At 44.6% G+C, this 70704-nt stretch overlaps 3 protein-coding genes and 2 long non-coding RNA genes across 9 annotated transcripts in view; 2 read left to right on the top strand and 3 right to left on the bottom strand.

Moving 5' to 3' along the window:
- RABGAP1L (RAB GTPase activating protein 1 like) overlaps window positions 1-5669 on the top strand; it is a 150030-nt gene extending 144361 nt beyond the window's left edge. For all 4 annotated transcript variants that reach the window (XM_083446304.1, XM_083446306.1, XM_083446307.1 and 1 more), the window contains 3 exons: window positions 1245-1316; window positions 2640-2837; window positions 4251-5669. In XM_083446304.1, coding sequence (XP_083302430.1) covers window positions 1245-1316; window positions 2640-2837; window positions 4251-4406 — 426 coding nt within the window. In that variant the 3' untranslated portion in view covers window positions 4407-5669. The remainder of the gene's footprint in view (window positions 1-1244; window positions 1317-2639; window positions 2838-4250) is intronic.
- Window positions 5670-8350: 2681 nt separating this feature from the next.
- Window positions 8351-18833, top strand: CACYBP (calcyclin binding protein). 2 transcript variants are annotated; one of them, XM_083446384.1, is made up of 6 exons: window positions 8351-8511; window positions 11957-12152; window positions 13793-13889; window positions 15078-15177; window positions 16409-16503; window positions 17761-18833. In XM_083446384.1, exons 1-6 carry the CDS (start codon window positions 8461-8463, stop codon window positions 17918-17920), a joined length of 699 nt encoding a protein of 232 aa, XP_083302510.1. In that variant the 5' UTR covers window positions 8351-8460; the 3' UTR covers window positions 17921-18833. The 2 variants fall into 2 exon arrangements, with proteins under 2 accessions (XP_083302510.1, XP_083302511.1); XM_083446385.1 differs by lacking the exon at window positions 8351-8511 and adding an exon at window positions 8570-8659.
- Window positions 18834-22268, bottom strand: MRPS14 (mitochondrial ribosomal protein S14). Its single transcript, XM_083446393.1, has 3 exons — window positions 22151-22268; window positions 21174-21332; window positions 18834-19266 (listed from the first exon to the last, which is right to left on the bottom strand). The coding sequence occupies exons 1-3, from the start codon at window positions 22184-22186 to the stop codon at window positions 19084-19086; spliced, it is 378 nt and encodes a 125-aa protein (XP_083302519.1). The 5' UTR covers window positions 22187-22268; the 3' UTR covers window positions 18834-19083.
- Window positions 22269-32653: 10385 nt separating this feature from the next.
- On the bottom strand, window positions 32654-35738 carry LOC310680042. Its single transcript, XR_014512627.1, has 2 exons — window positions 35426-35738; window positions 32654-33558 (listed from the first exon to the last, which is right to left on the bottom strand). It is a non-coding gene; the product is annotated as an uncharacterized lncRNA (long non-coding RNA).
- A 17198-nt stretch (window positions 35739-52936) lies between these two features.
- Window positions 52937-69577, bottom strand: LOC310680122. Its single transcript, XR_014512644.1, has 2 exons — window positions 69430-69577; window positions 52937-53263 (listed from the first exon to the last, which is right to left on the bottom strand). It is a non-coding gene; the product is annotated as an uncharacterized lncRNA (long non-coding RNA).
- Window positions 69578-70704: the final 1127 nt, after the last annotated feature.

Raw genomic sequence — 70704 nt, 5'->3', positions numbered from 1 at the left:
GTTGACCACAAACTTGACATGAGCCAACAGTGTGACGCGGCAGCTAAAAAAGCCAATGCAATTCTGGGCTGCATCAATAGGAGTATAGCATCTAGATCAAGGGAAGTAATAGTGCCACTGTATTCTGCTCTGGTCAGACCTCACCTGGCGTACTGTGTCCAGTTCTGGGCACCACAGTTCAAGAAGGACACTGAGAAACTGGAACGTGTCCAGAGGAGGGCAACCAAAATGGTCAAAGGCCTGGAAACGATGCCTTATGAGGAACGGCTAAGGGAGCTGGGCATGTTTAGCCTGGAGAAGAGGAGGTTAAGGGGTGATATGATAGCCATGTTCAAATATATAAAAGGATGTCACATAGAGGAGGGAGAAAGGTTGTTTTCTGCTGCTCCAGAGAAGCGGACACGGAGCAATGGATCCAAACTACAAGAAAGAAGATTCCACCTAAACATTAGGAAGAACTTCCTGACAGTAAGAGCTGTTTGACAGTGGAATTTGCTGCCAAGGAGTGTGGTGGAGTCTCCTTCTTAGGAGGTCTTTAAGCAGAGGCTTGACAACCATATGTCAGGAGTGCTCTGATGGTGTTTCCTGCTTGGCAGGGGGTTGGACTCGATGGCCCTTGTCTCTTCCAACTCTATGATTCTATGATTCCTATTTTATTCTCACCACAGCCCTGTGAGGTGGGTTTCACTGAGAGCTAGTGACTGGCCCCAGATCACCCAGTGAACTTCATGGCTGAGTGGGGACTTGGATTGTGTTCTCCTAAGACCTAGGGCCCACCCAGACTACCTGTTCATTAAGCATTCATCCTCACCTGGTCTTTACGGAATATCTATTCTGATTTGTTGGGCAGGGGGAGCATATATAACAATGAGCTTTCATCCTGATTTGCTTGCACATTACATCTCACCATTAATCAATTGTTCATCCCAAACTTTGAGTGAATTTCTCTGTCACTTTCTTAGCTGCAAATAGTCACTTCTTTTTAAAAAGTGGATCTATTGTGACAGAAAACTTTATTCCATTTTAACTGTGCAAGCCTAAATTTCTGGTAAGCGATTGAATCCATCCCCCAAAATACTGATAGCCTGGAAGTGACTCTAGTATCCTAACCACTTCGACTGACCTTTTGACAGAGTAAAGGCTTCAAGATGCTAAAAGAAGATGAAATGTCAACACCTTGGTTAAATATATTAAATTTTCTTTTTCCTTGAGAATAAATGTTATTAAAAATTATCTCCTCCTAGATTTGTTCTCAGTTGAGTAGCAGGCTGGAGAAGCAGCAGGCAGCCAATAAAGAGGAACTTGAGGTGTTAAAGGTGAGAATACTCTGAATCTGGCATGCATCTACCTCAGAATAGTATTTTGAGGTAGTGTTATTGTTAACAATTGTAGGTCTGTAGCAGGGGTAGGCAACCTAAGGCCCGTGGGCCAGATGCGGCCCAATCACTTTCTCAATCCGGCCCACGGACGGTCCAGGAATCATTGTGTTTTTACATGAGTAGAATGTGTCCTTTTATTTAAGATGCATCTCTGGGTTATTTGTGGGACCTCCCCCCCACCCAAAAAAATACAGTCCAGCCCACCACACGGTCTGAGGAACGGTGGACCAGCCCATGGCTGAAAAAAGTTGCTGACCCAGTGTATAGGTTGGCTGTCTGGCAAAAAGATTGCCTTGGTGGCATTTCAGCAGAGGGCAATGACAGCAGAACTCTTTTGAAAAGGCTTTTAACATCACAATGTAACTCTTTGTAAAAAAACAATAATGCATGGATCATTTTGTGATCTGAGATGTGCCATTCAGGAACTATTGCCACAACACAGTATAATCAATGACTGCTTGTTGAATATGCAGTTAATTAGATATTTATATTACACATGGGATGTACCTTTTTAACAGCTGTGCGCTTTCCTAGGTAAAGGTGCAGCTCTTCAAAGCCCTGGAGTACTGCGAAAAGTTTTGTCTGCTATAATTATTCTGTCTGACAGTTAAAGGTGTAGAAGTTCTAATGTGGAAAGGCTGACCTGCCTAAAAAATACCTGGAAGAGGCCTTGGTAGATTCATTGATGATTTCTGTCACACTCACCTGAACACAGGAGTGCTTTATTTGTGGGCAGGGCACACACACATACTCCGCTCCCAATGTCTTAAAGACATCCAGCACCTCTTCAGACCTTCACATATTTTGCACTAAGGACTGAAGTGGGCTTCTAAGTACATTCTGTGAATAAACTTAGAAATCTTCGTCTGTTTAATAAGGGTTCTGATCACAGATAAATTTTTAAGACAGAATGTGCCTGGAGTGGGAGAAAGTTGAGCAAGTAGAAATTCACCCAAGCAGAATACCACCCAGTGTGTGGTGTGAATATGATTTAGGTTTCTGAAGGTGGACATGGCCAGTCCCGGGCACCAACAATGTATTGAGGTCTCCGATTTTCATGCCAAACTGGTCCCGGATGGTGTTTCACCTTTTTACAATATGTTGTCTTCAGTTCAGGAAATTCTGGTATCCTTTTGGCCAGCAAGAGCCACATATCTGCTCAGAGACTTTGTAGTTGCAACTCACAGCATCACCCTAGTATAGTGAGCAGCCTCTTTGATATCATAACTATCAACTGACTCTCTGATTTGACTATTTTAGGGTAAGGTGATGGCTTGCAAACACTGTAGTGAAATATTCAGTAAAGAGGGGACATTGAAAGTGCCTGCTGTACCAAGAGAGAGCCCAAGAACAGACACCGATGATGAGAAAGATGCCCTTAAAAAGCAGCTGAGAGAGATGGAGCTGGACCTGGCACAGACCAAACTACAACTTGTGGAAGCCAAATGCAAAATACAGGTAATGTCATTCTATGCGTGCTGTACTGCATTGCTGAAAATAGGCTGTTGTTGCATCTCTTGGTATGGTAAAGAATGAACTATACCTTTTCTACCCATCTAACTGTATTGGAGGCACAGATAGCATGTTTTTGAGGCAAACATATTCATTGACAATGAAGCATTCTTTCGTGGGACTCCTGTGGTGAGAATCTTGTGATTGAATCCAAAACTGCTTCATCCCCCTGGTGTAGCGACACAGAGCAATAAACTACCCCTTCCATTCTGCCCGTCAATTGCTGGCAGGGCTTTGGGGGTGCTGTGGGGAATCCACAGCAGTCCAGTCCCCACTTGGATTCCTCTGTTAATTTTCAGGGGTGGCTGCTTTGCCTTTGCTTCATTAGAAGAGAAGGGGTTCCAGGTTTTTAAAAATTTAATGATTCCTTGCAAATCTGTTGAGAAGGATTTTCCTAATAATCTTTAAGAGGATTGACACTGAACTTTTTAAAAATTAAAATCGTACAACTCGCAATTACATTGTTGCTGGCATCCACCTGTCTCAAGAGACAATGGAGTGCACTTCTGGAAGTGAAGTGAAACCGCTACATTAGCAGCACTGAAGTCACCTCCCCAGGGTGCAAGCCTGGGCAGTGTGTATGGAGGTCGCTGGCTGCCCAGACAACAAGAACTCCCTCTCAGCCTCTCTGGTATGGTCCAAAGGAAAGCAGCGATACGCTTGGCACCAGCTTGGCTGTAGGCGTCACCAGAAGGAGGCATAGAAGGCACCATCCAACCGTTTTAGAGACTCCACTCCGGATTTGTGTACGGTTTACTCCTTAGCCTTTTCTTCTCCCAAAGATATCCCACAAGCCAATGAAGGTTTAGGATCAGAGTTTTCCTTCTCCTAGATGGGCTACCTTTCCAGGTTGATGCCACACTTGCCTCTACAGCACATGTAGAAACCTCCTTCCTGACCGTTGAACCACTGTTGGTCCTGTCCACTCAATCTGCTAGAGCCTCTTTCCATGCAGCGAAAGTCCCTAGATTTAAGACCCATCAGCCAGTTTCACTTGCTTTAGCTGACCACTCAAAGCCGTTTCCAGGGTGTGACCACTGTCACACGCTGACAGCTTCCAGAGCCACAGGTGAGAGCTGAGTGCAGGGTGGGGACCAAAGGGAGACAAACTACCCCAAAGGAGCACAATGTGTCCCTCACCAGAGGTACTACCTCTCCCCTAACACCCCATACACCTAACATTACATTGTAATATAATGTAAGCAGATATATGTTGTTGCTGTGTTTATCACTGAAGTTGTACATAGAAAATTATCCATAAACTTGGATTTTTATTAAGCTGGTTAAATTCAGCAAAAGATGACTCATATGTCTGCTGAATACTTCTCTGATCAGCACCGGACTGCTTTCATTTCACAGGAGCTAGAACACCAGAGAGGAGCACTTATGAGTGAAATCCAAGCTGCCAAGAACTCTTGGTTTAGCAAAACCCTGAACTCTATCAAAACAGCTACTGGCACACAGCCACTACAGCAGGCTCAGCTGTCATCGTCACCCAAAGAGGGCAGCACATAGTTCCAGCTGGATTCCAAGCACCAAGAGCACAATGGACAAAGCAGCTTGAAACCCCTTGGATATTCACCCAATAGCACCTGTTCAAAGGGGGAAGCCGGAGACAGGCAGGAGAGCCAGCCTGCAAACCAATTCCTTCAGTGTCTTTTATTTGTTCTGATGTGGCCCTTTCCGAAGGGAAGTTATTTAAAGAATCCTGTTATATGTGGAATACTCGTTCCCAGCTGCCTTGCCACATCCTGGTACCTTCATATTTTACATGTTATTTTGTATGCCTAGAAGTTCAAGTATGGGGAGCAAATAATTCAGAACTATGTGTTCCATATGTTGCTAAAAATATTCATAATTATTTATAAGACAGTTTTCCCCCACTTTGGGAGAAGAGAGAGAGGGCAGGGTAAAATAATGAAGAAAAAGCACATTTATTATAATGCCAGAGCGTTTCCTGGTAGATCAAAGGTTTACAGCTATTGTTGCACCCTGCCAAGATGCACCTGTTGTTTGAAGGCTTGAGTCTCAGGCCACATCTATAACAAGTGGAACAACAGTAATTAAAAATAAAATAAAATCTTGTAAAGCTACTAAACGAGAACATGCATAAAACCACATCTACTTTAATGCTGCCTTTAAGCATTCCGTAACTTATGCCGTATATTGCAAATAAGGGAAATAGCTCTTTCCCACACCTCTGTTCTCTTTTGCCAATCAGCAGACTTGGGGCACATCTCTCAAAAGCTCTTTGGAGCACTCACCTTCAAAATGAATCAAAGCTAGCAGAGGGGAACTTCCTAGTGGATTGCACCCTTTGCTCTTTTGCACAGGGCTTGTGTAGAAGACATTCTTGGTCCTGGTAAAATGTGTCCAAAATGCTTTGATGGAAGGTGACCTTCACCTTTGACTGGCAGAACAAATTTTTCAGAAGATTCCTGTGTCTGTCTGGAAATCATACTTGTTTTATATCTTTCTAAAGTGCAAAAAAAACAACATTTGTTACATTTTTGAATTTAACATAAAATGTTTATAGAAATGCTTATTTCATGGAGAATTATACTATTGCTTAAATTGATGGAAATATTTTTTTTATTATGTGTAATGTGTATAATAATGTCTCACAGGCCAACATCACTACTGGATAAGAAGTTGGTTATGTACTTGGTTTCCATGTTATGAAAAGTGTTCCTGGGACATTGTTCTGTGCTGATTTTAATCCAAATTAACGCAATAGCCTATCAGTCAGTTCTCTACAATAAAGTTTAATGATGCTCACTTTGTGTTTCATTGTTGGGCATATTTGCATATTAGGAGTTTTCAACATTAGAATGCAAAGTTTGACTTGCTCATGATAACTGAGGGCCAAACCAAACATATTAATACTGTGGTTAGCAACCACATCTGGTTGTGTTGTTGTTTTTTATGAATAGTATGTACTGTAGGAGGGTATATACAAGTGAATATTATTTATTTGTGAAGTTTAAGTTGTTACAAAAAAAAGATACCTAAGACAAAATAAAAATACATAACACAATTAAAACAATTATTAAGACCAGGCATTCTGTCAAATAAGTTTGCTTCCCTGAATAACTTGTATTATTTTTAAGAGCAAGAGGAATTAAAAACAAGATGACAGAATAATAATCAGTAGCATAAGATATATTCCAGAGTGAAATATAAGGTTAATATTTATACAAAGCATATCAAATGATCGTTAATGCCAAATAAACTCAAATTTAGTAGAAATACTCCCTAAGCAGAAGAAATTGAGGAGTCCGCATGACGTCTGGCAGCAAGAATTTTATGAGTCAGTTTTTCAGAAATGTCAATAAGCATGACTTTTAAATCCACAAATCCAGAGAGTAACAGGATGTGTCCTTCCATCCTTGAGACATCACTAAATGAGCAGTAACCAACAGATACAGAGAAGTAAGGTCAGCATTGGCACCATCAGAAATGGATAAAAAACCCAACTTCGTGTACAAGATGACCTGTTTGCCAACAATAATACCAATTTAAAACCAGCTTCCAGAACTTGTGTACATAGTTACAGCGCTACCACATATGCCAATATGTACCTTGAACCTTAAAACCCTGCCACCATAAGGAGGAGCTGGCTCTTACAATATGAGCTAGCTGAACCTGTGTTAAAAACTAGTGGACTTGGAGGAGGAGTGGACCAGATCTTGTGCCCTATTTGCCTATAGGGTCCATCTCCCAAACCAATTAAGACTGTAACAGCAGGGAATATAGAACAGACACTGCCTTTCAGAATCCTTGTGGCAGCTAATCATAAGGTTTTAGGGCTCCCCACAAACTTTCTCCTTATAACTGCTGCTCTGAGGTTTCCTTTATTCAAACCTCTGCTATTGTTCAGCTTGCCTTCTCTTATGCTCCCCTCCCAAGCCCATGCAAATCAAAAATTGTGATGAGATGCTTCATAGAGCTGAGCGATGGCAGCCTTACATTTGTATGTGAGGGAAGATTTGGGAAGAAATGCAGGTGGGAGTGAAATCAATCCTTTCTTGGTTGGCATTTCTGTAGTAAAATTTCCCCTGCCCTGCACACTTTCCCACCTATGGGGGAGAAATAAGACTCCAGAAGGCTGAAATGGAAAGGAAGCTGTGGAATTATTATTCTTTAAAGCCATTGTGGAAGGCTTTAATTTCCCCCACCATTACAGTTCAGTTTTGCAGCCCCGGAGCCTGCATTTCCTTTACTAAATATATATTTAAAACTGGGAGTCTGATTATGTGTAAAATTATGCCTTACATTACATAGACGTATTTGCCAACCAGAACAGGAAGAGTTTCAGTGGATGTTTTAGTACAAAACCTCTGGAGAGCACCAGATTGGCAAAGGCTGGTATACTGGATGTTGCTAAATATATAATAATGGTGGACTCTATTGCCCAGTCAAACAGCACTCCTTCAGTTTCAACCTCTGTCAATCGTAAGTTGTGTGGATGGCAGTGATGGACACTAACTTGGATGGCTTTAAAAGAGGATTGGACAAATTTATGGAGGAGAATTAGGCTATTGATGGCTAGTAGCCATTGTGGCTATGCTCTGCCTCCACAGCTGGAGAGAGCAATGCTTCTGAACGTGTTGCTGAAAGTCACAGAAGGGAAGAAAGCGCTCCTGTGCTCAGATCTTGCTTGCGGGCTTCCCATTGGGGCATCTGATCCGCCACTGTCAGAACAGGATGCTGGCTGAATGCAATTACAGATTTCTCATCTGCAGCTACTGATCCAGCCTGGCTCTCCTTATATTCTTAGTTTTCCTCAGCCACCACTGCTCCTTCTTGTCCTCTGAAATATGGAGGTACAATGGACTGTATCTACTTAAAATATTAAGTAGGGCGGTGGGGTGGGAAAAACATTTTTGAAGGACCTCAAGTGGTTAAGAGCGTTTCCACTAGGACCTGGTAGAGACCACGGTTCAAATCCTCCCTCTCTGCCCACGAACTTCACTGGGAGTGGCCCTGAGTCACAATCACGGCCTCAGGCTGGTCTTCCAACAGAGGAGTTGTGGGGATTCCTACATCGCAGGGAGTTGGACTAGATGACTCTTGAGGGGCCCATTCCAACTCTACAATTCTATTATCCTATGGAGGAGGAAGGCGGGAGAGCCACGCAGGCCACCTTGCGGTCCTTGGAGAAAGAGGTGGGACAGAAGATCTATCTATCTATCTTGCATAAATGAATGTATAAATTCTATATGACTATAATTCAACAGGCAGCCTTCGCTTTCGCCCTCGCAGAAAAAAACCACAGCACGACTTCTCCGAGACTGAACCCGGAAACTGCGCATCCAGAAAAACGAGACGCGCCTCTTCCGTTTCCATCTCCGCTTAAAAAACGGCCCCCTCCCAGAGTTCTCCCTCTTCCGCTTCCTGTATGGACGCGTTGCGACTATTGGCTGAGCTGGGCGCGGAGCAGTGACGATTAAGGTCAGAAAGCTCGGGGGCGGGGCGGGACGATGAGAGCAGCGCGGTTCTGATTGGGCGCGCCGAGCGTCGCCGCTTCTGCGTCTCCTCCGGGGCGGGGGGGGGTGCTGGGCGGCGCATGCGCGTGCGCGAGTCCGCTTGGTCGGCCCCTGTTCCAGCCATGGAGGAGGTGAGGCGGGGGCGCGCGGCGGGCGGGGCCCCGCGAGGGAAGAAGGGCCGTTGGGCGCCTGAGGGGACCGCTGACGGGGCGGAGAGGGAGGAAGAAGGGGGCTCCTGCTCATGTGCAGAGCGCGGGAGAAAGGAGCCCTTTGGAAATGGTACAAAAGAGGCGGGTGGGAAGGGAGAGGAACAGAACGAAGCGAGGCAAAATAGGCCGAGCGACGACACCAATGCCTTCCCCAAGCACAGAAGGGGAATTCTGTTCCAGATGGTGGCGCGTTGGGGAAATGGCGGGGCTGGGAGAGACCAGGGGTGCTAGAAACTCATATATATATATAAGCTAGGCACCCAAAGGCCCCTTAAACCGGAGTCACCATCACCACAACAGGATGTGTATTTGCCAGGGGGTTGGACAGGATGACCCTCAGGGTCCCTTCCAGTTCTATGATTCTGTTATCTCAACTACATTGCTTGATTGTAGTTTGCTCTTACAATGATTCACTTGTCCCAGTATGCAAGAACTGTGGTCTGTGAGCTCCATTTGGGAGGCCTGTGGAAAGGTTGCTTCAGTGTCAAGTATATCTGTACTCAGCCCTGCACTTACTTTCCATGATGTGATGATGGAGGACTAAGATGTTCATGATTCGCACAGCAGTGCAGAAGGACAAGACAAAATATTTAAAGCTAAATCTAAAGCTGCCTGGTTTATTCAATGGTGGCAATCTAGTTTGTATATATGTTATGTGTTTGGATTATCAATGCATTTGGATGATTTTACGGTTTTATTGTTTAAACTTATGCCAATAAAGGCTAGTAACAATAACAACATACATCTTTTGCCGCACATGTCAGCTGGCTTGATGGAGATGTCAGTCGCCAACCTGGTGCCCAGACATCTCCATGTACAGTTGTACCTTGGTTCCCAAACGCCTTGGTACTCATACATTTTAGTTCCTGAATGCCAAAAACCTGGAAGTAAGTGTTTGGGTTTTCAAATGTTTTTGGGAAGCCGAACGTCCATTGCTGCTTCTGCTTGAGTTCAGGAAGCCCCTGTAGCCAATCAGAAGCCAGGCCTTGGTTTTAGGAAGTTGAACAGATTCTATTCAAGAACCAAGATATGACTCTAGTTATAATTGGACCCACACCAGTAGCAAAATGTGCCTGGCGCCTAGGGGATTTCGAACACTGGGACCTTGGGCTGCTCGCTGGCTCTCACCCACACCCACCTCACAGGGTGGTTGTTTTGAGGATGAAATGGGAGGAGAACTACGTTCGCCTTCTTGAGCTCCTTGCGTGGTGGGGAGGAAAGAATGTGGGATATACATGTAATTAATAATTAAATAATTTTTCACCCTTTAAGATGCTGCTTTTTCATTTATTTCTTTTGATTGAGATATATATATAACTCAGAAACTTGCGAACAGGCTTGGAAGGGCTCTGCGTGACTTGACAAACAGCTAGCAATAAAACTGGGCCATCTCTGGTTGAATCTTGCCTTAGCCATGCATGATGCCCTGGACTTCTTAGGGCTCGCTGCAGTTACTGTGGAATCACTGAAGTTGTCCTTCAAGCTGAGAAATAAATTTGGGGGAAGTAAACAACAATTTATGACCTCCTTCTACCGGTCCACAATATATAGTGTCCTCTCATGTTGTATCACAGTGTGGTACGTTGGCTTGACAGCCACGGACAGAAAGTCTTTACAGAGGGTGGTGAACACAGCACGTGATATCATGGGCTGTCCCCTGAGCCTGCTAGATGACATTGCAAGGGATCGTTGCCTTAGGAGAGCGAAAAAAATTCTCAGGGACGATTCACATCCCAGCTAGCACCTCTTTAATCTTCTACCCTCGGGCAGGAGATATAGAAGTATAATCAGTCGTACCAATAGGCTTTTTTACAGTTTCTATCCGTGGGTTGTTAGGCTGCTGAATGGAAAATAATATAGTGCAACTGACTTTCAGGGTTGGTGTGTTGTGCAACAAGCACGTAGAGTGCAATGAGATTGAGTGTTGGGGGGGGCTGGGCTCGATTAATTTCATTGTACACAGGTTGTACATTAACAATAAAGGTGGTATTATTATTATTTGGGATGGTGCTTCTTGGTCACATTCTCAATATTGCATGTTCTATTGGCCCTGCTTACCCCCCACCTTCTACAGTGAGCAGGACAATGGCAAGAGCAGGACAACATGTGCACATACTGTGATTGTGTAGGATTCCCTTTTGTTCAGAACCTGGTGCCCTGTAATGGTGTGCCCTCTGCAAATGTCACACTCAATGCAAAAGTGAGCATGTGACATCAGGAGCAGGGTGAAAAGGTGTGCACTCCCGCACCCCCACCCCTTCGTGCATTTAGGCAGGGAGGGCAAATTGTGAAGGGAGGTCTAGTGTTACATGGAATCAGAAGGCACAAATTCATTCCTGCTTGACTGTAAAGGATAGCATGGAAAAGATCTGTTCTGACATCGATTCCACCATTTGTTACTTTCTTGAGTGAAAGTATTAACATCTCTTCTCCAGATCATAGCTGTCAACGTTTCCCTTTTTTAAAGGGAAATTCCCTTATTCTGAATAGGATTTCTCGCAAAAAAAGGAAAATGTTGACAGCTATGCTCCAGATTGCCTGATCTTCTGAATTTAGTCAGCTGCTAACTATAGAGAAGGGACGCGGGTGGCGCTGTGGGTTAAACCACAGAGCCTAGGACTTGCTGATCAGAAGGTCAGCGGTTTGAATCCCCGCGACGGGGTGAGCTCCCGTTGCCCGGTCCCTGCTCCTGCCAACCTAGCAGTTCAAAAGCATTTCAAAGTGCAAGTAAATAAATAGGTACCGCTCCGGCAGGAAGGTAAACGGTGTTTCCATGCGCTTCTCTGGTTCTCCAGAAGCGGCTCAGTCGTGCTGGCCACATGACCCGGAAGCTGTACGCCGGCTCCCTCGGCCAATAAAGTGAAATGAGCGCGCAACCCCAGAGTTGGTCACGACTGGACCTAATGGTCAGGGGTCCCTTTACCTTTACCTAACTATAGAGAGGAACTCTCCAGTAGTGGTGTCTCACCTCTTGTCTTCCTCACAACTTTTCAGTATGTCGTCTTTTAAATGACAATAGAATCTAGTTTCATTTTTAAAATGTTTAGTGTCGACCCATACAAAATGCTCAATATCTATATTGGAGGAATATCTTTTTAGACCAAACAAAATAACACAAAATAATGTGCAAGCTTGCAAGTTCTCCAGGCTGGATGGTTTCTGTGGAAATGCCAAAAATTTGTATGATATTTTGTGATACTTTAGTTGGCCTGATTAAGTTATTTCCTTAATGTGCTTTTTGTGGTTTTAACTGTTTGCTGTTCTGCACTTTGTGCTTTGATTGTACTTTATGGATTGTTTTAATTCTTTATCAGCACTTGCTTTCAAGGCAGCTTACAGATTTGTGTGCTCTGTGTGTTTCATCCAGCTACATAAAGATTTAGATGAAGTGAAAGAGCTTTTGAAAAAAGCATCAAGAAAGAGAGTTCATGATGTGTTGCTGTCAGAAAAGAATAAGATAGAAAGAGAAATCAAGAACCAGTTACCAATCAAAATAAAAGCAGAAGCATCTGAAGAAGAAAGACCACCTGCAACAGGATACACAGTGAAAATCAACAATTATGGTAGGTCTGATCCACCCTTACCTTTTGAATTAATACAAGAGACTCAAGAGAATATCAACATCTTGTAAACTGCTTAGCCTCACAGCCAGTGTATATAATTTTTTAATCCATGAATCATAGGTTGGGTTATATATGGAAAAGTAGGTTATTGTGCAGAGATTGATGTACTTTTTATGTCATGAACAAGGGATTTTTTGTGATCCTGCAGGAGCACATGAAAACCATAATAACCGTTACTTGATTCATACCGTATTTTCCTGCGTATAAGACAACTGGGCATATAAGACGACCCCCAAGTTTTCAAGTTAAAATATAAAGTTTGGGATATACTCGTCGTATAAGATTATCCCACTTCCAACGACTGCAGCCAACTAGAGTCAGCCAGTCTTTTCATCCCTGTATGCACACTGCAGCTGGGGTGCTGGGGGCCTTGCAGGAGGATCAGGGGGAGGGGCGGATGGAGGGGAGGACTTCAAAGCCCTGCTTGCCTCATGCCTCCTCCATCCTCAGTGGCAGCCGGAACATACGATATCTCTCTCTCTCTCTCGGTATAATAGTCAATGTTTTCCCCTCATGATCCGCCTCCCCGGCGCTAATCAGGGCCGCCAGGCCAGCGCAGCCGCCTCTTGACCCTGTTTTGGTGGGAAGGGCTCCCTCCATCGCTCTCCGTGTGAGGGGGGGAGAGGAGGAGAAGCTGCCGCTCCTCTTTTCCCTCACTGGACCCATCTCCCCCCCCACCTCCCTCGCCTCACAGAGCCCCAACAGCCGCCAAACAGCCGCTTACCTGCCCCGTGCATGTGAGAGAGAGACCCACGTGCCCCCCTCTGCGGCCCCCCCCTTCTAGCTCCCCCTCCCCTCCACCCTTTCGTAAGAGGGAAGAGAAACAGCGCAGGGCTCGTAAGCACGGTTTGTGCAGGCGCCCCCCCTCGCGCCAGCTGCCTGAAAGCGTGGTCTCTCTCTCTCTCTCTCTCTTTCACGCCTGAGCTCCGCGGTGTCCATCCGTGGGGGGGGGGGCAGAGAGGGAGAGAGAGTGGAGACACGCACAAATGTAGAAAATGCGCATACACACTGGGGTCACCTGAGGCAGGTGTCGCTTCAGTGGTCCGTGTGGGTGAGCGGGGAGGTTTGGCACTCGGGAGGCCTAGCGAGCCATGCGAAGGGATTTCCCTTTCTCCCCTCCCCCGCTTATTTTGGGGACAATGGTTCGCTCCTGCTCCTCCTGCCTCCGCTTCGAAGGTGCTCCGAGGGACGTCAGAGGAGCTGCCCCCCGTCCCATGTCTTGTGGGGGGAGCATGGGCAGCCGGTGGAGAGCTTCCCATTGGAATTTACCGCTGTGGAGGGCAACACTCAGGCGACCCCCCACAACCATACCCGGTGTATAAGACGACTCCCGACTTCCTGGGTTAAAAAGTCTTCTTATACATTGGAACATACGGTAATTGTTTCCTGGCAACTCCAGTTTACATTGAAAACAAACATGTTTCTAGCCCTCATGGTTGCCTTGCCAGAATTGTTTGCAGAGGTGTGGGCAGTGCCTGCTACAATCTTAGAAGATGAAGAAATTGCTCACTAAGATTATCACCTAGGGAGAGCAGCTTGGAATGAATGTAATAAATACAGCTTTCTTTTAATCCCTTTAGCTTGGGATCAGTCAGATAAGTTTTTGAAAATCTACATCACTTTAAGTGGAGTTCAGCATCTGCCAGCTGAGAATGTGAAGGTGCACTTCACAGAAAGGTGGGTGTTTCATTAAATGCCAGGAGGTACAGATTGTGTCTTGAATCATTTCTTGCTTTTTTGTCCCTGGCTGCTTGTTCCCATATTAAGATGTTTCAGAAGCTAGTGAAATAGTTCCCAAGTATTAAATTTCCTTCGCAAACTGATGCACAGTATATGAATATATTTTGAAAAGAAGATATAATTGATCCTTGAATAGGTCTTATGCATTGGTAAGAAGAAAGAAAATTTCTTCTCTCCTCCCCTCATCACTCTCCAGACATCTTTCATATCTTTCCTTTTCATAATTTTAGCTAATCCTGTAATGTTATTACATCTTTCCTCTGGATTTGACTTATCCAATTGTTTATCTAATACTATATTGAAATCTCCTGCCATAATCATATAGCCCAGATATTCAAATCCTCCATTTCCTTAAACATTTTATGAAAAAATTTCACCAGATTTTCATTAGGAGCAGAAGTATTAATTATAGTGTATTCTTCCCCTGCCATTGTTCCCTGAATTATAATGTATTTTCCTTCAGGATCTTTCTTCATCTTTAATATACTAAACCCTCATCTCTTTGAAATTATAGTTGCTACCCCTCTTGATTTTGAAGTACCATATGCTTTCTCATAATTATTTATACATCTCAGTTTGATGCCTTTTTTCTTTAGATTTCACCCCCAGCTCCTTGTTCCTCCTCTGAGTTCCATTTCCATTTTTTCTGCCTTCCTTACTTCCATCTCCACTTTGTTTCTCTTGTCTGCTTGCCATAATTGCTTCTGTTGATTGAGCTCTGGTTAATTGCTGGACACTTCGATCTGATGGGTGCTTTCCCCCCCTCACCCAATTTATTTTGCTGTTTTGCTTCCCAGGACTTGTCTATTGGCATCTAGCCAACTCAGTTGCGTCACTGAATCGTTATTTACTGTGTCTTAAAGTCACACTAATTTCCTTACAGTTTAATGCAAATATCTCTGGGCTTGACTTTTACCCGCTTCTGTTATCTTTGTAGTATTTATTGTTGTTTTTCCCTTTTGAGCTCTTTTGCTTCAGTTATGTCTTATATGTGATTCTAGATTTGTGATACTAGATTTTAGGTGCAGAGCCATTTATTCCCCCCCCCCCCCTTTCCATGTCAGCTTTCTCTGAATTTGATAGATCATGGCTGTGCCTTTATGATTAATCTCTTCTTCCTTCTAGATCATTTGATCTGCTGGTGAAGAATCTGAATAACAAGAACTACACTATGACATTCAACAATCTTCTGAAACCCATCTCTGTGGAAAGCAGCTCATGGAAGGTAAACGCTTCTTTTCAAGTACATGCTAACGTTGTAGATTCCTATGGTTTCCACAGCTTAGGGCTGCTTCCTGTGTTACTACCTGCTGCAGATTAGTCATTAGGCACTTGCTAGGGGGTGAGCCATCGGTTCTGTAACTTGTGGTTCCCCTTTCTTGATAGGCTTCCTGCCCATATATTTACGTTCTGTTTTCAATATTGCTGGGCAATAGAGGACAGTCAGCCGCATACCTCAGAGGCCCACTTGTCCCTGAGGTCACAAATCTGGGCTGTACCACTTGACATAACAAGAGAGAGTCTTTCACAAAGAAACCAGTCTGTTGGGAAGAATGAACGGTATCCAAAGAAGAGCTTCCATTAGCACAGTGGTTTCCCCCCTCCCTGAATCTGCTCTGGAGAGCTGTGGGAGAGGGAGTGGAGTTACACTGCACAGCCACAATACCCTGCACTAGCAGAAGCACTTTGTTCGATGCCATCCAAGGGGCCTAGTCTCATTCATGTTATAGATGTGGTTTCTTAGGCTTTAGCAGGCAGTATTGAACTTGATACAGTGTTCTCGAAGCTACGAACATGAGTTTGACCAAACTGCAGGAGGCAGTGGAAGACAGGAGTGCCTGGCGTGCTCTGGTCCAGGGGGTCACGAAGAGTCGGACGCGACTAAACAACAACAACAATTGAACTTGATAAGGATAGATTCTTTCTCTTGGGTGCAGCTGAAAGAAATTTTTGCTGCACCCAAGAGAATGCACATACTGTATCTCGCAACCTTCAAATTACAATCATGTGACCTGTCTAGTAGAGAAACAACACTTGTATATAAGAGAGCATTTATTCTGAGATTTGTGTAGAGAATTAACGCAAAAAAGTGTTCAGATTGCTGAAAACAATTACCTTGTCTTAAATTACTGACAACGAACATACTGCTAACACGAGCCCCATTCTGAACATTTCACAACAAATTCAGTGGGTGGGCTTTGGCTGGCAAAAGTGTTGCACAGGATTAGTCTATTTTATACTTTACATGTGAGCGAAAATTGCTCATACGCCATCTCTCCTGCTCATTTTGCCCCTTTTTTGTTGTTGCTGACTGTTGTCCATATTCTATATTTTAACTCACATAACTGAATTGTCATTCTTTAAATACTATTAAAAATAAAGTTATTGATACTTAGCCCGTTCGGTAATTCTGCCACCTAGTTTCACTTTTTGTAGTGCTTTTCTTATTTTTGCAGATCAAAACAGATATGATATTGATATTATGTAGGAAAAAGCAAGAGGAAAAATGGGAGTGCCTAACACAAGTTGAAAAAGAGACGAAGGAGAAGGAGTAAGTGCCACCTCTATTTCTTCCTCTGTTGCATTGCGTTTGGTAGAAAAAAAGGACTTGCAGATTAGGCTTGTTAACCCAAAGTGGTGTTGATGCATTCAAAATATTTGTCAATTGAGCTGGTGTTTGATGCTGAGAGTTATTGTCGTGGTGTTGCCAGTTGTGGCAATCAAAAGACTTTGAGGCAAAAGTCTAATCCAGGTTCCATTATTAGTGGCTCAAATTGTGCCACTTCAATCTTGTCTGCTGAGTATTCCTGATAGGCATCTCTTTAAGTCAGCTCTGCCAGATCATCTTATTTAGAACTTGTTCATTTTCATAATAGAATTCAATTCCATGTCTTTAAATTTTATTTTATTTTATTTTTAAAAAAGCCAGTCAGCGCCCACAGGTTTCAAACTGCTGCCTGTGGGCGATTGCAGGATCCAAGCTATGCGTTTTTCGATGGAACCACTGGGCTAAGCTGGCTCAATTCCATGTCTTTCTAAACTGCAACACAATGAGCTTTTAATCTTTGCTTGTAACATTTATTGCAGAAACCGTTTTTTCCTACTGGTGGTTCTTGCTACTCATACCTGAAATAGGCCACAGTATTTTTAATGAAATTTTCCCTGTGTCCTTACAAGAACACGAATACTTAATATTCCACGAAATATATGCAAAACCTGGTTGCTTGTTTTGCTGCACAAAAGGGCCATGTCACTTTCTGGAATTAACGCTACAATGAATGTCAGATGTTCAGGAACTAATTTGTCCTGTAGCAAAACCCAAGGTTCTCAATATACAAAACAAGCTTCCTGGGGGATATATGGATAGTTTACCAGAGTGGCTGCAGGTGTGATGTAATGCAGAAGGATTTGTAAGCGCAAGTGACAGGTTTAATGTCTGTACTTTTTCATGTTCCCACCTCTTACTCCCTGAGAGGTCTGATCTATGTACTTTTAACATTTGTATTTTGATTATAAGATTCATATTTGGGAGTTGGGAGGCTTGTAAGCAGAAGTGGGGAGAAACAAGACAGTAATTGAAAGTTATCCAGGCTTCATCTCTCCCAGCTAGTTGCTTTTAGTCTAATCCTAACAATCCCTCTGTATATGTTCCACTGATTTTTAATAAAACTTTCAGGTAAACAGGTTTAGGATTGGAGCTCTCATTATTTTACTGTTTGCTTACTTGCACGTATTTAAATCTTAATGCATACCAAACTTTGTCTGTAACTGGTGATGTAATTATTTTCTGTATGTTTGTATGCTCTAGGAAAGCTGCTTATGACACCTCGGACCCGAGTGAAGGGTTGATGAATCTCCTGAAAAAGATGTATGCTGAAGGCGATGATGAAATGAAGAGGTCCATTAACAAAGCCTGGGTTGAGAGCCGAGAAAAGCAAGTCAAAGATGATTTACCAATAGATATTTGAACAAATACCCATCTTAAATGTACATCTTTTGTATGGGGCTTCTGCTGAGATCAGAGAAAGTGTGCTGTTTACATAATCTTCTGCGTAAAAACAAGTTTTACATTTCAGATTGGAGATGGGAAATAAAGCATGCAGAAAGGCTTTTCCTTCAAATGTGTTGCCCCTTTTCCATAAAGCTTTAAGTGCTTTTTGTGAAATTGATAAAAATAAGTAAGCTAGTTTGAGTGCAACTGTCTGAAATCAACATCTACTTACTACCCACACCTGCCCAAGTTCTGTATAAGAAACTTTCACTTCTAACCATTGAGGAAATAGGTTTCAGGGCATGTATGCGTAATCTGTATGTACAGACAAGGGAAATAGAAAGCTTCATATACTTTTCTCAGAGATTGATGGTGCCCATTTCAAGAGCACTATTGAAGCATGCAGATTAACTAGCATGTAATAGGACTGTTAAGTACATTGCTGGGAGGCTCCAGGGGGCAGGGTTTTTGATGTTTCACTCTGGCTTCCTCCTCTGTGCTGATGAGGATTTGTGCCAATCTGTCCTTGTGGAGATATTCAGTGAGGACAGCGATGGACTGAACAAGCTATAATGTAATTATTGCAATAGCCAAAATAACAGGACATTGAGGTCCTAGACCCACCAACAGGAATTGCAAAATATTGGATAACTATATTTACTTAAACCCTCATGTTCCTAGCCATTGTTTTTGGACCATGCACTCCATCTAGCGGCAGTGAGAGCTGCACCAATCCATTTAGCAGCTTAGCCAGGAAGAAAATATATGTAGTAACTATGTAGTGTATCTGAATTCTGTGTCTATGTGATATTTTCAGATTTGCTAGCAATATACACCCTGCAACAATGTAATGCTATATATCAAACCTTAAATGCAAAGGACAAACAAAATCCAAGCGTGGGACTGCTTTATTTTTCCATGTCATTTTTAAATATACAAGAGGAGCAAGCGTGGCAGGTTTGACAAAATTAAACAAGGTTGCCCGCTTCTAGCTAAGGGTCTTCTACCAATGGGTCTATTCCCCCCCCCTCCAGACTCCTTACATGCTGCAAGTTATATAACGTGTCTTTAATTCATCCTAGGAGTTGAAATAGAACTCAGTTTTGTCTTTTTTTGAAGAAAAGCCTTGTTGGTGGTGGCTCACCACATTGCCCTCTGTACTCCAGAGAGCTGCGCATGGTCAGCCAGATGGCGGAAGACAATTCGGCTTAACCTCCATCGCCACACTACAGCTCGTGCACGGGATGTCAGAACACATCGATTACGGATCCTCGCTGGGCAGGTGTCCCGGGGAAGGGCAGCAATCTCTTTTTCAGCCACTTCCTGGAACAAATAAAAACAGCGGTAATACCCATCGGTAGTCCTGGAGCTACTAGAGGCAGCACCCCATTTACACACCATCTATTTGCATTCAACCCGCTGAAACCTGGAAATGGGGAGCACCATAGAGAGTCCTAGTGACTTGCGAGGAGACCCTTTGCAGAGCCTGAAGAGGACATCCTCTTTGGGCTGTGGGGAGGGTCTCCTCGCAAGCCACTAGGATTTTCTAAGTTGCTTCTCATTTACACACATTTCACTGACTCATACAGAGGTCCAGAATGTAACCCCTGTGTAAACTGGGAGACACATGTAGAATATATCATTCACAAGGACACTGTCTTGATCTCTTAAAAGTTTAGCATCACAGGAAGGAAATGTGACAGCAACAGCAGTTTTACAACCACTATGGTTGTGACAAATCAAAGCTTTAATTCCTCCAGCTAGGAATCTGCAAACTCACTGGCAAAAATAACATGTGTCTCGAATCTGTTCCACTACTGAACTCATCTTACTGTCAGAAAGTTTTTCCAAATGTTTAGTCTGAATCTCCTTTCTTGTAACTTGAAGCCATTGCCTCGAGTCCTACCCTCCAGAGCAGGAGAAAATAAGCTTGCTTCAGCTTCCATGTGACAGCCCTTAAGAAAATGGCTATCTCAGTCTCCTCTTTTCCAGGCTAAACATAACCAACTCCTTCAAGCGATCCTCATATTTTCTTATTTTTTTTTGCAAAGGAGAGTTGAGAAAAATGAGGAAATATGGGGGGGGGGGTAAGGGAGTGAAGATGAAATTGGGGGTGCAAGGGGGTTTGTGAAAAAAGAGGGAGTAGGAGGCGTGGGAATCGGGTGGAAGATGAAAGGGATGGTGGCTTCATACCTGGGCAGAAGATGAAAAGGGTGCATAGTTGCAATGTGTAGGTGGAGGTAGATAAAGGATGTTACTGTGTGGGAAGTTTGTGTGCAAGGCTGCTTGCACAAAAGGAGAGGGAAGAGGCATGGACATGGGGCGAAGGTAAAAACGAGAGCAAAGCAGGGTTGCAAAACTGAAGAGAGAAGCAGCTTCAGAAATGGGAAGGTGAAAAGCAATCTTAGTAGTTGCATGATGTGGGAAGGGGAAGGTCTAGGAAGTTAATGGGTGAGGAATGGCAGAGGGCAGGTCAGCCCCAGTGTTGTAATAAATTGGTTAAGACTTTAAATTACTATAACACAAGTGTTGTTTTCTTTAACAGTTTGTTCCTGGAGCATTCAAATGCCACATGTACACAGGTAGTCAACAAAAACACTGCCTACAACAATACATTTAGAAAAAGAAAAAGGAATTTTGTAAAAGGACTGAATCACTATGGAGAACAACCAACAGTTAAATTCTAAAAGCATATAGAAAACAAAAGAGCTTTCATTATGCCTTTTAAATTTAAGAAAGAGTACAGTCTGGAACAGAATAACCAGTAAAAAACTGCCTGGAATATTTAATTGAAGGACACAATGAGAAAGGTTTTCAATGCATAATAGATGCCACTTCAGGGAACCCATCACAATAAAGACACAATAACTTAAAACAAAATTACAGGATTCCCAAGCAGTAGGTTACATTCCAAACTGATCCTCAGTGTAATACTGTAACTGCACATAACTGGCTAACTTCTTCCATACTATTATTTGCTTAGTGGACTCTTAGCTCCTGGAAAGAATAGAAATTGGATAAACCAATGACTAAAAAAGTATGTAAAAAGCAATGGATGTACTGTGGGAAATGAATCAGGAGATGATTCTATTCATAACCTGTTCATAAACTACAATTGTTATATCATACTGAAATAAAATAATATTTCTGAATTTGTGATGTAGATGGGGAGGGGATGCCTGGTTCATTGCTACAATCAAGAATATCTTAAAACAGTATTTTCATCTTACCTGGAGTTCTTTGGGCAAAATTTTGTTTTTCCTAAGGGAATTCAGCCGCAGCCTCTGATCTGCATATTCAAAAGCCATCTTCCTTCTCTTAACATCACGTACCATCCTCCAGTCAACATAATAACCCCTTACTTGTCCAACACATGGTATGCGGAAGATCTGTTATTATAACAAAAATAAATCGGGATCAAAGTGTGGTACATTTTGTGCAAGTAATCAGATGCAAGTGTCCAGATATCTGTTCTTTTAAAAAATCTTTTGTGCATCTGTTCTTTTAAAAAATCTAATTTTACTTTTATCTGATTTGCTGACAAACGGTCTTCCAAATTTAGCCTTGGGAGGGAAAGACCACGAAAGTGTGAGCCCACAAATAATTTACTAGCCTACCCACCTGGAGACACAATTGTTTGTAATTTGTAGCACCCTGATGGGGGTAACTCACGGGGAATAAATGCGTGGCTAGCAGAGGGCACTGCAGTACACTATTTCCTACAGGCAACCAAGCAAAAGACTATTTACGTTCCTGAGTTTATTCTGGCCGGGTGGAGGGAGACAGACTTTAGTGTGGGCTTCTGTTTGGGGCCCAATAACTCACGGGACGAAATCCCGGCTTTCTGTCCCCCAAGGGCAACCTCCACCAACCTGAAACACACAGCAGCTGACACCTCCGAGCGAAATGAGACGCTCGTGTCCTTCACCCCCCCCCCCAGCACAGGCCTGGAAAGGACGGGACTCATGGCGCCAAACTGTGTGTGTTTTTTTCTAGTTGCCGCCTTTTCTACGTTCCCAACCTGTCAGCCGCCTCGAGCCCCTCTCGGGAGAAAGGCGGCGCACAAAACAACCCGCTTGCTAAACACCCGCCAGGCGCGGCTCCGTCTCTGACGGGGCTGAAACTTGACAACCCGCAGCCGAGGCCACCCCGGCGCGGGGGAAAGGGCGGCCCCCCAGGAGGAAACACGCGCGACCGCCACTCTCACCTGACGAGACGCCGCCTGCAGCACCGCCGCCGCCATCTTGCGCCCCGCCGGCCCACAATGCCGCTCGCCAAAGGCAGCGCGGAGGAAAGCTGCGCATGCGTCGCCAGCAGTTAGGCGGAGCTACGGCGGTGTGGCTGAGAAGCGCGCGGCCCCGCCCCCTTTGCCCCCCGCCATACTAGCCTCCGACGGCGTCGCGGCAGACTGCGCATGCGTCGCCAGTAGTTAGGCGGAGCTAACTGCTTATGGTGGGACATAGAGATGCTTCGGGAGATGTGCGCTCGCAGTTGAAGGGGAGAATGCGGGAAGTTCAACTAAAGCGGAGAAGGAAGCCTGTTTGGGGGCGGGGAGGGAAGAAGCAAAATGAGAATGATAGAAATTAATAGGCGAAATATGTGATATAATAGAGGAACGTGTATTAGATGAAATAGGTGATATCATGCAGTATGTAAAAGGGATGCGTACAAAAACAGCATGGCAGGAAAGGCGGGAAGCCAAATCCCAGAGAAATGGAGAACAAATTTGAAACTGGTGAAAGTAATGAAATATACTTTAAAAATTAATATAGAATTCAAGGGAACCCCAGGGGTCATCTAGTCCAATGCTGGAATCTCAACACACAGCTGCCCATCCAGTTTGAAGCAATACCAGACCAAGCTTAGCTTTGCAAATGTGCTAGCAGCTTATCACATTTTGGAACTATTATCTTGCAAAGTCAGCCAAATAAGAACACTTTTAAAAAACCTCACAGAATAGAAAACAAGAGACAGCAGGTGAATAATAAAAGGAAATGTGCCTTTTGTAGTGCACAAAATCTTAATAATACTCGTTTGTCAGCTGCATACTACAAGACTATTGTTTATGTTGCAGCAACAGGCTGGTAGGGCTACCTGTGGTGTGTGTCAAACCATTCCTGCCTTGGGCGCAATATTGCCTGCACTGATGGGCAGCAGCTTTCCAGGGCTTCAGGCAGGAAACATCTGCAGAGACAGCGGATATTCAAGCAGAGACCTTTTGCACAGAAAGCAGATGCTCTACCAGTGCGCCATGACCCTCATGACTGCCCAACCCCTTTATTTTTGAGATCTTTGAACTTAACGAAATGAGTTTTTTGTAGGGAGAAGGCAGGTTGGAAATGAATTCAAATAAATTTAGCACAATACTGAGCCAAAAAGGGACCCCAGAGCAGCTAGCAGGTTTGCACAAATAAGACAGCAGCTGTGTACACACCATATGTTTAAAGAACATTTCTCTCTCCCCCTACTCAAAATCCTGGGAGCTGTAGTTTGTTATGGGTGATAGGAATTGTTGCTCTGTGAGGGGTAAACTACAGTTTCCAGGATTAATTGGGGGAAGTCATGCATAGCTGTCAATTTACAGATTTGAAATGTTGTTTATACACACATCACTTCTATTCACTAATCAAAGGATCACAGCAATCTTAATAGTTGCAACCCAGTGTCATCACCCTGAACCAATCATTTGATTCTTCAGATCAGCCCCCATCATAATATCATGTGATTACATATAACAATTTTTCAGCGTCTTTATTTTCCTATTCATTAAATGTCTTACAATATCCTCTTTCACCTGTCTACAAAGCAATTCAAGATTAATCGCAACTGCCATGCATACAATAGGGTTCAAAAAGTAAAAATCTGGACACAAAAGTTGTTCCCGGATATTTCAGCCATTTCCACCCAGACACTGTTTTCAACAGCCAAATCCTGGATATATCGCAACCCTGACATACAATGGCCACCCTAGATTCTAACAGCTTATTCTTTTCAGTGTTCTGGAATGGACCTTATGTACAGTACCTAAAAGCAGCTAGTTTTGTTACTGGAAAAGCTAGACAGGCACAGGACATTGCAGTTTAGCTAGGCCATAAACTCTAAAGTAAGTGTTATAATCAAAATGATATTCTTATGAAATTATTATTTTCTCCAACAGTGGGATGAAAATTGCTTAACATGGTGTCATCTAAACTCCGTGCAAACAGATCAGAATGAAAGCTCATTAAATGGCGGGTGTCACCTAACCGCCCTGCAGATTTTGTGCAAATGCTACAGGCTGAATACTCTGAATACTCAATGAACTGGTCATCTGGGAGCAACCCTTGGTTGCTAGTGGGAAAGTTCCATACTAGGCTGCCTTCAGACAGCACTTTGCTCCATCTTCACAACGTTTCTTTACCTGCTCATTTTTGCATTTATTGTGATATTTCACATGGTGGAAAAGCCATTTCTGAAAATCTAGTGGAATCTGGTTTCTGTGTTGTTTCCATAAAAAAATATTGTATTGCATTCCCATTGGCTCAAATATTGTGGAGGTTTTGCACTGATGAAATTAGGGACAGTATAAAAGGTAAAGGTAAAGGTACCCCTGACCATTAGGTCCAGTCGTGGACGACTCTGGAGTTGCGTGCTCATCTCGCTTTACTGACCAAGGAGCCGGCATTTGTCCTCAGACAGCTTCCGGGTCATGTGGCCAGCATGACTAAGGCGCTTCTGGTGAAAGCAGAGCAGCGCACAGAAATGCCATTTACCTTCTCGCCGGAGCGGTACTTATTTATCTTTCACTTGATGTGCTTTGGAACTGCTAGGTGGGCAGGGCTGGGACGGAGCAATGGGAGCTCACCCCATTGCAGGGATTCGAAACGCCATCTTTCTGCTCTGTGGTTTAGACCACAGCGCCACCCCTGTATACATACAATTCTGGTAAGTAAAGGTAAAGGGACCCCTGACCGTTAGGTCCAGTCGCGGATGCCTCTGAGATTGCGGTGCTCATCTCGCTTTATTGGCCAAGGGAGCCGGCATACAGCTTCCGGGTCATGTGGCCAGCATGACTAAGCCGCTTCTGGCGAACCAGAGCAGCACACAGAAATGTATATTGATCAAAAAGCCACAGTTTCATAACACAACAAGATACTAGAGTGTAAAAAGAGCATTAGAAATTGGGGCAGAAGCACTAGCTTTATAAACCCCAGGTCTGAATGCAGCCTCAGTTTCCCCTGATAAATGTTTTCTATGTACAGAATTCATATCTGTCTATATATTTTGTCTGTAGCAGCACTCAACCTCGGGAATCCCACCTACAATCTAAAGTGGAGCAGCCCAGAAACATGTTTGCCTCCTCAGCTGCTGTTTGTGAGAACTTGGCCTGAGCCGCTAATAGATTGAGCTCCCCTTTGCCAATGCACATCTGAAGGCAGTATCCAAAACAGCATACCTACTTACCCGCCCTCAAAGAAGTATGGGAAGGTTGGAAGATTTTGCAAGCAGTTCTGATTTTGCAGTAGATCTTCCTTTTTTCTGCTGTACCACAAATTGGCAGAATTTGTGTATGGGTTTGGCAGAGATGGTACACAAATGTACACCAGGGGATGCTAGTGCCTTAAAGGAGAGTTCTGGCACAGTTCCATCATTACGGATAGTGATGATCTCAAGTCTCTGAGCCCCAGGCCTTAGGTAGTCAAAGCAGCATGCAAGAGGGAAAGATAATCAGACTTGGGTTTGTGAACATGCACAAGGTTTGCAAGAGTATACAAATCTTTTTTTTTTTGCGGGGGGGGGGGATTCAAGGGGACTTCCCCCAAAATTAACCCAACGAGAACTGAGCTGGGTATGGAGTGTTGTGGAGGGGGAGGGTGAGAAAACTGAGGTATGTGTATGTATGAAATTGAGGGCTTATCCACACTTGCCTTTTGCCCCACACTTTTCAGGCAGAGTCTGTGCTTAAAAGCATTGATTGAGCATTGTTGTTGCTGGTTTTTGCCCCAGAGCTTTCTTCACAAAAATCCACTCTTTAAAGCTCAATCGGAGCAAATGGCGAATTGAAGGGTAGGCATGGACTGTGCCTGGAAAAGGCGGAGGATTTGAACTGTTGCTATAACCACTGGTGCTATAGTACAGTATATTTCAAAGGGCAGAATCTCATCATGACAGCTGTCATATAGCCATGCCAACTAGGAGAGTCCAATAATCTGGGTAGCTGTGCTGATCCAATACTGCAATTATATTATAATACCAGGGCTTACGCCCCTGCTTGCTTAACTCACAACAGTGACGGAGTGGGAGTGAGATCTTCTTGCAATTAGAGGTCAAGAGATATGTAAAAGTAAGTGCTTTATATGATTCAGCCACATGGTGGAGCAATACACAAAGATTAAAGAAGCCATGATAGCCAGCTCTGAAAAGCTGGGATGGTTTGTGTCTTCAAAGGCATGGCAGTGTGGCTTGAAGTTAATGACTTGTAACACCTCACAGTCATCATCATCATATAATAATAATATTTCATTATTTATACCCAGCCACTCTGGGCGGCTTCCAACAAAATATTAAAATAAAATAGTCTGTCAAACATTAAAAGCTTCCCAGAACAGGGCTGCCTTCAGATGCCTTCTAAATGTCAGGTAGCTGTTGATCTCTTTGACATCTGGTGGGAGGGGGTTCCACAGGGCAGGCACCACTACCCTGTAACTTGGCTTCTCGCAGGGAGGGAACCGCCAAAAGGCCCTCAGCGCTGGACCTCAGTGTCCAGGCAGAACGATGGGGATGGAGTCGCTCCTTCAGGTATACTGGGCCGAGGCCGTTTAGGGCTTTAAAGGTCAGCACCAACATTTGGAATTGTGCCTGGAAACATACTGGGAGCCTATGTAGGTCTCGGGGGCCACTCCCAGTCACCAGTCTAGCTGCCGCATTCTGGATTAGTTGTAACTTATGGGTCACCTTCAAAGGTAGCCCCACATAGAGCGCATTGCAGTAGTCCAAGCAAGAGATAACTAGAGCATGCACCATTCTGGCGAGAAAGTCTGTGGGCAGGTAGGGTCTCAGCCTGTGTACTAGATGAAGCTGGTCAACAGCTGCCCTGGACACAGAATTGACCTGCGCCTCCATGGACGCCATGCACTGAAAGGTCCCGGGGCGTTACCCTGAGCCTCAGCCACAAGGAATGCGTAGCAGCAGAAAATGGTCACGCTGTTCTAGGTTGCATCTATGGAAGTCCAGGGTCTTGATGAAACGAAGTCAAAGTCCTACTCTCTCCTACCTTGGCCAGGCCACATCTGGAGTCCTGTGTCCAGTTCTGGGCACCATCATTTAAGAAGGGTGTTGACAAGCTGGAATGTGTGCAGAGGAGGGCAACCAAGACAATCAAGGGTCTGGAAACTACGATTGAAGAGAAACACTTGAAGGAGCTGGGTAGGTTTGGCCTGGAAAAGAGGAAACTGAGAGGAGATCTGACAGCCATCTTCAAATATCTTAAGGGCTGTCACATGGAAGAGGGAACAAGCTTGTTTTCTCCTGCTCTAGACGGTAGGACTCGAACCCATGGATTCAAGTTATAAGAAAGGAGATTCCAACTAAACATTCATAAAAACTTTCTGACAGTAAGGGCTGTTTGGCGTTGGAACAGATTCCCATGAGAGGTGGTGGACTCTCCTTCCTTGGAGGTTACTAAGCAGAGGTTGGATGGCCGTCTGCCATGGATGCTTTTGCTGAGATTCCTGCATGGCAGGGGGTTGGACTAGATGACCCTTGGGGTCCCTTCCAGCTATAAGTTTCTATGATTCTACGAAATGGATCTGGATTAATGACAGCCATCCACCAGTTTCATATGCAAAACTGCTTCCCACCCCACCCCCTTACTGATTAATATCTATAAAAATACATTAAAGTAGACAAATAATAACTTACAAAAAGGATCAGTAAACGAGTCACCTTTATTATATAAACTGTTATCATAATCACATGTCAAAATTTCTTTTGTGAATGAAATAAAATGGTTCCAATCAGTTTTTAATAACCAACAATCAAATGTAGAGCTTGGGGTACATTTAAACATGGCTTAGATCAATTCCCCAGATGTTCAGTGTCCAGGGGTTCAGCGCCTGGCACCCAGAAACTCATGGCAAAGGGGAGTCTGGCACCAAGAATCTCATAACATTTTACTTCCTTGCAACCTAAGGAAAGCTGTTGATTGGCAGAAGACACTGGGCAGAAACAGAAGGAAACAGGGGGATGAGGAGGTCTAAGGGTGAAGTCCTGCTCCTGTCCATCACAATACTGGACAGATTATTACAGGATGTTGAGAAGGGTCATTTTTTACTATTAATTGAGAAACAGCAGCCATAGTCTAGGCCAGGAGTGTTTTTCCTTGGTTACACTGCCATGTTGAAAAGTGTGTGTTTGCAAGGTGTTTCCTGTCCTGTCCAGAAATGCACCGTGCTGGATGAAGCCAGTTCTAGATCTTTCCTAAATAAAAAAAATAAAAACCCACTGGAAGATATAGTTGAAAAATTAATGTTAAGGGGAACATTGTTAAGCAAGATAGCTAAAGCAACAGGGTCAGGGCCTCCATTGTGACACGTCCCCCTGCTGAGTGACTTGGCTGAGGACTTTGGGAAGAGCAACTATCTGAGGATAGTTCAGGAGAAAGGAGGCGGTTTGTGAGAAGTAATGATGTTTTCTGGCAAAATGAAGATTTCTTCTTCTTGAATGTAAGTAGGATGTCTAATTCTTTCTGCATTCTGCTTCTTTTGCTCTCCCTCAAGATTTAGAAACATAGGGCAGTAAGGCAGATCTGGAAAAAGCCTAGGTAAAGGTACAGGTACCCCTGATCGTTAGGTCCAGTCGCGGACGACTCTAGGGTTGCGCGCTCATCTCGCTCTATACGCTGAGGGAGCCGGCGTACAGCTTCCGGGTCATGTGGCCAGGATGACTCAGCCGCTTCTGACAAAAGTAGAGCAGTGCACGGAAAGGCTGTTTACCTTCCCGCCAGAACGGCACCTATCGTATTTTTCGCTCTATAGGAGGCACCAGACCATAAGACGCACCAGACAATAGGAGGGGGAGAACAGGGGAAAAAAAATTCTCCCCCTCTCTGCTCAGCGTCCCTTCAGCGAAGCGGCAGGAGAAACGGAGCCCCTTCCATTTCTCCTCCCGCTTTGCTGAAGGGGCGCTGTGCAGAGAGGGAAAACGGTGCAGCACCTCTCCAGCGAAGCGTAGCCTGGAGAGCAAGAGGGATCGGTGTGCACTGACCCCTCTCACTCTCCAGGCTTCAGGCGGCTATCCGCAAGCCTTTGGAGCATGGCGGGAACTCCTGCTGCGCTCTGAAAGCTTGCGGATAGCTGCCTGAAGCCAACAGCGTGCAGCCTTTGAAGCCTCCGCAGAGCAGCGAGGTGAAGGCACCCCGCTGCCCTGCGGAGGCTTTGCAGAGCCATCCCCAAGCTAGAACAGTGAGATGGAGCGCTGCGCAGCGCTCCGCCTCGCTGTTCTGGCTTCGGGGACTGTCTTTGAAGCCTCCGCAGGGCAGCAGGGTGCTTTCACCCCGCTGCCCTGCGGAGGCTTTGCACAGCCATCCCCAAGCTAGAACAGTGAGATGGAGCGCTGCGCAGCGCTCCGCCTTGCTGCTCTGGCTTCGGGGACTGTCTTTGAAGCCTCCGCAGGGCAGCAGGGTGCTTTCACCCCGCTGCCCTGCGGAGGCTTTGCGCAGCCATCCCCAAGCTAGAACAGTGAGACAGAGCGCTGCACAGCGCTCCTTCTCCCTGTTCTGGCTTTGGGCTTAGCTGCGCAGCCTGCATTCACTCCATAGGGCACACACACATTTCCCCTTAATTTTTTTTTTTAATAAAATAATTTTTATTAGCAAACCAATCAAATCACATTAGTTCCAAATTACAAAACCGAATTTTAATTTTTTGTTGGGGGTACCCATGCCTCGAGCTCAGAACGGGATCCAATCATCTCTTATTTCTGCTGCTTTGATCATTTCCCCTTAATTTTTGAAGGGGGAAAAGTGCGTCCTGTAGAGCGAAAAATACGGTATTTATCTACTTCCACTTTGTGCTTTCGAACTGCTAGGTTGGCAGGAGCTGGGACCAAGCAACGGGAGCTCACCCCATCACGGGGATTCGAACTGCCGACCTTCTGATCAGCAAGCCCTAGGTTCTGTGGGCATCCGTGTCCCTACGGAAAAAGCCTATTGCAGACCAAATCTCCCTCCCAAACCTGGTATGTAAGGGCTTCCGGTTTTTCCGCCCTCCGTTGTGGATGTGCTTCAAGGGTTCTGCGCGCCTAGCAGCTGTTAGAGGGAACTTTGGGGGGCAATGCAGAGGCTACACGACCCCCAAAAAGGCTCTGGGCGTGGCCCAGGGCTGGCATTGTCCGGCAGCGTCAAAAAAGGAACCCTTCGAAGCCCACGTCCTAACCAGGAGGTTAGTCGACAGACAGTACCTAGACGCAAGGACACGAGCAATCCTCAGCAGCAAGCCTCAGAGTCCCAAATGGTAAGAATGGCAGCAAAATCTCTCACTTTCTCAATCCTCTTAATTACTGCACTAAGCTAACAAGGAGAGCTTGAGGAGAAGATAGTCTGTGAGACTTATTTATACAAAGTGAACTGCTCAGAAACAGACCCAGAAGACTAGCACATAAAGAGTAAAGAACGGAGATTTTATCTTAAATATATTGGAAATCTTTCTCATTATACTTAACCATAAGTGAAGATTTCTCTAACAAGTACCAGTAAGAAAAGGAAGACAGATTCAAATGTCACTCTGCAGCAGCAGTACTAGCCCATTAAAAGAAGCGGAATTCAAGGACTTAACTTGTTTTTTACTTTGAAGTGGTGTGAGCCCAGCGAAATAGACTGAGTTAAAAGACTTGGATTGTCAGCGCTGTTTGTGGTAAAAGAGTGGAAGTTACTGGAAAACAAAGGTAGAAGAGAAGGCAACACTTTTAATATTGAACTTATATTAAACACTAACCTTTAAAGATGGCGTAGCGTGGTCTAGGAGAAACGGCTGGACTAATTGGAGAATCAAGAAAAGAAAAGCGCCGAAAGGAGGGGTGGAACTGGACAAAAGAGGAGAGGGACTATAAAATTAAAGATGAGCATATTTAGTTTGAGGAGGATGTTTGTGAGAAAGGAAATACGTGTAATGAAGAGACTTTCTTCATATAAAGTGTAAGTAGGATTCCTAATTCCTTCTGCATTCTGTTTCTTTTACTATCCCTCAAGATTCAGAAACGTAGGGAACCATGTCATGGTTAGATTAGTTTATAAAGATTGGCTGCGTGAGCTGCTGGTCTCCTGCTGTCACGTGCCAAAGATCCATCCCCTGGTCCGTGAGGAGGAGGAGGAAGAGATATTGGAAGAGAAATGGGAGAATGAAATGATGGTTATGAAGATCAGAAGGAATCTTTAGTGAAGGTGAAAACATTTTATGCAAGACCAAGCGACCTGGGGATGGATGCCACCGATGCCAATATAGATGGTGAGAGATGGTGATCTTTGTTCTTGAGGAACAGGGAGGTCAGAGAGAATCTGGATCCCTGGGATGGGGGGAGGCAGCTCCCTGATTCAAGAAGAGTTCAGGGATGGGATGAGGAAGGGAGAATAACGCAAGCCACCTGGAGATCCTTGCAGGAAAGATGGATAATCAATGTAATAATCAATGAAAAAATTAAGAATTTTTTCTCTTCATTTCTCTTCCAGGCAGCGATAGCAGTGAGGCCAGCAGCTCCAGTACAGCTCTACCCCGCTCCAAGACCCAGTTCTCCCTTCGCCCCAAACCCAAGTATCTAAATAAATAAATAATAGGGATGCGGGTGGCACTGTGGGTTAAACCAGAGAGCCTAGGACTTGCCTATCAGAAGGTTGGGGGTTCGAATCCCCACGACGGAGTGAACTCCCATTGCTCGGTCCCTGCTCCTGCCAACCTAGCAGTTCGAAAGCATGTCAAAGTGCAAGTAGATAAATAGGTAACGCTCCAGCGGGAAGATAAAGGCGTTTCCGTGTGCTGCTCTGGTTCAGAAGCAGCTTAGTCATGCTGGCCACATGACCTGGAAGCTGTACTGTGGCTCCCTTGGCCAATAAAGTGAGATGAGCACCACAACCCCAGAGTCGGCCACGACTGGACCTAATGGCCAGGGGTCCCTTTACCCTTATATATTTCAAAAACACTATGAGTCTCCAGTGTGGTCTCTCGTCACAAGGAAACAGACTTTATAAAGAGGCAACCTTTCAAACTTCTTATAAATGGAAACTGGGGAAAGCCCCCTCCAAAAGAATAGACTGTGCCCAGTGACTAGCTGATCCACATGCCTGTTCAGTTGACGCTCTAGATGCCTACTCAGTTGTTCTCAAAGGCTGTTGAAAGAGAGAATGGCCAGTGTGGCAGGCTGGGCGAGCTGCCGGCCTCCTGCTGTCGTGCCCCTAAAACCCACCCCCTGGTCTGCGAGCAGGAGGAGGAGGAAGAAATATTGGAAGAGAAATGGAATGAGGAAGTAAATATAATTAAAGAAAGGGAGAATAGCGTAAGCCACCTGAAGATCCGTGAAGGAAAGATGGGTTGTCAACATAATAATAAATGGAAATATTCAAAATCTTTTCTCTTCTTTTCTCTTCCGGGCAGCGACAGCAGTGAGGCCAGCAACTCCAGCACAGATCTCCCTCCCCACCAAGACCCAGTCCCCCCCTTCCCCACAAACCCAAATAGAAAAATAAAATAAAAATCATCATTATTATTCTAATCAAGTTCCTTTACAAACATGCTATTCTGTGATCATCCTTTTATCCTAGGCGGTGCTTTTTCCTACGTTTGTGAGCATGAGTGGAAATCCTGAGTCTCGCTGCAGGAGTCGACAGTTTGGCTCCTTCCCTTGTTGTTGCTCCTAGATGGAACTGCACATGTGCGAAGACAAGTCAAGAGACTTCCAAACTGGATCAATAAACGTGTCACCCGTTGTCTGAAAACCACTGTCCTAATCACATGCCAGATTGTCTTTTGTGAATGAAATAAAGTTCTTTCAAATAGTTTTTTAATGTTGCCATTTGTCTGTCTTGAGAAGCAATGGAGTGCGCCTCCGGGGGTGAGGTCAAAAGTCAAGCAATGGAGTCAGCAGTCCCAAAGTGACCTCTCCAGGGAGCAAGACTGGGCAGTGTGTCTGGAGGTCCTGGGATTCCTGGGATTGCAGATGTGTCTCCAAGGAAAGCAGAGTTAGGCACCAGTTGGGCTGCAGGAGTTGTCAGAAGGGGTTGTAAACGGCGCCATCCAACCGCCTGAGGGACTCCACTCCAGATTTGTGTAGGGTTTTCTCCTTAGCCTTTTCAGCTCCCAAAGATATCCCACAAGGCAAATTAGGATCAGAGTTTTCCTTCTCCTCGATGGGCTATCTTTATAGGTGGATGAGCCCCATCTGCCCCTCACTTCCCTCCACAGCATTGCAGAAACCACCTTCTTGACCACTGGGCCCACGCTTGGTCTTGTCCGCTCAATCTGCTGGAGGCTGTCTTTGCACACAGGGGAAGTTCCTGTGCATTTGAGACTCCTTGGCTGCCCTCACCTGGTTTAGGTGGCCAGTCAAAGCCGTTCCCAGGATGCGGCCTCTGTCGCATGCTGACCGTTTCTAGGAGCAAGAGAACAAACTTTTTATTAAAGAATGGAAATGGTTTAATGAATAGTTACAAACTGTAAACAGATAAGAACATTGGCAGGATTATTGGAATAACCTGCAGTTTAATAAGATTATATATTTAAAGCAGATGCATAAATGAAGGAATTAAGGTAATTTGGATATGCATAAGATATGAAGAATCAATTTAAGGAACTGCAGAAAGAGGGGGAAGGAAGTCAAGTTTTGAAATGTTACAATGACTGCAAAATTATTGAAATGTATAAACTTGAAAATCATAATTTTTTTTAAAAAAAAATATTTTGCCAAAAATCAGACGTCATCTGTTTCACTCCCAACTGGAGCCAAAGGACACAGGCCTGGCCAGGACAGCTTTCCAGTTATAGCTTCTGCGGTGATGAGGCATGTGAGCTGTTGCAACAGGGTTTTCCCCTCACTTGCAGGAGAGAGGAAAGACACAGAAAAATGGTGTGCAAGACCTTATAAAAACTTTTGAAATTCCCATCCTCTAGGTCAAGCCCACCCCCCGAAACATCATGCATACATTACAGAAAGGAGGGGTTGGGGGAGGAGTTGCGGTGGTAACCTGAGTGTCCTGTCACCTGGCTGGTTCCCCTCTCCCCTCCCCATGAGTCATTTTCTGAAGACAAAAGGTAGTTGCAGTTTCCTGCCCCCTGAGGGAAGATCTGATCATTGTCCTTTGTTCCAGTCCATGCTGAATCCACTCCCATATGGAAGTTCTTTGTGATCTTGATTGTCTTCTGTCTAGGACCATCAGGGTTGGCATAGCAACTGGGCGGGGCTCCTGTGGATATGCTAGGATGGTGAAGGGATTATGGCGCCCTGTATCAAACCTTCCCCATTTTGTAGTCTTTCCTTCATGGAGTAAAATAAAAGTGGAACAGTGCAAATCCGATGTATGGTTGATTTTTCTATGAATTTATAACAGAAGCGTGTGAGTGTGTGTGAGTGTGAGTGTGTGTGAAGTTTGTACAAACTGAATGATTGGGGTGGGGGGTTCCTGCTACAAGATGCAATGGCACATTTGTTTTGTTCTATTGTTACATTATTTGTGGCCTTCTAACACTTTGGGAGAAGCCTTCTCTCCCTTTTCCCTTTAAAAATGCTTTACACTCAGCAGGAAGGTCCATTTAAAAGAAAACATGTAGTTGTTTTGCTGCTGCTTTTTTGTGTTCTCAGGTGTCCACGTTAGCCTCCTGGCCCTGCTCCTCCAATTTACCACAGCAACATCCCCCACTAGGAATCCCTACTTGGGCTTTCATTGGCCATCAGCAATATCCGGTGGAGCCAGGTGGAGAGAAATCTTGCCCATCTTTGGGGTTTCAAGAGGTACAGCCTCTGTGCATGAACCGAATTCACGATTCAGCAAATCTATTAAACCATCGAAAGAGTTATTTCCTCTGATTAAATTATCAAAGGAAGAGAGCAGGATTGGCTTTTCTCACCAGGGACACAAGGAAGGGGAAGGTGTATGTTTAAGAAATCAAATTCCCCAGGGGCTGAAACTCTGTTCAGCCAATTAAAAACCCCAAATTCTCTCAGGAGAGAGCTTCATATCTGGCGGGCAGGGCTTGTGTGCTTTGCTCATGATCCCTTGGATGTCCTGAGGCTGTTAGAGCAGCAGCCGTGAGTATTGGGGCTCTGGGAGTGAGACATTGTCCTCAGAAGGCAAATAGTAACTGAGGTTCCCTTTTCTCTCCCTTGGAGGCCCTGAACAAGGAGCTGGCCAGTTCAGGGCCTCCATGGGAGAGAAAAGGGGGGCCAGCACTTGTGCTAAAATGAGCTTTCATACGTGGTCATCCTGCCCCACACTCACATTCCAAAATATCTGCATGCTCACCTATCCAAGAGGTGGTTGGTGTTGGGCTGGGGGGTCCCAGAAGGCAGAATAAGTTGAGAAGCAAAGCCCAAGAAGTTTGAGGCATCCTCTTCGCATCCACCCAAACCCAATCTAAACAGCTTTGCTCCAGAACCAGCCCCTCCCTTCAGTTCTGTTCAGTTAAGAATGTCAGTTAAGAGGGACCACCTGTATTTTCTTGATTCTTCCCTGAGGTCATAATGGGCATGCACACTGGTATCTGTTTACCTGTAAGCACACACCTTTAGTTTATCTTTTTTAAAATAAAAATAAAATACAAGTTTCTCAATCTACCAGCTTTGTACAAAACAGCAGCCGTTTTGTGATCCATGGCAGTGAAAACCCCACGTTTTATGGTGCCCCCCCAAATGAGGCTTCATTGCCCTAACCCACAGGGTCACGAATTCTCCAAAGGTGCAATGTCATCTGATTCACTCCAAAGCAGCACCAAACACCCAGAGAATGCAACATTGGGGTGTGTGTGTGAAAACACTACATTTCCCATTGTTAGAGTGGCATACAAAGGATGAACAAAAGAATTCATATCTGTCTATATATTTTGTCTGTAGCAGCACTCAACCTCGGGAATCCCACCTACAATCTAAGGTGGAGCAGCCCAGAAATATGTTTGCCTCCTCAGCTGCTGTTTGTGAGAACTTGGCCTGAGCCGCTAATAGATTGAGCTCCCCTTTGCCAATGCATATCTGAAGGCAGTATCCAAAACAGCACACCTACTTACCCGCCCTCAAAGAAGTATGGGAAGGTTGGAAGATTTTGCAAGCAGTTCTGATTTTGCAGTAGATCTTCCTTTTTTCTGCTGTACCACAAATTGGCAGAATTTGTGTATGGGTTTGGCAGAGATGGTACACAAATGTACACCAGGGGATGCTAGAGCCTTAAAGGAGAGTTCTGGCCCAGTTCCATCATTACGGATAGTGATGATCTCAAGTCTCTGAGCCCCGGCCTTAGGTAGTCAAAGCAGCATGCAAGAGGGAAAGATAATCAGACTTGGGTTTGTGAACATGCACAAGGTTTGCAAGAGTACACAAATCATTTTTTTTTTGCGGGGGGGGGGACTTCAAGGGGACTTCCCCCAAAATTAACCCAACGAGAACTGAGCTGGGTATGGAGTGTTGTGGAGGGGGAGGGTGAGAAAACTGAGGTATGTGTATGTATGAAATTGAGGGCTTATCTACACTTGCCTTTTGCCCCACACTTTTCAAGCAGAGTCCATGCTTAAAAGCATTGATTGAGCATTGTTGTTGCTGGTTTTTGCCCCAGAGCTTTCTTCACAAAAATCCACTCTTTAAAGCTCAATCGGAGCAAACGGCGGATTGAAGGGTAAGCATGGACTGTGCCTGGAAAAGGCGGAGGATTTGAACTGTCGCTATAACCACTGGTGCTGTAGTACAGTATATTTTAAAGGGCAGAATCTCATCATGACAGCTGTCATATAGCCATGCCAACAAGGAGAGTCCAATAATCTGGGTAGGGGTGCTGATCCAATACTGCAATTATATTACGCCCCTGCTTGCTTCACTCACTAACAGTGGCGGAGTGGGCTTCTTCTTCCACTCTGTGGCAGTGGCAGCATCTCACCCATTCGCAGGAGACTCTGGAAGAGGGGAGGGGGTAACCTGAGGCTGAATTGCCTTCCATACCTTGTTGAGGGGTATCGATTAGAAAGGAGACCCGCAATCATCTCCTGAGCCCATTCCTGCCTCCATGGAAGCGTGGGGGGGGGGGCGCTGGGTGTTAAGCCCTCCATCACTGAGGCAGTCTCTGAGTCCGCCATGTTAAGCAGCCAAGCACCTCTACCATGTGTGTGTGTAGAAACAGAACATACAAGCACGCATTATATTCACGAAAGTTGCTTGCATAAATGTGAACATTACGAAAATTGCAAGCAGCATTGGATTTGCATGAGGACTCTTCTTCAAAAATGCAAAGTACTGCAGAAATGTGGCGGATCAAATATAAGACAGGGAAAATGAGAAAAGGATGGAAACTGAAATGGACCAATTTGTCAGTTGCTGCTAGCTGCAGCCAGAATCCCTATGCAGAACCACAATCCACACCTCTGGGTCCCAGTGAAACTTGTAGAAGCAGCCCCTTCCCTTGCCCTTTCCCTGAAATAGGCAGCCCTTAGTATTTCACTTCTTCCTTTCATCTCTACCTACGGCTAGATGAAGACCTTTAGAGGCCCTAAAGCAGTCAAAATATTAGGTTGTCTCCCCCTAAGCAATTCAAAATAAATAGGAAAAAAGAAGAAGAGAAAAATGGGGGAAGAATGTGCAGTGGGGAGTAAGGGAGTCTAGTGAAGTTCTGTCCCCCCCCCCCATGTATATGTACTACTGAGTAATCCAGGGCTGTCTCTGCCTTTCTGCATTGGGCTCACGGGACTCAGCAAGCAGGCGTAGGATTGTGCTGTGAAGGCCTAGAGACCAGGGGGTGCCAACTTGAATAAAATATTAGGTGGGGGGACCAGGTAAACCCCGTCCTGTGTAATCGATCACATGACATGGTGCACACACACCATTTGAATGGCAATGCCCATCAACTTCGGGGGTAGGCGGGCCCCCTCAAATATTTTTTTGGGGGGGTTGAAAGTACCTTGGTCCCTAGGAGTTGGTTCCTATGCTAGAGGCAGGGAGAAAGGGCTAGAATCTCTTGTATTTTTATTGAGTTTTCCACTTAAATCATATTCATATTTTGTTACATAATTCTATGACTTAATATATTACTCTGTAAGAGCATCAACCTCCTTCCCTCCCTCTTTCTGACTTCCACGTAACTTTCCATATTCTTCGCATTTCTATAAGCACTTATTTACCCTTGTCAAATTATAATATTTCACCTTATTATTGGTAAATCAGTTCCTTAAATTTACATTACAGAGCATTTCAGTTCAAGCCTACAAACATTTTCAAATGTTTACAATTTTTTTTCATATAAAATATAAATTTGTTCCAGTCCTTACGAAACAGTTCGTCACGCTGATTCCGGATCTTCCCCGTCAACTTGGCCATCTCTCCGTACTCCGTCATCTTGACCTGCCAATCTTCCAGTGTTGGGAGTTCCTGCTGCTTCCATTTCTGAGCCAAAAGTGTCCTGGCAGCCGTTGTGGCATACATACACATGTTTACCTCATTTTTATGTATTTCCTCACCAATTAAACCTAATTAAAATGCCTCTGGTTTTTTATTAAAATTATATTTCAAAACCTTTTTTAACTCGTTGTATATTATGTCCCAGAAGGCTTTCACTTTAGAACAAGTGGGTTAGCATCTCTTGTAACTCACATTCACTTTCATACACACCTTGTGTGCACAGTGAAATCATCGTGGGTTTTAGTTGTTTTTCTGTTTTACAAAGACATCAGGGCAGTTAATTACCAGGGACAAACAGTGGCAAACAGGGTAATAACAAAAAAGAAAATTCCATTAAAATTCCATTTAAAAATGAAAATTCCATTAAGACCTTTTCATAGTACATTACACTAAAAAGCAAGAAAAATACTAAGTCCTCTTTCACAGATAAATCTTAACTTGCCCCACACAATTTCCCAACATAGGGATAGTGTGAGTGGAGGCCGGGTGCACCACATTGGAGACCCCAGGCGGAGGAGTAGGGGAATCTCATCCTTTACTTCCCCACAAGGGTGACAGGCCAAATCATCTGTCAGGAAAGCTATGGTGGCCACGATTTCGCTGAAAACCCGATGTCTTAGGATTCACAATAAAGCAACGGCAAACACCTGCTAAAGGCCCCCTGAAATGTTTGGCAGTGAAAACACCACATTTCATGGCACCCCCAAAAATGAGCCTTTGGCGTCCTAACTCACGTGATCCCAATTTCTCCAAAAGTCAGACGTTGTCCGATTCACTCCAAAGCGGCACCAAACACCCAGAGAATGCCCCCGGCAAGGTTTGGGGGTGAAAACACTAGGTTTCACATCGCCCCACAAAATGAGCCCTCGACGCCGTAACCCACATGGTTGTCAGGGGCTGGACTGAGGAGGAATGGTGGGAGCCCCCCCCTCTCAAGGACCCGCTCCACAACTCCAATTTATAAAGATTATAATCCAAGTTAACGAGATCTTCTTGCAATTAGAGGTCAAGAAATATGTAAAAGTCAGTGCTTTATATGATTCAGCCACATGGTGGAGCAATACACAAAGATTAAAGAAGCCATGATAGCCAGCTCTGAAAAGCTGGGATGGTTTGTGTGGCTTGAAGTTAATGACTTGTAACACCTCACAGTCATCATCATCATATAATAATAATAATTTATTATTTATACCCAGCCACTCTGGGCGGCTTCCAACAAAATATTAAAATAAAATAGTCTGTCAAACATTAAAAGCTTCCCAGAACAGGGCTGCCTTCAGATGTCTTCTAAAAGTCAGGTAGCTGTTTATCTCTTTGACATCTGGTGGGAGGGGGTTCCACAGGGCATTCACCACAACCCTGTAAGGGAGGGAACCGCCAAAAGGTCCTCAGCGCTGGACCTCAGTGTCCAGGCAGAACGATGGGGGCGGAGACGCTCCTTCAGGTATACTGGGCCGAGGCCGTTTAGGGCTTTAAAGGTTAGCACCAACACTTTGAATTGTGCCCGGAAACGTACTGGGAGGTCTTGGGGGCCACTCCCAGTCACCAGTCTAGCTGCCGCATTCTGGATTAGTTGTAGTTTCTGGTTCTCCTTCAAAGGTAGCCCCACATAGAGCGCATTGCAGTAGTCCAAGCAAGAGATAACTAGAGCATGCACCACTCTGGTGAGACAGTCTGTGGGCAGGTAGGGTCTCAGCCTGCGTACTAGATGAAGCTGGTCAACAGCTGCCCTGGACACAGAATTGACCTGCGCCTCCATGGACACCATGAACTGAAAGGTCCCGGGGGCGTTACCCTGAGCCTCAGCCACAAGGAATGTGCAGCAGCAGAAAATGGTCACGCTGTTCTAGGTTGCATCTATGGAAGTCCAGGGTCCTGATGAAACGAAGTCAAAGTCCTACTCTCTCCTACCTTGGCCAGGCCACACCTGGAGTCCTGTGTCCAGTTCTGGGCACCATCATTTAAGAAGGGTGTTGACGAGCTGGAATGCGTGCAGAGGAGGGCAACCAAGACAATCAAGGGTCTGGAAACTAAGATTGAAGAGAAACACTTGAAAACTTCCGGGTCTGAACGCGATCGGAAAATGGCTGCTTTCCTCTGATGTCTCAGAGGAAGAGCTCTGAGAAGGACGGGGTTTTACTGCTTCGACGACGCGGAAACCCCATAAAACCGCAGGCGGGGAAAGCCTACGGCCGTGGGACTCAGCGGGCACCGAAAGCGCAGCTCCAGATCGTCTCCGGGTCGTAAACAGCCCCGGGGAACGGAGGGGGGGCTGGCGTGGTGCTGTGAGGCTATCGCTACCTTCTCAGAGCGACGTCGCATTGCCAACCGGAGAGCGTTCGACCTCTTCTTGTTACAATTTGGATTACAAAACAGAATAATCGTGAGTAAACTACAGTAAATTTGAAGGACTTTAATTTGGAAAACTTGAATTGGAAAAGAATCGGGACTTTAAATTTCTTTAAGAATGATCGGAACAGAGGTGGGAAGGTCTAAACAGGAAGTCAGCCTTCCGCTTTGTATATAGTAGAAAGTAAAGACTATGCTCTTAACATTCTAAAATAAGAGATTGAAAAAGCTACTCTGAAGCCATAGAAAGGATTGTAACCCCCCTCCCAAGAACTGGAAAAGAGGGGGAGTATTTTGGGAAAGACTAAATCCCCCGGAGAAAGAGGCTGCGGTAATAGAAGCACCGCTCTGATTCCCAGGTCCTGAGCTGTCAAATTTGAAAATACTAGCCTCAGAAAGGTGATAGTGGACGGCGCTTGATTAATGTGAGTTAAAGCTGCTATAAAACTCTTACAAAGGTGTTAGAACTATAAAACTGTCGCCAAAAGGATTGATGATACAATTCGGTCTTGACTGTAAACCAAAGGACATTTTGTTTCTTCTGATTGTGGAATCTTAGAGTCCCCCTAGTGGGCACAGACATTGTTACAAGTCTACTGGTAATTTTCCACTGTAACATCTTACTGCAACTTCTTATCGGACTGTCTGTTAGTGCCACAAGCCCAGCTGCAGCTGCAGTCTGACCGTGGGAAAGCTTGGCTTATGGCTGAGAAAGAGAGTTATCAGGAAAAGACAAGATCAGGCAAATCCTTTCTTCCAGGAAGAAGAGGTTCTCTAGACCCTACAGGAGGTACTGCCTCACAACAGAAGGGGAAAGGAATGTCCAGTACAGATGAAGTGATAAGTTCGGGCTTTGCAAGGCTACAAGGGGCCATTGATAAACTTACAGCGGAGGTGTCAGGGACGAAAAAGGAGATTGCAGAAATTAAAAATCAGGTGGTAGAAACGAACAAAGGGATTGCAGATGCATCTTCTAAAATAGATCAGAATACGCTGAGCATCCGGCAAAATACAGCTGCAATAGAGAAATTATTGGGCGACTCCGATAAAACGCGAAAGATTGCAGAAGAAGCTCGACAGGTTGCAGCAGCTACGGAGGAGAAATTACCATCGATGACCAGACAGTTGGAGGACTATAAGGTTAAGTTTTCTCTAATTGACTTGAAAGAACGAGAGGCAAATCTTAGGATCAGAGGCTTGCCTGAAATTGAGAAGGAGAGCCTGCGGGACTACCTGTCACAAGAGTTTGTGAAATTTTGGGAATTAGATCCGGAAAAGGAAGAAATAAAAATTTTGAGTGCCTTCCGACTGGGAAGAGCAAGTAAAAAGATCAAAACCAGAGATTGTCTGATCATATTAAGATCCAAGGAGGAGAGGGATAAGATCCTAGGACTGCATTTTCACAAACCTTTGGAAATTTCTCAATCGTTTAAAGACATCCCCAAACCTTTGCTAGATCTCAGAGCCAGATATAAAGACTTGGTGACCTTGCTGAGAAGAAATAGTATCATCTTCAGGTGGGAATTCCCAGAAGGACTCTCCTTTAGTTTCAAAGGACGAAAGATTAAAATAAAGTCAGTGGAAGACAGAGACAGTTTTTTGGAGGCCTGCGGGGAGGACCTACAGAAAGGGACAGTAGACCTACTAGAGGAAAGAAGAAAGAAGACAGCAGAGGCAATATTGAATCTAAATTTGGATGGAAAGACTCCACCAGGAGCAGAAGAAGACAAGTTACCAGAAGCAACGGGAGGAACAGAATAACAATAATACAACATGTCTCTGCAGCTTTTGAGTTGGAATTGTAATGGTTTGAACATTCCTCAGAGGAGGAAATCCATTTTTCACATATTAAAAAAAGAACATGTGGACTTGATTTGCTTGCAAGAAACACATGTGACCAGGCTTCACAGAAAAATTTTAATTAACAAAAAGTTGGGACAAGAATTTATCTCATCGGACAAAGTCAAAAAAAGAGGAGTTGTAATTTATGTTAAAGAAGGCCTGGCACCAAAATTTGTTTTTAAAGATGAGCAAGGAAGATATTTGGCTATTGAAATACAGTATCATGGACAGAAATATTTGATGGTGGGCGTATATGCGCCCAATGAAGGAAAATCAGAATTCTTTAAAAGATTGCATGAGACATTGCTGGATTATATGGAGTACAATGTGTTTCTAATGGGAGATTTGAACGGAGTAGTCTCAACGAATATGGATAAGGCACAAAGACAGGTAGTTACCAAAGATGGGAGACTACCGAAAACCTTTTTTGAAATGACTGATAACCTGGACTTGATTGACATTTGGAGAACGAAACATCCCTTGGAAAGAGAGGGAACCTTCTTTTCTGAAGCCCAAAAGACTTGGACTAGAATTGACCAAATTTGGACCACTAGAGAACTGGCCCCAAAGATAAATAAGGTGGAAATCTGCCCAAAGACTTGCTCCGACCATAACGCTGTTAAGATGGTAATGAACTTACAACCAACTGGATCCTTCAGATGGAGGATGAATGACTCTCTTTTTAGAGATGCGGAATTTGTAAAGAAAGCCCAGAAAACTCTGAAAGATTATTTTGAAATAAATTTGAACACTACGGTGGAGAAAAGAATTATATGGGACGCAAGTAAGGCGGTTATGAGAGGCTTTTTGATCCATCAAATGGCACTCAAGAGAAGATTACAACAGGAAAAAAGAGAAAAGATTTTGGACAAGATCAAGGAAGGTGAAAAGAGATTGAGAACAAACCCAAAATCACAGGAAATATTAAGAGAGATAAAGTTGTATCAAGTACAGTACATGCAATTAATAAACCAAGAGATTGAGTGGAAAATCAAACAGATGAGACAAAGAACATTTGATTCGGCAAATAAGTGTGGAAAGTTATTGGCATGGCAAATAAAGAAGAGACAAAAAATGAACACTATTACAAATTTGGAAGTTGAAGGAAGAATGTTGCAATATCCCAACGAGATCAGGAGTGCTTTTCAAAAATATTTTAAAAAGCTCTACTCTCAACAACCACAGAATGAAACAGAGATAGAAGAATTTTTGAAATTGAATGGGCTACCAAAAATATCGCAAGAAAACAAGCTTAAACTGAGCAGCAGGATAACAGAACAAGAGGTAGAGAGTGCCATCCAAAATATGCAACTAGGCAAAGCTCCGGGACCTGATGGGCTGACTGCAAGATATTATAAATCATTGAAAGACTGGCTAACTCAACCCTTAAAAGAAATATGTAATGAAATACTTCAGGGGAAAAAGGCTCCAGAATCGTGGAAAGAAGCTTTTGTGACTCTTATACCAAAGACAGACGTTGAAAAACATCAACTTAGGAATTACCGGCCTATATCATTGCTAAATGTGGATTACAAAATATTTGCAGATATCTTGGCGAGAAGACTGAAGAAGGTATTAATAGAGGAGATTCATAAAGATCAAGCAGGCTTTCTCCCAGGAAGACATCTATCAGAGAACGTAAGAAATATAATTGACATTTTGGAACTTTTACAGGAAAATATAAACACAAAAGCGGCGTTGATATTTGTGGATGCGGAGAAAGCCTTTGACAATATCTCTTGGAGTTTTATGAAGAAGAATCTCCAAGGCATGGGGGTAGGCCAAGAATTTGAAAATGGTATAGGGGCAATCTATTCTGAACAAAAAGCTAAATTAATTGTAAATAATGTTTTGACAGAAGAGTTCAGAATAGAAAAAGGAACACGACAAGGGTGCCCAATTTCCCCACTACTTTTTATATCGGTCCTGGAGGTGTTGTTGAATATGATCAGAAAGGACCAATTGGTTAAAGGGATACAGGTCGGAGCCAAACAATATAAATTAAGAGCCTTTGCAGACGACCTGGTTTTGATGTTGCAGGAGCCAGAATCTAGTGGAAAAAAAGTTTTAGAACTGATTCAAGAATTTGGCCAATTGGCAGGTTTTAAATTAAATAAAACAAAAACTAAGGTTTTGACAAAAAATCTGACAGAAATTGAAAATGAAAGGTTTCAGAAAGAAACAGGTTTAACAGTAGTGAAGAAAGTTAAATATTTGGGAATAACTATGACAGCAAAAAATGGGAACTTATTTAAAGACAACTATGAGAAATGCTGGACGGAGATAAAAAAGGATCTAGATACGTGGTCTAGCTTGAAACTCTCACTACTTGGGCGTATTGCTGTAATTAAGATGAATGTATTGCCAAGAATGCTATTTTTGTTTCAGACACTGCAGATTATTGATAAAACTGATTGTTTCAAGAAGTGGCAAAAAGATCTATCTAAATTTGTCTGGCAGGGCAAAAAGCCAAGGATAAAATTTAAAATATTAACAGACGTTAAAGAAAGAGGGGGCTTTGCCCTGCCAGACCTAAAACTCTATTATGAAGCAGCAGCTTTCTGCTGGTTGAAGGAATGGCTACTTCTTGAAAACACAGACATACTGGATTTAGAAGGGTTTAATAATGCATTTGGCTGGCATGCATATCTATGGTATGATAAAGTTAAAGTGCATAGAATGTTCAAAATTCACATTGTTAGAAAAGCACTGTTCAATGTCTGGATCAGATACAAAGATCTTTTGGAAAACAAAACCCCAAGGTGGTTGTCTCCAATGGAAGCTAAGGCAGTAAAGAGACTCAATATGGAGGCAAATTGGCCGAAGTATTGGGAGATCTTAGAACAGGATGGTGACAAACTGAAATTGCAGAGTTTTGACAAACTAAAAAGTAAAGTCCGAGATTGGCTTCATTATTATCAAATAATGGAGGTATTTAAAATGGACAGAAAAATTGGCTTCCAGGTGGAAAAATCAAAATTGGAAACAGAACTGTTGTTGTTTAGTCGTTCAGTCGTGTCCGACTCTTCGTGACCCCATGGACCAGAGCACGCCAGGCACTTCTGTCTTCCACTGCCACCCGCAGTTTGGTCAGATTCATGTTTGTAGCTTCGAGAACTCTGTCTAACCATCTCGTTCTCTGTCGTCCTCTTCTCCTTGTGCCCTCCATCTTTCCCAACATCAGGGTCTTTTCCAGTGAGTCTTCTCTTCTCATGAGGTGGCCAAAGTATTGGAGCCTCAGCTTCACAATCTGTCCTTCCAGTGAGCACTCAGGGCTGATTTCCTTAAGAATGGATGCGTTTGATCTTCTTGCAGTCCATGGGACTCTCAAGAGTCTCCTCCAGCACCATAATTCAAAAGCATAGAACCTAAAACAAAAATATTGTCTAGAATGTATAATTTGCTGCTGAAATGGAACACACAGGATGAGGAAGTGAAATCGGCTATGATTAAATGGGCTCAAGACGTTGGCCATAACATAATGTTTGCTGACTGGGAAAGGTTGTGGACCACTGGAATAAAGTTTACGGCATGTAATGCCTTAAGAGAGAATATAATGAAAATGATATATAGGTGGTACATGACACCAGTCAAGCTTGCAAAAATGTATCATATGCCTGATAATAAATGCTGGAAATGTAAAGAAGCAGAAGGTACCTTCTTTCACCTTTGGTGGACGTGCCCAAGGATCAAGGTTTTCTGGGAAATGATTTATAATGAATTGAAAAAAATATTTAAATATACATTTAGAAAGACTCCAGAAGCCTTTCTCCTGGGCATGGTAAACCAACAGGTTCAAGTGAAGGATAGAACTCTTTTTATGTATGCTACAACAGCAGCAAGAATACTCATCGCGCAATACTGGAAGACGCAGGATTTACCCACGCTGGAAGAATGGCAAATGAAGCTCATTGACTATATGGAACTTGCAGAAATGACTGGCAGAATCAGAGACCAGGGAGAAGAGATGGTGAAGGAAGACTGGAGGAAATTTAAAGATTATCTACAGAAACATTATAAAATTATGAACGTTTGAGGTATCAGATTGAATGTACAAGAATGTTATTATAAAAACGACAATGTTACAGAAAGTATATTTAGTAAGACATAGGGAAATGTAAGGATAAATAAGACAATAACATTAATCTGAACCAAAGATACGCCAGAGGGAAAGAGTTTACTACCAGAATATAAGATCTAGAATACAGAGTGGGAAGGCATGGGGAAGTCGCAGACTTAAGTTAATGCTGAAGAATACAATGACATAATATTTGTTTTTAACTTTTTTTATTCTTATCTTTTTCATTATTTTTTTCTGTATAATGTATGTATTGTTTTGTTTTTGCTATTTTCTTTTTGATGTGTTAGTCGATTTGTTTTCTGTTTGTTTATTGAATGTGGAAAATAAAATATTATTTTAAAAAAAAAAGAGAAACACTTGAAGGAGCTGGGTAGGTTTGGCCGGGAAAAGCGGAAACTGAGAGGAGATCTGACAGCCATCTTCAAATATCTAAAGGGCTGCCACATGGAAGAGGGAACAAGCTTGTTTTCTCCTGCTCTAGACGGTAGGACTCGAACCCATGGATTCAAGTTATAAGAAAGGAGATTCCAACTCAACATTCATAAAAGCTTTCTGACAGTAAGGGCTGTTTGGCGTTGGAACAGATTCCCATGAGAGTAAGAGGGTGGACTCTCCTTCCTTAGAGGTTACTAAGCAGAGGTTGGACGGCCGTCTGCCATGGATGCTTTTGCTGAGATTCCTGCATCACAGGGGGCTGGACTAGATGACCCTTGGTGTCCCTTCCAGCTATAAGTTTCTATGATTCTATGAAACGGATCTGGATTAATGACAGCCATCCACCAGTTTCATATGCAAAACTGCTTCCCACCCCACCCCCTTACTGATTAATATATATAAAAAATACATTAAAGTAGACAAATAATAACTTACAAAAGGATCAATAAACGTGTCACCTTTATTATATAAACTGTTATCATAATCACATGTCAAAATTTCTTTTGTGAATGAAATAAAATGGTTCCAATCAGTTTTTAATAAGCAACAATAAAATGTAGAGCTTGGGGTACGTTTAAACATGGCTTAGATCAATTCCCCAGATGTTCAGTGTCCAGGGGTTCAGCGCCTGGCACCCAGAAACTCATGGCAAAGGGGAGTCTGGCACCAAGAAACTCATAACATTTCACTTCCTTGCAACCTAAGGAAAGCTGTTGATTGGCAGAAGACACTGGGCAGAAACAGAAGGAAACAGGGGGATGAGGAGGTCTAAGGGTGAAGTCCTGCTCCTGTCCATCATAATACTGGACAGATTATTACAGGATGTTGAGAAGGGTCATTTTTGACTATTAATTGAGATACAGCAGCCATAGTCTAGGCCAGGAGTGTTTTTCCTTGGTGACACCGCCATGTTGAAAAGTGTGTGTTTGCAAGGTGTTTCCTGTCCTGTCCAGAAATGCACCGTGCTGGATGAAGCCAGTTCTAGATCTTTCCTAAATAAATAAAATAAAAACCCACTGGAAGATATATTTGAAAAATTAATGTTAAGGGGAACATTGTTAAGCAAGATAGCTAAAGCAACAGGGTCAGGGCCTCCATTGCGACACGTCCCCCTGCTGAGTGACTTGGCTGAGGACTTTGGGAAGAGCAACTATCTGAGGATAGTTCAGGAGAAAGGAGGCGGTTTGTGAGAAGTAATGATGTTTTCTGGCAAAATGAAGATTTCTTCTTCTTGAATGTAAGTAGGATGTCTAATTCTTTCTGCATTCTGCTTCTTTTGCTCTCCCTCAAGATTTAGAAACATAGGGCAGTAAGGCAGATCTGGAAAAAGCCTAGGTAAAGGTACAGGTACCCCTGACCGTCCAGTCGTGGCCGACTCTAGGGTTGCGCGCTCATCTCGCTCTATACGCTGAGGGAGCCGGCGTACAGCTTCCGGGTCATGTGGCCAGGATGACTCAGCCGCTTCTGGCAAAAGTAGAGCAGTGCACGGAAAGGCTGTTTACCTTCCCGCCAGAACGGCACCTATCGTATTTTTCGCTCTATAGGACGCACCAGACCATAAGACGCACCAGACAATAGGAGGGGGAGAACAGGGGGAAAAAAATTCTCCCCCTCTCTGCTCAGCGTCCCTTCAGCGAAGCGGCAGGAGAAATGGAGCCCCTTCCATTTCTCCTCCCGCTTTGCTGAAGGGGCGCTGTGCAGAGAGGGAAAACGGTGCAGTACCTCTCCAGCGAAGCGTAGCCTGGAGAGCAAGAGGGATCGGTGTGCACTGACCCCTCTCACTCTCCAGGCTTCAGGCGGCTATCCGCAAGCCTTTGGAGCATGGCGGGAACTCCTGCTGCGCTCTGAAAGCTTGCGGATAGCTGCCTGAAGCCAACAGCGTGCAGCCTTTGAAGCCTGCGGAGGCTTTGCACAGCCATCCCCAAGCTAGAACAGTGAGATGGAGCGCTGCGCAGCGCTCCGCCTCGCTGTTCTGGCTTCGGGGACTGTCTTTGAAGCCTCCGCAGGGCAGCAGGGTGCTTTCACCCCGCTGCCCTGCGGAGGCTTTGCACAGCCATCCCCAAGCTAGAACAGTGAGATGGAGTGCTGCATAGCGCTCCTTCTCCTTGTTCTGGCTTTGGGCTTAGCTAGCAGCCTGCATTCACTCCATAGGGCACACACACATTTCCCCTTAATTTTTATTTTTTTTTATAAAATAATTTTTATTAGCAAACCAATCAAATCACATTAGTTCCAAATTACAAAACCGAATTTTAATTTTTTGTTGGGGGTACCCATGCCTCGAGCTCAGAAAGGGATCCAATCATCTCTTATTTCTGCTGCTTTGATCATTTCCCCTTAATTTTTGAAGGGGGAAAAGTGCGTCCTGTAGAGCGAAAAATACGGTATTTATCTACTTCCACTTTGTGCTTTCGAACTGCTAGGTTGGCAGGAGCTGGGACCAAGCAATGGGAGCTCACCCCATCACAGGGATTCGAACTGCCGACCTTCTGATCAGCAAGCCCTAGGTTCTGTGGGCATCCGTGTCCCTACGGAAAAAGCCTATTGCAGACCGAATCTCCCTCCCAAACCTGGTATGTAAGGGCTTCCGGTTTTTCCGCCCTCCGTTGTGGATGTGCTTCAAGGGTTCTGCGCGCCTAGCAGCTGTTAGAGGGAACTTTGGGGGGCAATGCAGAGGCTACACGACCCCCAAAAAGGCTCTGGGCGTGGCCCAGGGCTGACATTGTCCGGCAGCGTCATAAAAGGAACCCTTCGAAGCCCACGTCCTAACCAGGAGGTGAGTCGACAGAGAGTACCTAGACGCAAGGACACGAGCAATCCTCAGCAGCAAGCCTCAGAGTCCCAAATGGTAAGAATGGCAGCAAAATCTCTCACTTTCTCAATCCTCTTAATTACTGCGCTAAGCTAACAAGGGGAGCTTGAGGAGAAGAGGGTCTGTGAGACTTATTTATACAAAGTGAACTGCTCAGAAACAGACCCAAAAGACTAGCACATAAAGAGTAAAGAACGGAGATTTTATCTTAAATATATTGGAAATCTTTCTCATTATACTTAACCATAAGCGAAGATTTCTCTAACAAGTACCAGTAAGAAAAGGAAGACAGATTCAAATTTCACTCTGCAGCAGCAGTACTAGCCCATTAAAAGAAGCGGAATTCAAGGACTTAACTTGTTTTTTACTTTGAAGTGGCGTGAGCCCAGCGAAAGAGACTGAGTTAAAAGACTTGGATTGTCAGCGCTGTTTGTGGTAAAAGAGTGGAAGTTACTGGAAAACAAAGGTAAAAGAGAAGGCAACACTTTTAATATTGAACTTATATTAAACACTAACCTATAAAGATGGCGTAGCGTGGTCTAGGAGAAACGGCTGGACTAATTGGAGAATCAAGAAAAGAAAAGCGCCGAAAGGAGGGGTGGAACTGGACAAAAGAGGAGAGGGACTATAAAATTAAAGATGAGCATATTTAGTTTGAGGAGGATGTTTGTGAGAAAGGAAATACGTGTAATGAAGAGACTTTCTTCATATAAAGTGTAAGTAGGATTCCTAATTCCTTCTGCATTCTGTTTCTTTTACTATCCCTCAAGATTCAGAAACGTAGGGAACCATGTCATGGTTAGATTAGTTTATAAAGACTGGCTGCGTGAGCTGCTGGTCTCCTGCTGTCACGTGCCAAAGATCCATCCCCTGGTCTGCGAGGAGGAGGAGGAGGAAGAGATATTGGAAGAGAAATGGGAGGATGAAGTGATGGTTATGAAGATCAGAAGGAATCTTTAGTGAAGGTGAAAACAATTTATGTAAGACCAAGCGACCAGCGGATGGATGCCACGGATGCCAATATAGATGGTGAGAGATGGTGATGTTTGTTCTTGAGGAACAGGGAGGTCAGAGAGAATCTGGATCCCTGGGATGGGGGAAGGCAGCTCCCTGATTCAAGAAGAGTTCAGGGATGGAAGGGAGGAAGGGAGAATAACGCAAGCCACCTGGAGATCCTTGCAGGAAAGATGGATCATCAATGTAATAATCAACGAAAAAATTAAGATTTTTTTCTCTTCATTTCTCTTCCAGGCACCGATAGCAGTGAGGCCAGCAGCTCCAGTACAGCTCTACCCCGCTCCAAGACCCAGTTCTCCCTTCGCCCCAAACCCAAGTATCTAAATAAATAAATAATAGGGATGTGGGTGGCGCTGTGGGTTAAACCACAGAGCCTAGGACTTGCCTATCAGAAGGTTGGGGGTTCGAATCCCCAAGACGGAGTGAGCTCCCATTGCTCGGTCCCTGCTCCTGCCCACCTAGCAGTTCGAAAGCATGTCAAAGTGCAAGTAGATAAATAGGTAACGCTCCGGCGGGAAGATAAAGGCGTTTCAGTGCGCTGCTCTGGTTCAGAAGCAGCTTAGTCATGCTGGCCACATGACCCGGAAGCTGTCTGCGGACAAACGCCGGCTCCCTTAGCCAGTAAAGCGAGAAGAGCACCGCAACCCCAGAGTCGGTCACGAATGGACCTAATGGTCAGGGGCCCCTTTACCTTTATATATTTCAAAAACACTATGAGTCTCCAGTGTGGTCTCTCGTCACAAGGAAACAGATTTTATAAAGAGGCAACCTTTCAAACTTCTTATAAATGGAAACTGGGGAAAGCCCCCTCCAAAAGAATAAACTGTGCCCAGTGACTAGCTGATCCACATGCCTGTTCAGTTGACGTTCTAGATGCCTACTTAGTTGTTCTCAAAGGCTGTTGAAAGAGAGAATGGCCAGTGTGGCAGGCTGGGTGAGCTGCTGGCCTCCTGCTGTCGTGCCCCTAAAATCCACCCCCTGGTCTGCGAGGAGGAGGAGGAGGAAGAGATATTGGAAGAGAAATGGAATGAGGAAGTAAATATAATTAAAGAAAGGGGGAATAGCGTAAGCCACCTGAAGATCCTTGAAGGAAAGATGGGTTGTCAACATAATAATAAATGGAAAGATTCAAAATCTTTTCTCTTTTCTCTTCCGGGCAGCGACAGCAGTGAGGCCAGCAACTCCAGCACAGACCTCCCTCCCCACCAAGACCCAGTCCCCCCCTTCCCCACAAACCCAAATAGAAAAATAAAATAAAAATCGTCATTATTATTCTAATCAAGTTCCTTTACAAACATGCTATTCTGTGATCATCCTTTTATCCTAGGCGGTGCTTTTTCCTACGTTTGTGGGCCTGGGTGGGAATCCTGAGTCTCGCTGCAGGAGTGGACAGTTTGGCTCCTTCCCTTGTTGTTGCTCCTAGATGGAACTGCGCATGTGCGAAGACAAGTCAGGGACTTCCAAGCTGGATCAATAAACGTGTCACCCGTTGTCTGAAAACCACTGTCCTAATCACATGCCAGATTGTCTTTTGTGAATGAAATAAAGTTCTTTCAAATAGTTTTTTAATGTTGGCATTTGTCTGTCTTGAGAAGCAATGGAGTGCGCCTCTGGGGGTGAGGTCAAAATCAAGCAACGGTGTCAGCAGTCCCAAAATGACCTCTCCAGGGAGCAAGACTGGGCAGTGTGTCTGGAGGTCCTGGGCTTCCCAGATGACAAGATTCCCTCTCTTGGCCTTGCAGATGTGTCTCCAAGGAAAGCAGAGTTAGGCACCAGTTGGGCTGCAGGAGTTGTCAGAAGGGGTTGTAAACGGCGCCATCCAACCGCCTGAGGGACTCCACTCCAGATTTGTGTAGGGTTTACTCCTTAGCCTTTTCAGCTCCCAAAGATATCCCACAAGGCAAATTAGGATCAGAGTTTTCCTTCTCCTCGATGGGCTACCGTTATAGGTGGATGAGCCCCATCTGCCCCTCACTTCCCTCCACAGCATTGCAGAAACCACCTTCTTGACCACTGGGCCAACGCTTGGTCTTGTCCGCTCAATCTGCTGGAGCCTGTCTTTGCACACAGGGGAAGATCCTGAGCATTTGAGACACCTTGGCTGCCCTCACCTGGTTTAGGTGGCCAGTCAAAGCCGTTCCCAGGATGTGGCCTCTGTCGCATGCTGACTGTTTCTAGGAGCAAGAGAACAAACTTTTTATTAAAGAATGGAAATGGTTTAATGAATAGTTACCAACTGTAAAAAGATAAGAACATTGGCAGGATTATTGGAATAACCTGCAGTTTAATAAGATTATATATTTAAAGCAGATGCATAAATGAAGAAATTAAGGTAATTTGGATATGCATAAGATATGAAGAATCAATTTAAGGAACTGCAGAAAGAGGGGGAAGGAAGTCAAGTTTTGAAATGTTACAATGACTGCAAAATTACTGAAGTGTATAAACTTGAAAATCATAATTTTTTTAAAAAAAAATATTTCACCAAAAATCAGACATCGTCCATTTCAGTCCCAACTGGAGCCAAAGGACACAGGCCTGGCCAGGACAGCTTTCCAGTTACAGCTTCTGCAGTGATGAGGCATGTGAGCCCCAACTGTCCTCCTCCCCAAGCTAGCAAGCCCCACCTGGGCTGTGGGTCCTTGCCTTCCGTCCCTCCCAACTGACAGTTGTTAGTTCTGGAATCCTGAGCTTGAGGGGGGTACATCCCATTTCGCCCCGTGGGACACTCACCACCCCTTAGCCACCTGCCTTTGGCGCTGCAGCAGTGATGGCTTTGGTCCCTGAAAGAGCAGGCAAGATCTCTCCCAAATCTCAATACATATTTTGCTCTCCTAGACATCTTGCAAGACTTCAATGAGATCTTGCAGGAAATCTCCAATCTGTTTACCTGCAAGCACACACTTTTAATTCCCCCCCCCTTATTTAATACAAATTTCTCAGTCTAACAGATTTGCACATAGGATTCTGTATCACATTGTTACCGGAAAAATCTGAGGGCTCCCTTGGACAAAAAGTAAAGACACCAACCAGAGTAAATTGGAGCAAATCAGCAGCCTGTAGGCTTGGCCTTTATTGAACTGTTGCAACAGGGTGTTCCCCTCGCTTGCAGGAGAGAGGAAAGACACAGAAAATGGTGTGCAAGACCTTATAAAAACTTTTGAAATTCCCCTCCTCTAGATCAAGCCCACCCCCAGAAACATCATGCATACATTACAGAAAGAAGGGGTTGAGGGAGGAGTTGGGGTGGTAACCTGAGTGTCCTGTCACCTGGCTGGTTCCCTTCTCCCCCCCCCCCATGAGTCATTTTCTGAAGACAAAAGGTAGTCACAGTTTCCTGCCCCCTGAAGGAAGATCTGATCATTGTCCTTTGTTCCAGTCTGTTCTGAATCCACTCCCATATGCAAGTTCTTTGTGATCTTGATTGTCTTCTGTCTGGGATCATCAGGGTTGGTATAGCAACTGGGCAGGGCTCCTGTGGATGTGCTGGTATGGTGAAGGGATTATGGCTGGCCTGTATCAGTCCTTCCCCATTTTGTAGTCCTTCCTTCATGGAGTAAAATAAAAGTGGAACAGTGCAAATCCGATGTATGGTTGATTTTCTATGAATTTATAACAGCAGTGTATGGTTGATTTTCTATGAATTTATAACAGAAGCGTGGCGTATGTAGTGTGTGTGTGTGTGTGTGTGTGTGAAGTTTGTACAAGCTGAATGATTGGGGTGGGGGGTTCCTGCTACAACGTGAAATGGCACATTTGTTTTGTTCTATTGTTACATTACTTGTGGCCTTCTAACACTTTGGGAGAAGCCTTCTCACCCTTTTCCCTTTAAAAATGAGGATCTATGCTTTACACTCAGCAGGAAGGTCCATTTAAAAGGAACCATGTAGTTGTTTTGCTGCTGCTTTTTTGTGTTCTCAGGTGTCCAAGTTAGCCTCCTGGCCCTGCTCCTCCAAAATACCACAGCAACATCCCCCACTAGGAATCCCTACTTGGGCTTTCATTGGCCATCAGCAATATCCGGTGGAGCCAGGTGGAGAGAAGTGCCCCATCTTGCCCATCTTTGGGGTTCTCACCAGGGACACAAGGAAGGGGAAGGTGTATGTTTAAGAAATCAAATTCCCCAAGGGCTGAAACTCTGTCCAGCCAATTAAAAACCCCAAATTCTCTCAGGAGAGAGCTTCATATTTGGCAGGCAGGGCTTGTGTGCTTTGCTCATGATCCCTTGGATGTCCTGAGGCTGTTAGAGCAGCAGCCGTAAGTACTGGGGCTCTGGGAGTGAGACATTGTCCTCAGAAGGCAAATAGTAACTGAGGTTCCCTTTTCTCTCCCTTGGAGGCCCTGAACAAGGAGCTGGCCACCCAAACCCAATCTAAACAGCTTTGCTCCAGAACCAGCCCCTCCCTTCAGTTCTGTTCAGTTAAGAATGTCAGTTAAGAGGGACCACCTGTATTTTCTTGATTCTTCCCTGAGGTCATAATGGGCATGCACACTGGTATCTGTTTGCCTGTAAGCACACACCTTTAGTTTATCTTTTTTAAAATAAAAATAAAATACAAGTTTCTCAATCTACCAGCTTTGCACAAAACAGCAGCCGTTTTGTGATCCATGGCAGTGAAAACCCCACGTTTTATGGTGCCCCCCCCCAAATGAGGCTTCATTGCCCTATCCCACAGGGTCACGAATTCTCCAAAGGTTCAATGTCATCTGATTCACTCCAAAGCAGCACCAAACACCCAGAGAATGCCCCCTGCAACATTGGGGTGTGTGTGAAAACACTACATTTCCCATTGTTAGAGTGGCATACAAAGGATGAACAAGTTAAATCCGTGATGATAGATTGGGCAAGACATGTAGGACATAACATCATGTTTGAGGATTGGGAAAGATTGTGGAAGAAAGGGGTCAAGTTCACTGCATGTACTGTACTAAAGGAAAACATAATGAAAATGATGTATAGATGGTATCTGACCCCTGTTAAATTAGCAAAGATTTGCCATAACTGTGATAACCATTGCTGGAAATGTAAAGAAAAAGAAGGTACCTTCTATCATATGTGGTGGACCTGCCCCAAGGTGAAAGACTTCTGGGAAAAGATTTATAATGAATTGAAAAAAATGTTGAAATATACATTTATAAAGAAACCAGAGGCCTTTCTTCTTGGAATAACAGGTTTGGAATTGCCCAAGAAAGATGTTAAATCATTTTTGTATGCCACAACTGCAGCAAGAATTTTGTTAGCTAAGAATTGGAAAACGCAAGAAGTACCAACAGTGGAGGAATGGCAGATGAAGATGATGGATTTTTCGGAGCTAGCCGATGTGACTGGAAGAGTCCCTGACCAGAAGGAGGAGGAGTATCAGGAAGAATGGATGAAATTCAATGACTATTTAGTTAAATATGTTAAGTTAAATTAATTGGAAAAAGCTTGCATATAGCAGATAGGCTGAGGATTTAAATATGTAATATGTGACAAATTAATATGTTTAATACTGAACTGGGAAGTAAGAAAGATGTTAAGTGATTAAGTTAATTTTATAAGAATATTGATTTGGAAAACCGTTAAAATGATATGCACTGAAATCCAACCAGGGGGATACGAGGAAGTCACTTAACAATGTTAATTAGATTAGTTTTAATAAGGTTATGATTTATGTTTGTTTGTCTATTTGTCTCTGTGTTTAAATTTTTGTGAAAAAACCAATAAATTATTTTGAAAAAAAGAGAGAAAATACTACATTTCCCAGCACCCCACAAAATGAGCCCTCAGCGTCCTAATCTGCTGGGTTAAGATATCGCCAAAAATCCAAGGTCAGCCGAATCATTACAAAGGGTGCTAAGCTGCGGGGGAAAGTCTCTGCAACGTTTGTCGAGAAAAAACTATGTTTCGTCAAATGCTTGGAGAAGGCCCCATGCTACATTTGGCAGTGAAAAAACTACGTTTCATGGCGCCCCACAATATGAGCCCTCGACACCCTTGCCTGCAACGTAAACATTTCGCCAAAAATATGACATTATCCAATTAACTCCAAAGCGGTGCCAAACTCCAGGAAGAGCCCCTGTAAAAATACGTTTCACATCTCCCCCCCCCCAAAAAAAATGAGCCATCAGCACACTAAACAGTAGTTTCAAGATTTCGCCAAAAATCTGGGGTTGTCTGACTAACTCGAAAGTAGAGCCATATGCTGTAACAAGGCCCCATGCAACATCTGGCAGTGAAAACACTATGTTTTCTTGCACCCCACAAAATCAGCCCTCGGCGCCCTAACTCTGAGGATCAAGATTTTGCCAAATATCACAACTGGAGAGAGACCTGTTGCATAATGTAAAAGTGCTGTCTAAAATGTATAAGATATTATGGGAAAGGGATTCCTGCGCCGAGCACTGGCAAAATGGCCCGTGCAATGTTTAGCAAGGAAAACCGCACGTTTCTCAGCGCCCCACAAAATGAGCCTTTGGCGCTCTAACCGAAAACCTGACGTCATCCGATTAACTCTAAAGCAGCGCCAAGCTGCGGAAAATGCCCCCCTGCAACATTTGGCAGTGAAAATAGATATATAAAAGTCAGTGCTTTATACGGTGTAGCAATGCACAAAGATTAAAGCCACGATAGCCAGCTCTGAAAAGCTGGGGTGGTTTGTGTTTTCTGAGGCATGGCCATGAGGCTTGGAGTTAATGACTTGTAACACATCACAGTCATGTTGACACCATGAATCATGTTGACACGATTTAGCGCTTCTACGCATGCATGAGTGGCAAAACACAGAAGTAACCCTTTCCGGTACTTCTGGGTCGCCGCAGGACCCAACCTGAAAAAAGGTAACATGAAGCAAATGTAACATGAGGCATGACTGTACTGGAAGAAGCAAAGATCACCCGTGTCAAAGCAATGATTCTTCAACATCGACTTCATTCGACTGGTCATGTTCAGATGCCTGATTATTGTCTTCCAAAGAAACTACTCTATTCCAAACTTTAAAATGGAAAGCGTAATGCTAGTGGTCAACAAAAGAGGTTTAAAGACTCTATCAAGGCAAATCTTTAAAAATGTAGTATAAACACCGACAACTGGGAAACACTGGCCTGCCAGTGCCCCAATTGGAGAGCAGCTTTTACCAAAGGTGTCATGTGCTTTGAAGATCCTCAAACTCAGGACGAAAGGAAGACATGTGCTAAGAGGAAGGCACGCTTGGCAAACCCTCACAGTGATCAACTCCTGCCTGGAATCCAATGTCCCCACTGTGGAAGGACGTGGGGATCCAGAATTGGCCTCCACAGTCACTTACGGACTCACTGTTAAGACCGGGTTCACGGAAGACAGTATTACTCAGCTCCAAATGATCACCAAAGAAGAACAGTATTTGAAAGAATGGATTCCATATACAATGGTACCTCAGGTTAAGAACTTAATTCGTTCTGGAGGTCTGTTCTTAACCTGAAACTGTTCTTAACCTGAAGCCCCACTTTAGCAAATGGGGCCTCCCGCTGCTGCCGTGCCGCCGAAGCACGATTTCTGTTCTCATGCTGAAGCAAAGTTCTTAACCCGAGGTATTATTTCTGGGTTAGCAGAGTCTGTAACCTGAAGCGTATGTTAACCCAAGGTACCACTGTATCATTGAATTTGTCCATGGCAAGTCTGCGTTTATCTGCAGGTTGTTCATATGTGGTGAGTTTGTAGAAGTCTTCAATCCAATCATAGAAGGCAGACGCATTTTTATTTTTCCAACTCACCAGTATCAGCCTTTTTGCTGTGATAAGGGCACAGAGAGTCCACTCGTATTGCCCCTTTGTAAGGTTCCATGTGCTGGATGTATAATTTGAAAGGATATTTTGGTCTGTAAAGGTACATTTGGCCTCAGCGATGGGAGTCCAGCAATGAATCATTTAGCCAGTGCAATGGAGGAGGAAGAGGTTGAAAATGCGAGTTTTACTGGCACCTGTAGCAGCAGCTAGAGCGTGGCCTGCAGTGCCACCTGGTGGCCGACCTTGGAACCTCCATGCCCATCCCAGATATAAAGCTTTAGGCATGTGTTTTACACACACACACACACACACACACACACACTAATCCACAAGCAGGAAATATCCCAAACAGCTCTTCCCCTGAAATATACTCAGAGTCGAGAGTGGATTTCATGCTCATAGTAGTGAGGAATGAAAGTTCCCCCACAATATCTGCTTTATATACATTATTTACACAATGGGCTGCACGTGATTGGCTAATTCTGGGATTCTCCTGTAGGCCAATCAGGTTGTGGATTCACTTCCACCTGGAGCTGGATTGGGTGGCTCCTGCGGACCAATCAGACTGCTGCATTGTTCTAGGACCAATCAGACTGCTGCATGTTGGATTCTATTGTTCTAGGACCAATCAGACTGTTGCATTTTGGATCCTTTTCAACTCAGTACATAACATCCCCCACAAACCACCCCCAACTTTCCCAACATAGGAATAGTGTGAGTGGAGGCTGGGTGCACCACATTGGAGACCCCAGGCGGAGGAGTAGGGGAATCTCATCCTTTACTTCCACACAAGGGTGACAGGCCAAATCATCTGTCAGGATAGCTATGGTGGCCACGATTTCGCTGAAAACCCGATGTCTTAGGATTCACAACAAAGCAATGGCAAACACCTGCTAAAGACCCCCTGAAATGTTTGGCAGTGAAAACCCCACATTTCATGGCACCCCCAAAAATGAGCCTTTGGCGCCCTAACTCACGGGATCCCAATTTCTCCAAAAGTCAGACGTTGTCCAATTCACTCCAAAGCGGCACCAAACACCCAGAGAATGCCCCCTGCAAGGTTTGGGGGTGAAAACACTACGTTTCACATCGCCCCACAAAATGAGCCCTCGACGCAGTAACCCACATGGTTGTCAGGGGCTGGACTGAGGAGGAATGGTGGGAGCCCCCCCCTCTCAAGGACCTGCTCCACAACTCCAATTTATAAAGATTATAATCCAAGTTAACGAGATCTTCTTGCAATTAGAGGTCAAGAGATATGTAAAAGTCAGTGCTTTATATGATTCAGCCACATGGTGGAGCAACACACAAAGATTAAAGAAGCCATGATAGCCAGCTCTGAAAAGCTGGGATGGTTTGTGTCTTCAAAGGCATGGCAGTGTGGCTTGAAGTTAATGACTTGTAACACCTCACAGTCGTCATCATTATCGTATAATAATAATAATTTATTATTTATACCCAGCCACTCTGGGCGGCTTCCAACAAAATATTGAAAATAAAATAGTCTGTCAAACATTAAAAGCTTCCCAGAACAGGGCTGCCTTCAGACGTCTTCTAAATGTCAGGTAGCTGTTGATCTCTTTGACATCTGGTGGGAGGGGGTTCCACAGGGCAGGCACCACTACCCTGTAACTTGGCTTCTCGCAGGGAGGGAACCGCCAAAAGGCCCTCAGCGCTGGACCTCAGTGTCCAGGCAGAACGATGGGGGCGGAGGCGCTCCTTCAGGTATACTGGGCCAAGGCCGTTTAGGGCTTTAAAGGTCAGCACCAACACTTTGAATTGTGCCCGGAAACGTACTGGGAGGTCTTGGGGACAAACCCAGTCACCAGTCTAGCTGCCGCATTCTGGATTAGTTGTAGTTTCTGGGTCATCTTCAAAGGTAGCCCCACATAGAGTGCATTGCAGTAGTCCAAGCAAGAGATAACTAGAGCATGCACCACTCCGGTGAGACAGTCTGTGGGCAGGTAGGGTCTCAGCCTGCGTACTAGATGAAGCTGGTCAACAGCTGCCCTGGACACAGAATTGACCTGCGCCTCCATGGACACCATGAACTGAAAGGTCCCGGGGGCGTTACCCTGAGCCTCAGCCACAAGGAATGCGCAGCAGCAGAAAATGGTCACGCTGTTCTAGGTTGCATCTATGGAAGTCCAGGGTCCTGATGAAACGAAGTCAAAGTCCTACTCTCTCCTACCTTGGCCAGGCCACACCTGGAGTCCTGTGTCCAGTTCTGGGCACCATCCTTTAAGAAGGGTGTTGACAAGCTGGAATGTGTGCAGAGGAGGGCAACCAAGACAATCAAGGGTCTGGAAACTCAGATTGAAGAGAAACACTTGAAGGAGCTGGGTAGGTTTGGCCGGGAAAAGAGGAAACTGAGAGGAGATCTGACAGCCATCTTCAAATATCTAAAGAGCTGTCACATGGAAGAGGGAACAAGCTTGTTTTCTCCTGCTCTAGACGGTAGGACTCGAACCCATGGATTCAAGTTATAAGAAAGGAGATTCCAACTCAACATTCACAAAAGCTTTCTGACAGTAAGGGCTGTTTGGCATTCCCACGAGAGGTGGTGGACTCTCCTTCCTGGGAGGTTACTAAGCAGAGGTTGGATGGCCGTCTGCCATGGATGCTTTTGCTGAGATTCCTGCATCACAGGGGGTTGGACTAGATGACCCTTGGGGTCCCTTCCAGCTATAAGTTTCTATGATTCTATGAAACTGATCTGGATTAATGACAGCCATCCACCAGTTTCATATGCAACACTGCTTCCCACCCTTACTGATTAATATATATATAAAAAGTAGACAAATAATAACTTACAAAAAGGAACAATAAACGTGTCACCTTTATTATATAAACTGTTATCATAATCACATGTCAAAATTTCTTTTGTGAATGAAATAAAATGGTTCCAATCAGTTTTTAATAACCAACAATCAAATGTAGAGCTTGGGGTACATTTAAACATGGCTTAGATCAATTCCCCAGATGTTCCGTGTCCAGGGGTTCAGCGCCTGGCACCCAGAAACTCATGGCAAAGGGGAGTGTGGCACCAAGAATCTCATAACATTTCACTTCCTTGCAACCTAAGGAAAGCTGTTGATTGGCAGAAGACACTGGGCAGAAACAGAAGGAAACAGGGGGATGAGGAGGTCTAAGGGTGAAGTCCTGCTCCTGTCCATCACAATACTGGACAGATTATTACAGGATGTTGAGAAGGGTCATTTTTGACTATTAATTGAGAAACAGCAGCCATAGTCTAGGCCAGGAGTGTTTTTCCTTGGTGACACCGCCATGTTGAAAAGTGTGTGTTTGCAAGGTGTTTCCTGTCCTGTCCAGAAATGCACCGTGCTGGATGAAGCCAGTTCTAGATCTTTCCTAAATAAATAAAATAAAAACCCACTGGAAGATATATTTGAAAAATTAATGTTAAGGGGAACATTGTTAAGCAAGATAGCTAAAGCAACAGGGTCAGGGCCTCCATTGCGACACGTCCCCCTGCTGAGTGACTTGGCTGAGCAACTATCTGAGGATAGTTCAGGAGAAAGGAGGCGGTTTGTGAGAAGTAATGATGTTTTCTGGCAAAATGAAGATTCTTCTTCTTGAATGTAAGTAGGATGTCTAATTCTTGCTGCATTCTGCTTGTTTTGCTCTCCCTCAAGATTTAGAAACATAGGGCAGTAAGGCAGATCTGGAAAAAGCCTAGGTAAAGGTACAGGTACCCCTGACCGTTAGGTCCAGTCGCGGACGACTCTAGGGTTGCGTGCTCATCTCGCTCTATAGGCTGAGGGAGCCGGCGTACAGCTTCCGGGTCATGTGGCCAGGATGACTCAGCCGCTTCTGGCAAAAGTAGAGCAGTGCACGGAAAGGCTGTTTACCTTCCCGCCAGAACGACACCTATCGTATTTTTCGCTCTATAGGACGCACCAGACCATAAGACGCACCGGACAATAGGAGGGGGAGAACAGGGGAAAAAAAATTCTCCCCCTCTCTGCTCAGCGTCCCTTCAGCGAAGCGGCAGGAGAAGCGGAGCCCCTTCCATTTCTCCTCCCGCTTTGCTGAAGGGGCGCTGTGCAGAGAGGGAAAATGGTGCAGGGTCTCTCCAGCGAAGCGTAGCCTGGAGAGCAAGAGGGATCGGTGTGCACTGACCCCTCTCACTCTCCAGGCTTCAGGCGGCTATCCGCAAGCCTTCGAAGCATGGCGGGAACTCCTGCTGCGCTCTGAAAGCTTGCGGATAGCTGCCTGAAGCCAACAGCGTGCAGCCTTTGAAGCCTCCACAGAGCAGCGGGGTGAAGGCACCCCGCTGCCCTGCGGAGGCTTTGCACAGCCATCCCCAAGCTAGAACAGTGAGATGGAGCGCTGCGCAGCGCTCCGCCTCGCTGTTCTGGCTTCGGGGACTGTCTTTGAAGCCTCCGCAGGGCAGCAGGGTGCTTTCACCCCGCTGCCCTGCGGAGGCTTTGCGCAGCCATCCCCAAGCTAGAACAGTGAGACGGAGCGCTGCACAGCGCTCCTTCTCCCTGTTCTGGCTTTGGGCTTAGCTGCGCAGCCTGCATTCACTCCATAGGGCACACACACATTTCCCCTTAATTTTTGTTGTTGTTTTTTTATAAAATAATTTTTATTAGCAAACCAATCAAATCACATTAGTTCCAAATTACAAAACCGAATTTTAATTTTTTGTTGGGGGTACCCATGCCTTGAGCTCAGAAAGGGATCCAATCATCTCTTATTTCTGCTGCTTTGATCATTTCCCCTTAATTTTTGAAGGGGGAAAAGTGCGTCCTGTAGAGCGAAAAATACGGTATTTATCTACTTCCACTTTGTGCTTTCGAACTGCTAGGTTGGCAGGAGCTGGGACCAAGCAACGGGAGCGCACCCCATCATGGGGATTCGAACTGCCGACCTTCTGATCAGCAAGCCCTAGGTTCTGTGGGCATCCGTGTCCCTACGGAAAAAGCCTATTGCAGACCAAATCTCCCTCCCAAACCTGGTATGTAAGTGCTTCCGGTTTTTCCGCCCTCCATTGTGGATGTGCTTCAAGGGTTCTGCGCGCCTAGCAGCTGTTAGAGGGAACTTTGGGGGGCAATGCAGAGGCTACACGACCCCCAAAAAGGCTCTGGGCGTGGCCCAGGGCTGACATTGTCTGGCAGCGTCAAAAAAGGAACCCTTCGAAGCCCACGTCCTAACCAGGAGGTGAGTCGACAGACAGTTCCTAGACGCAAGGACACGAGCAATCCTCAGCAGCAAGCCTCAGAGTCCCAAATGGTAAGAATGGCAGCAAAATCTCTCACTTTCTCAATCCCCTTAATTACTGCACTAAGCTAACAGGGAGAGCTTGAGGAGAAGAGGGTCCATGAGACTTATTTATACAAAGTGAACTGCTCAGAAACAGACCCAGAAGACTAGCACATAAAGAGTAAAGAACAGGAGATTTTATCTTAAATATATTGGAAATCTTTCTCATTATACTTAACCATAAGCGAAGATTTCTCTAACAAGTACCGGTAAGAAAAGGAAGACAGATTCAAATTTCACTCTGCAGCAGCAGTAGTAGCCCATTAAAAGAAGCGGAATTCAAGGACTTAACTTGTTTTTTACTTTGAAGTGGCGTGAGCCCAGCGAAAGAGACTGAGTTAAAAGACTTGGATTGTCAGCGCTGTTTGTGGTAAAAGAGTGGAAGTTACTGGAAAACAAAGGTAAAAGAGAAGGCAACACTTTTAATATTGAACTTATATTAAACACTAACCTATAAAGATGGTGTAGCGTGGTCTAGGAGAAACGGCTGGACTAATTGGAGAATCAAGAAAAGAAAAGCGCCGAAAGGAGGGGTGGAACTGGACAAAAGAGGAGAGGGACTATAAAATTAAAGATGAGCATATTTAGTTTGAGGAGGATGTTTGTCAGAAAGGAAATACGTGTAATGAAGAGACTTTCTTCATATAAAGTGTAAGTAGGATTCCTAATTCCTTCTGCATTCTGTTTCTTTTACTATCCCTCAAGATTCAGAAACGTAGGGAACCATGTCATGGTTAGATTAGTTTATAAAGATTGGCTGCGTGAGCTGCTGGTCTCCTGCTGTCACGTGCCAAAGATCCATCCCCTGGTCTGCGAGGAGGAGGAGGAAGAGATATTGGAAGAGAAATGGGAGGATGAAGTGATGGTTATGAAGATCAGAAGGAATCTTTAGTGTAGGTGAAAACAATTTATGTAAGACCAAGCGACCAGGGGATGGATGCTACTGATGGATTATCAATGTAATAATCAATGAAAAAATTAAGAATTTTTTCTCTTCATTTCTCTTCCAGGCAGCGATAGCAGTGAGGCCAGCAGCTCCAGTACAGCTCTACCCCGCTCCAAGACCCAGTTCTCCCTTCGCCCCAAACCCAAGTATCTAAATAAATAAATAATAGGGATGTGGGTGGCGCTGTGGGTTAAACCAGAGAGCCTAGGACTTGCCTATCAGAAGGTTGGGGGTTCGAATCCCCACGACGGAGTGAACTCCCATTGCTCGGTCCCTGCTCCTGCCAACCTAGCAGTTCGAAAGGATGTCAAAGTGCAAGTAGATAAATAGGTAACACTCCGGCGGGAAGATAAAGGCGTTTCCGTGTGCTGCTCTGGTTCAGAAGCGGCTTAGTCATGCTGGCCACATGACTTGGAAGCTGTACACCGGCTCCCTCGGCCAATAAAGTGAGATGAGCGCCGCAACCCCAGAGTCGGCCACGACTGGACCTAATGGTCAGGGGTCCCTTTACCTTTATATATTTCAAAAACACTATGAGTCTCCAGTGTGGTCTCTCGTCACAAGGAAACAGATTTTATAAAGAGGCAACCTTTCAAACTTCTTATAAATGGAAACTGGGGAAAGCCCCCTCCAAAAGAATAGACTGTGCCCAGTGACTAGCTGATCCACATGCCTGTTCAGTTGACGCTCTAGATGCCTACTCAGTTGTTCTCAAAGGCTGTTGAAAGAGAGAATGGCCAGTGTGGCCGGCTGGGCGAGCTGCCGGCCTCCTGATGTCGTGCCCCTAAAATCCACCCCCTGGTCTGCGAGGAGGAGGAGGAAGAGATATTGGAAGAGAAATGGAATGAGGAAGTAAATATAATTAAAGAAAGGGGGAATAGCGTAAGCCACCTGAAGATCCTTGAAGGAAAGATGGGTTGTCAACATAATAATAAATGGAAAGATTCAAAATCTTTCCTCTTCCGGGCAGCGACAGCAGTGAGGCCAGCAACTCCAGCACAGATCTCCCTCCCCACCAAGACCCAGTCCCCCCCTTCCCCACAAACCCAAATAGAAAAATAAAATAAAAATCATCATCATTATTCTAATCAAGTTCCTTTACAAACATGCTATTCTGTGATCATTGTTTTATCCTAGGCGGTGCTTTTTCCTACGTTTGTGAGCATGAGTGGAAATCCTGAGTCTCACTGCAGGAGTCGACAGTTTGGATCCTTCCCTTGTTGTTGCTCCTAGATGGAACTGCGCATGTGTGAAGACAAGACAGAGACTTCCAAACTGGATCAATAAACGTGTCACCCGTTGTCTGAAAACCACTGTCCTAATCACATGCCAGATTGTCTTTTGTGAATGAAATAAAATTCTTTCAAGTAGTTTTTTAATGTTGGCATTTGTCTGTCTTGAGAAGCAATGGAGTGCGCCTCTGGGGGTGAGGTCAAAAGTCAAGCAAGGGTGTCAGCAGTCCCAAAGTGACCTCTCCAGGGAGCAAGACTGGGCAGTGTGTCTGGAGGTCCTGGGCTTCCCAGATGACAAGACTCCCTCTCTTGGCCTTGCAGATGTGTCTCCAAGGAAAGCAGAGTTAGGCACCAGTTGGGCTGCAGGAGTTGTCAGAAGGGGTTGTAAACGGCGCCACACAACCGCCTGAGGGACTCCACTCCAGATTTGTGTAGGGTTTACTCCTTCGCCTTTTCAGCTCCCAAAGATATCCCACAAGGCAAATTAGGAGTTTTCCTTCTCCTCGATGGGCTACCTTTATAGGTGGATGAGCCCCATCTGCCCCTCACTTCCCTCCACAGCATTGCAGAAACCACCTTCTTGACCACTGGGCCCACGCTTGGTCTTGTCCGCTCAATCTGCTGGAGGCTGTCTTTGCACACAGGGGAAGTTCCTGAGCATTTGAGACTCCTTGGCTGCCCTCACCTGGTTTAGGTGGCCAGTCAAAGCCGTTCCCAGGATGTGGTCTTTGTCGCATGCTGACCGTTTCTAGGAGCAAGAGAACAAACTTTTTATTAAAGAATGGAAATGGTTTAATGAATAGTTACAAACTGTAAACAGATAAGAACATTGGCAGGATTATTGGAATAACCTGCAGTTTAATAAGATTATATATTTAAAGCAGATGCATAAATGAAGAAATTAAGGTAATTTGGATATGCATAAGATATGAAGAATCAATTTAAGGAACTGCAGAAAGAGGGGGAAGGAAGTCAAGTTTTGAAATGTTACAATGACTGCAAAATTATTGAAATGTATAAACTTGAAAATCATTTTTTTTAAAAAAAAAAAATATTTCGCCAAAAATCAGACGTCATCCGTTTCACTCCCAACTGGAGCCAAAGGACACCGGCCTGGCCAGGACAGCTTTCCAGTTACAGCTTCTGCGGTGATGAGGCATGTGAGCCCCAACTGTCCTCCTCCCCAAGGCTAGCGAGCCCCACCTGGGCTGTGGGTCCTTGCCTTCCGTCCCTCCCAACCGACAGTTGTTAGTTCTGGAATCCTGAGCTTGGGGGGGGGGGTACGTCCCATTTCGCCCCGTGGGACACCCACCACCCCTTAGCCACCTGCCTTTGGCGCTGCGGCAGTGATGGCTTTGGTCCCTGAAAGAGCATGCAAGATCTCTCCCAAATCTCAATACATATTTTGCTCTCCTAGACATCTTGCAAGACTTCAATGAGATCTTGCAGGAAATCTCCAATCTGTTTACCTGCAAGCACACACCTTTAATTTTTTTTTCTTATTTAATACAAATTTCTCAATCTAACAGATTTGCACATAGGATTCTGTATCACATTGTTACCGGAAAAATCTGAGGGCTCCCTTGGACAAAAAGTAAAGACACCAACCAGAGTAAATTGGAGCAAATCAGCAGCCTGTAGGCTTGGCCTTTATTGAACTGTTGCAGCAGGGTGTTCCCCTCACTCGCAGGAGAAAGGAAAGACCCAGAACAATGGTGTGCAAGACCTTATAAAAACTTTTGAAATTCCCCTCCTCTAGGTCAAGCCCACCCCCAGAAACATCATGCATATATTACAGAAAGGAGGAGTTGAGGGAGGAGTTGTGGTGGTAACCTGAGTGTCCTGTCACCTGGCTGGTTCCCCTCTACCCCTCCCCATGAGTCATTCTCCGAAGACAAAAGGTAGTCGCAGTTTCCTGCCCCCTGAGGGAAGATCTGATCATTGTCCTTTCTTCCAGTCCATGCTGAATCCACTCCCATATGGAAGTTCTTTGTGATCTTGATTGTCTTCTGTCTAGGACCATCAGGGTTGGCATAGCAACTGGGCAGGGCTCCTGTGGATGTGCTGGGATGATGAAGGGATTATGGCGCCCTGTATCAAACCTTCCCCATTTTGTAGTCTTTCCTTCATGGAGTAAAATAAAAGTGGAACAGTGCAAATCCGATGTATGGTTGATTTTTCTATGAATTTATAACAGAAGCGTGGCGTATGTAGTGTGTGAGTGTGAGTGTGTGTGAAGTTTGTACAAACTGAATGATTGGGGTGGGGGGTTCCTGCTACAACATGAAATGGCACATTTGTTTTGTTCTATTGTTACATTATTTGTGGCCTTCTGACACTTTGGGAGAAGCCTTCTCTCCCTTTTCCCTTTAAAAATGAGGATCTGTGCTTTACACTCAGCAGGAAGGTCCATTTAAAAGGAAACATGTAGTTGTTTTGCTGCTGCTTTTTTGTGTTCTCAGGTGTCCAAGTTAGCCTCCTGGCCCTGCTCCTCCAATATACCACAGCAACATCCCCCACTAGGAATCCCTACTTGGGCTTTCATTGGCCATCAGCAATATCTGGTGGAGCCAGGTGGAGAGAAATGCCCCATTTTGTCCATCTTTGGGGTTTCAAGAGGTATAGCCTCTGTGCATGAACAGAATTCATGATTCAGCAAATGTATTAGACCATTGAAAGAGTTATTTCCTCTGATTAAATTACCAAAGGAAGAGAGCAGGATTGGCTTTTCTCACCAGGGACACAAGGAAGGGGAAGGTGTATGTTTAAGAAATCAAATTCCCCAAGGGCTGAAACTCTGTTCAGCCAATTAAAAACCCCAAATTCTCTCAGGAGAGAGCTTCATATCTGGCGGGCAGGGCTTGTGTGCTTTGCTCATGATCCCTTGGATGTCCTGAGGCTGTTAGAGCAGCAGCCATGAGTATTGGGGCTCTGGGAGTGAGACATTGTCCTCAGAAGGCAAATAGTAACTGAGGATCCCTTTTCTCTCCCTTGGAGGCCCTGAACAAAGAGCTGGCCAGCTCAGGGCCTCCATGGGAGAGAAAAGGGGGGCCAGCACTTGTGCTAAAATGAGCTTTCATACGTGGTCATCCTGCCCCACACTCACATTCCAAAATATCTGCATGCTCACCTATCCAAGAGGTGGTTGGTGTTGGGCTGGGGGGTCCCAGAAGGCAGAATAAGTTGAGAAGCAAAGCCCAAGAAGTTTGAGGCATCCTCTTCGCATCCACCCAAACCCAATCTAAACAGCTTTGCTCCAGAACCAGCCCCTCCCTTCAGCTCTGTTCAGTTAAGAATGTCAGTTAAGAGGGACCACCTGTATTTTCTTGAATCTTGCCTGAGGTCATAATGGGCATGCACACTGGTATCTGTTTACCTGTAAGCACACACCTTTGTTTTTTTTAAAAATAAAAATAAAATACAAGTTTCTCAATCTACCAGCTTTGCACAAAACAGCAGCCGTTTTGTGATCCATGGCAGTGAAAACCCCACGTTTTATGGTGCCCCCCCCAAATGAGGCTTCATTGCCCTAACCCACAGGGTCACGAATTCTCCAAAGGTCCAATGTCATCTGATTCACTGCAAAGCAGCACCAAACACCCAGAGAATGCCCCCTGCAACATTGGGGGGTGGGGTGGTGAAAACACTACATTTCCCATTGTTAGAGTGGCATACAAAGGATGAACAAGTTAAATCAGTGGTGATAGATTGGGCAAGACATGTAGGACATAATATCCTGTTTGAGGATTGGGAAAGATTGTGGAAGAAAGGGGTCAAGTTCACTGCATGTACTGTACTAAAGGAAAACATAATGAAAATGATGTATAGATGGTATCTGACCCCTGTTAAATTAGCAAAGATTTATCATAACTGTGATAACCATTGCTGGAAATGTAAAGAAAAAGAAGGTACCTTCTAGCATATGTGGTGGACCTGCCCCAAGGTGAAAGACTTCTGGGAAAAGATTTATAATGAATTGAAAAAAAATGTTGAAAAATACATTTATAAAGAAACCAGAGGCCTTTCTTCTTGGAATAACAGGTTTGGAATTGCCCAAGAAAGATGTTAAATTATTTTTGCATGCCACAACTGCAGCAAGAATTTTGTTAGCTAAGAATTGGAAAACGCAAGAAGTACCAACAGTGGAGGAATGGCAGATGAAGATGATGGATTTTTCGGAGCTAGCCGATGTGACTGGAAGAGTCCCTGACCAGAAGGAGGAGGAGTATCAGGAAGAATGGATGAAATTCAATGACTATTTAGTTAAATATGTTAAGTTAAATTAATTGGAAAAAGCTTGCATATAGCGGATAGGCTGAGGATTTAAATATGTAATATGTGACAAATTAATATGTTTAATACTGAACTGGGAAGTAAGAAAGATGTTAAGTGATTAAGTTAATTT

Source organism: Podarcis tiliguerta (genome assembly GCF_965153285.1).
Source record: "Podarcis tiliguerta genome assembly, chromosome: 6".
Taxonomy (NCBI): Eukaryota; Metazoa; Chordata; class Lepidosauria; order Squamata; family Lacertidae; genus Podarcis; species Podarcis tiliguerta.
Note: the sequence above shows the minus strand (reverse complement) of the source record. Positions and strands in the feature narration are given on the sequence as shown.

Coding starts and splice junctions, on each gene's coding strand:
- MRPS14 (XM_083446393.1), bottom strand. CDS start 22,186: ATGGCGGCGGCGGTGCTGCAGGCGGCGTCTCGTCAG. Junction 21,333..22,150: donor TGCAGGCGGCGTCTCGTCAG/GTGAGAGTGGCG, acceptor TTATAATAACAG/ATCTTCCGCATACCATGTGT. Junction 19,267..21,173: donor TTTTGCCCAAAGAACTCCAG/GTAAGATGAAAA, acceptor TATTTGTTCCAG/GAAGTGGCTGAAAAAGAGAT.
- CACYBP (XM_083446384.1), top strand. CDS start 8,461: ATGCGCGTGCGCGAGTCCGCTTGGTCGGCCCCTGTTCCAGCCATGGAG. Junction 8,512..11,956: donor CTGTTCCAGCCATGGAGGAG/GTGAGGCGGGGG, acceptor TGTTTCATCCAG/CTACATAAAGATTTAGATGA. Junction 13,890..15,077: donor AAGGTGCACTTCACAGAAAG/GTGGGTGTTTCA, acceptor TCTTCCTTCTAG/ATCATTTGATCTGCTGGTGA.